This window comes from Pelobates fuscus, chromosome 6 (genome assembly GCF_036172605.1).
Source record: "Pelobates fuscus isolate aPelFus1 chromosome 6, aPelFus1.pri, whole genome shotgun sequence".
In the NCBI taxonomy this organism is placed as follows: Eukaryota; Metazoa; Chordata; class Amphibia; order Anura; family Pelobatidae; genus Pelobates; species Pelobates fuscus.
Window position 1 is genome coordinate 14,267,588 of NC_086322.1, and position 72,089 is coordinate 14,339,676.

Consider the following 72,089-nt stretch of genomic DNA (forward strand, 5'->3'; position numbering starts at 1 on the left):
TTTTAAGTTTTAAAACTGCAATGTGACAGCAGTATTTGACGCTTCTATTTGACTCTCAGATACGAAGTGCACCCCACTATTGTACTTTTTAGCACCAAAAAAATGTTACTTTTTAAAACTCTGATGGAACTGCAATATTTGACGCTTCTATTTGACTATCATATGAAGTGCACCCCACTAATGTATTAGTTCTTCCCTAACAGCTGCAGCATCCTCTCCCTACACTAATTTGAGCACATGTGCATGCAGCGCTACGCGACTCCAGCTTATATATAGAGACTGGGTCACATGCTGCACTGGCCAATCACAGCCATGCCATTAGTTGACATGGCTGTGATGGCTTCTAAGGGCACACAAATCAAATGCTTGTTGATTGGCTGCCCTGCAGCCTTTCAAAACGCGCCATTAAATCGCCGAACACCGAACTCCAAACCCGAACATACAGTGATACGTCCATGTTCGGGTCCGGGGTCCAAAAAAACATAATGTTCAGTATGAACCTGAACTTTACAGTCCAGGTTCGCTCAACTCTGCTTATGTTATTACCGGATGAAGTGTATGTTTGAATAAACATAAGTTTAGCTGCAAGACACTCTGATTTGATTTGTTAAAAAAACTGGTATGTGACAAACAAATATCTCAAGAAATGCCAATTTCTTACACCATTCATAAAAAAGTAAAACATTTTTATGAATCGGGAACTAGCGATTGGCTTAGAGTGTCAGCTGACTCTAGCCAATCAGTGGCACCCATGCCTGACGTCAATTTGCACTTCCTGACACTCCATTTCAGAAGCCGAATACCAATGAGCAACCTGAAGCTGGAGGAAGTCTTTGGGGTTAAACCATTTGAGAGAGGTTTAACACCTTAAAGGAAAGAGCGCACTGAGGGGCCTCCTGTCATCATAGCATTTTCATTTATATGAAATTGTTATGGTTACCAGAATGTTCCTTTAATTTTTACATACATATATTCCTGACACCATAGTTGTGAAACCGCTTTTCACCCTGGCTTTATGTGATAATGACTATGCCCGCCCTTCATGACACTGTCAAAAAGGGGCCAAGCATGGATGTCATTATAATTACGCGCCCCCCCCCGCCCCGGAAAAATTCCTGCGGATGCCCATGTCTCGTACTGCATGCACCATTCACGGAATATATCCCTAAGCCAAAATAATTTCTACCAAGAAAGATGGTAAATATGCTGGTTTTATTTAATTCATTTAAATTAATACATTTTTACTAAAAACAGGAATATACCTGGAAAAAAGCTGGTCCGGTTTAATTTAAAAAAATAATAATAATTAGCTGAGGAAATATAGGGTCCCACATTCTATTCTTGCAGGTGAAATAAATGAACAAGATATTTACTGTTAACTTGCCAAGTTTAGCATATCAAGAGATATCGACTTATCTGAATTCAGGGATAGTTAATCTTTAATCAGGAAAATGAATCATCTGCAATGTAAAATTTTGGTTCAATTATTTTTTGGGTCAGTGGATGGAAGGGATATTAAACTGATTTATACTGTGAGAAATATTGTACTTGTTAATTGCAATATTAAATGTGTTTTTCCTGTGAGAATTGTAGCCAGCAGTGAGTGAGTTAACTTAGTGGGATTCAAACTGACAGCAAGAATGCTGCGCTGCAGTGAGATGCTATGTTCTGTGTAACGGACCGTTTTGCTCAAAAGGGGATAAAACCCAGTTTAGGCGATAATCCCCTTTAGATAGACCAGCAGCTACTGTAAGCACCAATTTCCCGAACTCCCAAACTGCACGGATTCACCAACTCTCGAACAGCAGACACACGAACCCTGGAAGCAGCCGAACAGGAAAAGCAATACGAACAGCTTACACTCCTGGCAGTCGGCATACAGTCAAATTCCCCCCAAGAATGAGACAACACTTCAGCTTCAGGGTTAAGCAGGAACTCCTTTACTCAGGGCTACCTGCCCAGTATTTATGCAGGTCTCCCACCTGGTGGACACTCCCCTAGGGTACCAAATGGAAGACTGTAACAAAGGACAGACATAAACCAATTACAGACACACAGCAGTAAACATTCCCACAATGCATCCTGGTTTCCTCCCTTCTGCCCTGGAGATGATTGGAGAAGTAATCCAATTATCTCCCAGGCCAGAGACCAAACTCCATTACACATGTGGGTAGCTAAATACAGTATTATGCTTTAAAATATATAAAGTTACTTTTAATCCATTACACACAGACATGTAACATATCCCCAGATAGCTCAGGTCTGGGTGCACATTATTAGGTGAATGGCACCCAGACCACACGAATACAGTTTAATCGCCATGGAGCCAAAGTCTTTAATCACACGAATAGGCTCCATGGCATAGCTATCTGGGTTACCACAGTTCACATAGAAATACCGAATTCCGGTGTTCGGTTAACCTTGTACGATTAGGACCCAGGCGACGGACGGCTCAGCGGTGTTCGTGCAATTAAGTGTCCGTTTACAGTTCCATAGTTTGAGCGCTGAACACCGCTGGCCGTTCGGGAGTTAAAATGGCCGCTGCCACGTGTTCGGCAAACGAACAAAGGCCACCCAGCGTTCATCAATTAAGCTGCGGTTAACCACAGCTTCTGGGCGGTCAATTGCCGGCACACTCCAGCTCCCAGGTGGTCCCGCATTCGGTAGTTTGTTCGGTAGATAAAATCTACCGAACACCCCGGCAGAAAAGGCACGAATAAGCCTTTCTGCATGGAAAATAAGCTTTTTAAAGTCTGGTCCATAGTCCAAAGGAAGCAGGCGAGCAACCAGGCTTCTCCAGCTCATAGTGGCGAAGTTGGTTTCGCCACAATTCTCCCCTTTACCAATTAGACTAACAGGGTACCTGACCTCCTGCTGGTCAGTGCCCTTGTTAGTCCAGCAGCCCACCCACAAGACAGAAACAGCAGTACAGCCCACCCACAATAAACGGTTACTACACCTGGGTAAGGGAGAATCTTGTCCATGTCCAGGTGCCTTACCACGGCTGTGTGGGGGACTGGTAGGCTGCCTTGGTGGGTTGCTGAGGGTGCAGAGACCAGCGGTACTCTGTCCTGGTGCCAGCACTACCACGGGAGTAGTCTGGTTGGAGCCTGGTTGCTGGAGACTGACTGTCTCCCCTGTAGGTGCATAGCTCGGCTGCCGGAGGGGGAGACCGACTGTCTCCCCTTTGGATACACCGCTCTGTGGCTGGGGAGCAGGACCGACCGTCCCTACCCCTTGTGCTGTAAGTGCAGAGACTACGGTCCCATCTGCACAGTTGTGGGGCTTAACATCTCCCCTTGGTGGGTTAGGCTGCCGCTGGAGAGAGGGTGTAACAAGCTCCTCTCTATGGACGGTAAACTGCCGCTGGGGAGAGAGGTTAGCAGGCTCCTCTCCCTGCCACTCTCTCTGCTGGTGGAAAGGGAGACCAGCTGTCTCCCCTTTCATTCTCTTGTCCTGCTGCTGGGGTACGAGACTGACGGTCTCTGCTCCCTGCAGGACACACTGCCGTTGGGGAGGACGGACGACACCATCAGCTCCCTGGGGTACACACTGCCGCTGGGGAGGAAGGACGATACCTTCGGCTCCCTGGGACACACACTGCCGCTGGGGAGGACGGACGACACCATCAGCTCCCTGGGGTACACACTGCCGCTGGGGAGGAAGGACGGCACCTTCAGCTCCCTGGGGTACACACTGCCGCTGGGGAGGAAGGACGATACCTTCTGCTCCCTGGGACACACACTGCCGCTGGGGAGGAAGGACGGCACCTTCTGCTCCCTGGGTTACACACTGCCACTGGGGAGGACGGATGACACCTTCAGCTCCCTGGGGTACACACTGCCGCTGGGGAGGACGGACAACACCATCAGCTCCCTGGGGTACACACTGCCGCTGGGGAGGAAGGACGGTACCTTCTGCTCCCTGGGACACACACTGCCGCTGGGGAGGACGGACAACACCATCAGCTCCCTGGGGTACACACTGCCGCTGGGGAGGAAGGACGGCACCTTCAGCTCCCTGGGGTACACACTGCCGCTTGGGAGGACGGACGGCACCTTCTGCTCCCTGGGGTACACACTGCCGCTGGGGAGGAAGGACTGCACCTTCAGCTACCGGGGGTACACACTGCCGCTGGGGAGGAAGGACGGCACCTTCTGCTCCCTGGGTTACACACTGCCACTGGGGAGGAAGGACTGCAAACCCCCTGGCCCGCTCTGATTCCCACGGCAAGTACTCTCTTACTGCTTTCTTCACACGCTGCACTATATACTCTAAGGGGTTGGGTCCGCATAAAGCCAGCACCGCGGTAACCTCTCTGTCATACGCCTCTTGAGTGTAGCTGGGTGCCATGCTTGCTCTGCTGCAGTTGGTTCCTTGTAGATAGGGGCGCTGTACGGGTACTGGCATTGCCCTCACTTTGTAATCCAGGAATGGTGTTGTCTGTAGCTGTCCCCCTGGTTGTAGGAACGATCCCACCGCTGCCACCAATTGTAACGGACCGTTTTGCTCAAAAGGGGATAAAACCCAGTTTAGGCGATAATCCCCTTTAGATAGACCAGCAGCTACTGTAAGCACCAATTTCCCGAACTCCCAAACTGCACGGATTCACCAACTCTCGAACAGCAGACACACGAATCCTGGAAGCAGCCGAACAGGAAAAGCAATACGAACAGCTTACACTCCTGGCAGTCGGCATACAGTCAAATTCCCCCCAAGAATGAGACAACACTTCAGCTTCAGGGTTAAGCAGGAACTCCTTTACTCAGGGCTACCTGCCCAGTATTTATGCAGGTCTCCCACCTGGTGGATACTCCCCTAGGGGACCAAATGGAAGACTGTAACAAAGGACAGACATAAACCAATTACAGACACACAGCAGTAAACATTCCCACAATGCATCCTGGTTTCCTCCCTTCTGCCCTGGAGATAATTGGAGAAGTAATCCAATTATCTCCCAGGCCAGAGACCAAACTCCATTACAAATGTGGGAAGCTAAATACAGTATTATGCTTTAAAATATATAAAGTTACTTTTAATCCATTACACACAGACATGTAACATATCCCCAGATAGCTCAGGTCTGGGTGCACATTATTAGGTGAATGGCACCCAGACCACACGAATACAGTTTAATCGCCATGGAGCCAAAGTCTTTAATCACACGAATAGGCTCCATGGCATAGCTATCTGGGTTACCACAGTTCACATAGAAATACCGAATTCCGGTGTTCGGTTAACCTTGTACGATTAGGACCCAGGCGACGGACGGCTCAGCGGTGTTCGTGCAATTAAGTGTCCGTTTACAGTTCCATAGTTTGAGCGCTGAACACCGCTGGCCGTTCGGGAGTTAAAATGGCCGCTGCCACGTGTTCGGCAAACGAACAAAGGCCACCCAGCGCTCATCAATTAAGCTGCGGTTAACCGCAGCTTCTGGGCGGTCAATTGCCGGCACACTCCAGCTCCCAGGTGGTCCCGCATTCGGTAGTTTGTTTGGTAGATAAAATCTACCAAACACCCCGGCAGAAAAGGCACGAATAAGCCTTTCTGCAGGGTAAATAAGCTTTTTAAAGTCTGGTCCATAGTCCAAAGGAAGCAGGCGAGCAACCAGGCTTCTCCAGCTCATAGTGGCGAAGTTGGTTTCGCCACATTCTGTGTTAAGGAATGTCTAGCAAAGCTGAAGCTTTCAGTAGTAAGTCTTGTTGAAAATTGCATCTATATGGATATAACTGTTGCTATTGAGCTATCTGTAATTGTGTCAAAACTGTTGCCATATTGTATACGTACGCTATACTTAAATATTCACTGATTACGCTCATGCATGTTACATATTATTATTATTATTATTATTATTACTATTATTAATTATTGTCACCATAAATTATATTTTTATAATTAGTTTGTGATTAATGTGTGAAATACAAATTCTATAATAACATGTACTCTAAGGTCTATACGAGTTAAAATAGTGGGCAACTCTTTGTTTTAAATCAATCAAGGGGAATAGTGCCAATATATCAATGTTTTATATAATAAAAATTATTAAATTATTTTTTGATAATTTGTATAAATTATTATTTTTAATATTTATCACCCCATACATATCCTCACAAGCTACCAGTAAGTGATATTGCCATGATAAATAGCCATGAAAATAAAATGATGGCAAGTATGGTATAGCTTTTCCTTAGTCTTAATGGAGTATTTAAAGGAAAGCAGTCTTGGTATTATGAATGAGCCTCCACCCACAGACAGTAAGCAAATCATTTAGACATTTAAAATCTGAGCCCGGATTTATCCTCTCTGACTGTTTTCAGACAGACTGAAACCTAAACACAATTCATGCACATTCATATCCTGTTTTGCAAACTCCAGACATTGTAGATTACAGTAAACAAACTTTAGAAATTGCAGTCTGAATGGGTACATTTGGTATACATACTTTTGTAAACAAACCTGATGGAGATTTCATTAATTGAGCAATGATGACAGGGCTGAAAGCAATTATACTGTACAATATATTGCATCATATTGCAACTTTACGCAGGTTTTGTTATCTGCACAAAAAACAACAACATTTTGACAAAAATGTTGAGATACACTGTTGAGTGCACATTCATTGTATTTCTAAACTACTTGCTATATTTGTTTCTGTTCATTGATTAACTATGCCAATGAAATTGATCTCATTTAAATGTATATGTATTATCTTTGTCCAATAGATATCTTTTGGTATTCATCTCAGGTTTTATCAGTAATATATAACTTTTAGGAAGAAATATACAGACTAACAAGCCAGCACTAGAAGTTAATATGGCAAATATCTCTACAGACACCATGTATTTTCCTTTTGCACCTAGGTAGGCTGGGATCATTGCAATCCACACACTACAGAACACCAGCATGCTGAAGGTGATGTACTTGGCCTCATTAAAACTGTCCGGCAATGTCCTGGCAAAATAAGCAATATTAAAATTAACAGCTGCCAGAACCCCCATATAGCCCAGAACAGAGTAGAAGGCAATGACTGAGCCTTCGTTACATTGAATGATGATAGTTTCAGGGTAAGAGTGCATGTCCAGTTCTTGAAAAGGAGGGGAAATGCACAACCAAAGAACATTAATCAGGATCTGGATAGATGAGCAGATCAGAACTACGGTATTAGACACTTTGACCCCAACCCACATTCTCCATGAGCTTCCTGGTTTCGTAGCTTTAAAAGCGATGCAAACCATGATAGTTTTGCCCAGTACAGAAGATACAGCTACTGAGAAGATGATCCCAAAAATGGTTTGACGCAGCATGCAGGTTATATCCACAGGACGACCGAGAAACAGAAACACACAGAGGAAGCTCAGCATGAGAGAGACCAGGAGGACGAAGCTGAGATTCCGGTTATTCGCTCTGACAATGGGAGTCTCCCAGAATATAATGAATATTCTTAATATGAAGACAACTATGAGTGAAAATAATACAGAGATAGAAGAGAAAATTGAAGTAATGTTATCATTTTCATATGACAGAAAGTCATAATTTTTGGGAATGCACTTTGTTTTATTCTCATTTGGCCATTCATTGTCAGGACATGTTTGGCAGTTATCACTGTCTGTAATAGAACAAAACAAAAACATTAAACGTAATTAGCAATATTTGTTAATATAATTTTTATTTACTCTATAATTCTATCAAAGTAAGCAGTTTATCTAATCATGCTTTAGTGGGGATAAGATGGTATTTGCATTGCTTTGCTATCAAGAAAATTATATAAAACAACATGATAAATACTGAATAATGAAACACAAAACAAAAGATGTGAATGCCATAAAAACACTTGAATCATATAATAACCATTTTATAATATTACCAGAACTGGTACCTCTTTGAGGAGATATATAGTATTGCATATTAACTCTTTTACTACCAAACAATTTGCAATAAAAATAATCCAAGTATTTTGCGTGTCCTGGAGGCAATGTTCAAAAGGATTTTTTCATTACAATATGAAGAGGGATGTCTTTGTACTTGTAGGCCAGAGAAATGTCTGACACCATCCACCTGCCAATAGTAGTAGATAAAACATTTCCCCCTGAAGGAATAACAAACAGGCTAGATGATTTCCTAGAAAGACCAAGGCATCATTGAAAAATTATTCGGCACCTGACAAGATCCAATTTATTCAGGAATCCAATTTATTCAAGAGCAGGAAGGGCTAAGGTGGAAAGGAGATACCAGTTTTGGTCTGAAATCAGGAACAGTTTGTACAATCTTTGCTTTATTTTTAAAGGATATATTTTGGAAACTCTGCTTTGTAAGTTAACATGTTTCTCCACTTTTTGCTATTCTTCTAACTGTATCATTACGAGGTAACACAGATTATCTTTTACATAAGCTGGAAAAGTGTTGACTAGTAGTAGATTCTATAGGAATTGAGTCCTCCATATTAAGAGTATTCATTATAATGGAGATAAAGTAGTCTATGTTTTTACAATGTAGCCCTTCAGGTATTTGACCTTCTTTCTCCTCATATGACTGCTTTGTCTGATGAAATTTCTGGCCAAGCTCTGTGGTAGTTGTAGGTCTTTTATGAGTATGTCTCCTTGAGACATTTGGCTACTGTCTGTTTAATAAAAGCCAATCTATCATGAGATAAGGTTTAAGGACTTGCTCCTTACTAAATACACTCTCTACTCATCCTATTTACTGGCAAAGCAGGTTCTGTGCATGTCTCACATCAGATGAATTGAAGTGATATAGGCATAAGTTCTCCATCACTTTAGATGACTTTTTTTGTATATGTAATATACATGGTGGACAAAAATGTAAATATATTTGACTCACCTTTCTTCTCTAGAGTGCAATCTATTACTAGAAGTTGCACAAGATGCCATTGGGGGAAGACTGGGCAGCTGGGGCTGAATATAGGGAAGAAAACTTTAAACATCTAGAAAAACTATAGTACTGTAACGTGTGGTTCCAAGAAACAACCTGAACTACTTAGAGGATATATAGAAAACCCATAAATCTTTACACATCCCAGTCAGACATTTAAACCCAGCATTCCACCTTCAGAGGCTTTACATTTCACATAGCTGAGAGGTCCATTGCTAGCGAACGTTTACAGCAATATATTAACCGATTGCTAAGGGTATTCTGAATATGAAAGCACATTATTTAATGGAAAATTTGATTTTGAAATTTTTAGGGGGGGAGGAGGCAGAACCAAATGCTGCCCTGGCCAGTTACCACCTTTTCATAGAGATACGTTGAATCAATGAGAAAAGTTCAACCTTCTTGGGAAACAAAGGAGACAGAATTATGTATCTAAATGTTCTATCACAAGTCACAGAGATGCACTTGGACAATGCATTTGCTGGGATATTGGGAAAGAGATAAATACAAACATCAGCAAAATGGAGCTATCAACAGAGACCCATGAAGAACATTGGTGGAAACAACACCAGAAAAGGTCTGCCTCCAGCTATTCTTGAAACCTAATGAAAATACTGTAACCTCCTTACAGCACTGCAGACATCTAATTCAAACTGATCTATTTGGGAAAGAAAAAATACAATAGCAGATAAAGAACAGGAAACTTACCATTTGTAAGTTGAGTGGAGCATTTACATACAATTATATTGATGTATAAATAAATAAATATATATATACCTGTTACATTGGACATTTCTCCCTCTGAACATGGGACACAGTCATAGCAACACTTGTGATATCTTCCTCCAGGGGCCTTCCTATATCCATGAGGACAAACTTCATTGCACCGTGCACTTGGCATCTGGAATAAAGAAAATACATGTTGAAGTATAACATTTTTAACTACTTATGATTATCAGAGTTAGTAACTACTCAGATCTAGTGTATTTCCTTATTTTTCTTTAGAGATCAGTATATATCAGACTTGGAGATTCATTTCAGACTGAACTGCAAATCCCTTGTATGAATCCATTATTTCTGTTTCTTTTTCAAAACAAGAAAAAGGATGTAGCGCTTTAGATACCGTAGTTACAAAATTCATAAATCACCTTTTTAGTTTTAGCATGGGGGCGAACACACTTAAAGGACCACTCTAGGCACCCAGACCACTTCAGCTTAATGAAGTGGTCTGGGTGCCAGGTCCAGCTAGGGTTAACTAATTGTTTTATAAACATAGCAGTTTCAGAGAAACTGCTATGTTTATCAATTAGTTAAGCCTTCCCCCTAATCCTCTAGTGGCTGTCTCACTGACAGCCGCTAGAGGCGCTTGCGTGATTCTCACTGTGAAAATCACAGTGAGAGCATGCAAGCGTCCATAGGAAAGCATTATGAATGCTTTCCTATGTGACCGGCTGAATGCGCGCGCAGCTCTTGCCGCGCGTACGCATTCAGCCGACGGGGAGGAACGGAGGCGGAGAGGAGGAGGAGAGCTCCCCGCCCAGCGCTGGAAAAAGGTAAGTTTTTACCCCTTTCCCCTTTCCAGAGCCGGGCGGGAGTTGGTCCCTGAGGGTGGGGGCACCCTCAGGGCACTCTAGTGCCAGGAAAACGAGTATGCTTTCCTGGCACTAGAGTGGTCCTTTAATTAGGAGGCGGACTTTTCTAATATATTCAGTATATACAAGAACCTATAAAAAAATAATTTAACATAGTGTAGATCATACACAATCAGGTAATCAATTTCAATTATAGTGTGTATACACTCACAAACGGAGAGCTATAGACCCAGCTCTGGTTTGAATCGTCTCCGGGTCCGTTTAGGCGACCCACCCCTCTTGCCGGTATAGATCTTATTCCCTGGGGAAGATGAGAAATACAAACGATTGCGCAGTATTGCCCGTTGTATTTCTAGTGCAAAATAAACAATCCCAAGTGGGTACTGGGAGTCATACACTAATGACTCAATTCTTGGGTGTAGTGCAGATTAGGGACTGCACTCCCTTCTGTTCTGGACTCAAATTCACCCTTCAAACGTTATGATATATCTGAGTTTCGCTCCAAAGATAGGATTTAACCCCTTAATGACGAGTGACAGATGAGGTCCGTCACTCAGGGGATTGCCTTAACGACGAGTGACGGACCTCGTCCATCACCCGTTAAAATTAACCCCAGATCGCTGCAATCGTGGCGATCGCGGGGTTAATGGTGCTCCGGTCTGCCTCTGTATTAGAGGCAGACCGGGAGCACCGGATCGGGCTGTCCCAGCACATGTGCCCGCTCTGACAGCATGTCAGAGCGAGCACATGTGCGGTGTATACTAACCTTCCGCCTCCCTGCACTTCCGGGTTCACTGTGAAGTGCAGGGAGACAGATCATCAGTGATCCTGCTCCCTGTCAAAAAATAAATAAAGTTTAATTAAAATCCCACCCCCGTTTACCCATTTTAATAAAAAATTAAATCCTTCCCTGCCAATTGATCACTGACTACAGAGATCAATTGGCAGGGATTGCATTTTACTATGATCTGTTTTTTTTTTTTTAACCCCTGAGGGTTAATTCTTTTTTTTAACCCTCAGGGGTTAAATTTATTTTATTAATTAATTTAAATATTTTAAAATTATAAATTTAGCTAGCTGGGGAGGGTGGAAGTTAGTGGGGAATTGGGGCATTTAGTGTTAGGCTAACTAGGGGTTAACGTTATAAAAAATTTTAAAATAAGCTTTAAAAAGTTAAAAAATTAAGAAAAAAAGTTTTAATAACGTTTAAGTAAAAAATAAAAAAATAAAAAGTCTTTACCCAGTCCAAATAAAAATTAACCCCTTCCCTGCCAGTCGATCACTGCCTACAGTGATCAAAATACAGATCACAGTATTATACTGTGATCTAATTTTTTTTACCCCTGACGATTAACTTTAATTTATTTTTTAACCTTCAGGGGTTACATTTATTTAATTAACTAATTTAAATATTGTATAATTAAATATTTTGCTAGCTGGGGTGGGTGGGAGTTATGGGAACATGGGGAATTTACTGTTAGTGCTACTTACTGCTAGTTAAGTAGCTAGTAACTGTAAAAAAAAAGCTTAGAAAAATGTTAAATCTGTAAAAAAAGTTTTAAGAAAGTTTAGGAAACTTTTAAAAAATTAATAAGCAAAACAAAAGTTTAAAAAATAGTTTTAAAAAGTTAAAAAAGTTTTAAAAAGTTAAAAAAGTTTTAAAAAGTTAAAAAATACATTTAAAAACGCTCATTACCACTACACCTGGAACAAACTAGAGAAAAAATTATCCCACGCCAAGGTTCAAAATATGCCTTTTGAATTACCCCAGGCTGTATTCTTTAATAAATAGTATGTGTTTGTGGGGAAGTTTCAATAACCAACCATCAAAACTACTCCAAATTGGAACATGGACACAGCATAAAACTTCAAAGCTAGAAAAATACTGAATGGCTGCGTCTCATATGTGATTCTTCAACATCCACATATACCTGGCAAAGGTCCATACGGGGGTATTGCTGTACTCAGACCACATAGCTGAGCAACATATGAAGTATTATACAGTGGTAGCACACATAAGGTTTGCAAAATATACTGTGCAAACTCACTTTGTGTGTCAAGAAGGCAGAAAAAACACTTATTACTACTACACCTGGTACAAGCTAGTGGAAAAATGATCCCACGCTAAGATTCAAAATATGCCTTTTGAAATTCCCTGGGATGTCTTCTTTAAGAAATGGTATGGCTTTATTGGGCATTTGGATTATATAGCCTGGTAAAATACTCTAAAATGGGACATGGGCACAGCGTAAAAATTTTAAGTTTGAAAAAAATGGAATGGCTGTGTCCCAAATGTGCCCCTCCGATGTCCACATATACCTGGTAAAGGTACATACGGGGGTATTTTTGTACTCAGCAGACATAGCTGAGCAACATATGAATAGTGTTGTCGCGAACCCGGAATTTTCGGTTCGCGAACGGCGAACGCGAACTTCTGCAAATGTCCGCGAACCGGCGAACCGCGCGAACCGCCATTGACTTCAATGGGCAGGCGAATTTTAAAAACAACAGGGACTCTTTCTGGCCACAATAGTGATGGAAAAGTTGTTTCAAGGGGACTAACACCTGGACTGTGGCATGCCAGAGGGGGATCCATGGCAAAACTCCCATGGAAAATTGCACAGTTGATGCAGAGTCTGCTTTTAATCCATAAAGAGCAGAAATCACCTAACATTGACACCTGTCCTCAAAGCCCAGCCCTGATACACACTGACACAGAGCAGAATAGAGACTGTTCCCCCTACATAGGGTCACTTGGCAGATATGGATTGACACCTGTCCTCAAAACCCCTGATACACACTGACACAGAGCAGAATAGGGACTGTTCCCCCTACATAGGGTCACTTGGCAGATATGGATTGACACCTATCCTAATGATCCCTGATACACAGTGACACAGAGCAGAATAGGGACTGTTCCTCCTACATAGGGTCACTTGGCAGATATGGATTGACACCTATCCTAATGATCCCTGATACACAGTGACACAGAGCAGAATAGGGACTGTTCCTCCTACATAGGGTCACTTGGCAGATATGGATTGACACCTATCCTAATGATCCCTGATACACACTGACACAGAGCAGAATAGAGACTGTTCCCCCTACATAGGGTCACTTGGCAGATATGGATTGACACCTATCCTAATGATGCCTGATACACAGTGACACAGAGCAGAAAAGGGACTGTTCCTCCTACATAGGGTCACTTGGCAGATATGGATTGACACCTATCCTAATGATCCCTGATACACAGTGACACAGAGCAGAATAGGGACTGTTCCTCCTACATAGGGTCACTTGGCAGATATGGATTGACACCTATCCTTATGATCCCTGTTACACACTGACACAGAGCAGAATAGAGACTGTTCCCCCTACATAGGGTCACTTGGCAGATATGGATTGACACCTATCCTAATGATCCCTGATACACACTGACACAGAGCAGAATAGAGACTGTTCCCCCTACATAGGGTCACTTGGCAGATATGGATTGACAAATCCCTGACAAACAGCTACCACATGCAAGGAAGGCAGCAGGGGCGCAAATGACCCACTCCCGACGCGGGAAGGTAGTGACGACAAATAACAATACAGGACTCTTTAGAGGCCCTGTAATTGTAATCAGTCCACTTGAAATCCTTTAACTTTGATCAATTGGAGGGAAGTCTGGTGCAGAGCCACTGACCCATGCGCAGGGCCAGCCTTAGGCCTTTGGGCGCCCTGTGCAAGAAATCTTCACCCTGTCACACCCATGTGCAAGAAATCTTCACCCTGTCATAGGGTCACTTGGCAGATATGGATTGACAAATCCCTGACAAACAGCTACCACATGCAAGGAAGGCAGCAGGGGCGCAAATGACCCACTCCCGACGCGGGAAGGTAGTGACGACAAATAACAATACAGGACTCTTTAGAGGCCCTGTAATTGTAATCAGTCCACTTGAAATCCTTTAACTTTGATCAATTGGAGGGAAGTCTGGTGCAGAGCCACTGACCCATGCGCAGGGCCAGCCTTAGGCCTTTGGGCGCCCTGTGCAAGAAATCTTCACCCTGTCACACCCATGTGCAAGAAATCTTCACCCTGTCACACACACACACACAGGCAGACAGCCATACACACGCACACACACAACTGCGACTGACTAGGTTTGTCACCTCCTCAAAAGGACGCATGAGCCTACAGGCATTGCGCATGAGCGTCCAGTAACGTGGCAAAAAAATTCCCAGCTCCCCAGAGGCTGTCCTAGCACCCCGGTCATACAAATATTCATTATCATTAACAGCTTTTTCTTGTTGGAGCAGGCGGTCGAACATTAGGAATGTTGAATTCCAACGTGTAGGGCTGTCGCAAATCAAGCGCCTCACTGGCATGTTGTTTCGCCACTGGATATTGGCAAAGTGAGCTATGGGCGTGTAGGAACGCCTGAAATGGCCACACACCTTCCTGGCCTGCTTCAGGACGTCCTGTAAGCCTGTGTACTTATGCACAAAGCGTTGTATGATCAGATTACACACATGTGCCATGCACGGCACATGTGTCAACTTGCCCAACTTTAATGCCGCTATCAAATTTTTTCCATTGTCACACACCACTTTGCCGATATCCAGTTGCTGCGGAGTCAGCCACTTTTCCACCTGTGCGTTCAGGGCGGACAGGAGTGCTTGTCCGGTGTGACTCTCTGCTTTCAAGCAAGTCAAACCCAAGACGGCGTGACACTGCCGTATCCGGGATGTGGAATAGTACCTGGGGAGCTGGGGGGGGTGCCGTTGATGTGGAGCAAGAAGCAGCGGCACAAGAGGACTCAGCCGAGGAGGTTATGGAAGAGGATGGAGTAGGAGGAGTAGAGGAGGTGGCAGCAGGACTGCCTGCAATTCGTGGCGGTGTCACCAACTCCTCTGCAATGCCACGCATTCCTTGCTTGTCAGCCGTCAGCAGGTTTACCCAATGCGCAGTGTAGGTGATATACCTGCCCTGACCATGCTTTGCAGACCAGGTATCAGTGGTCAGATGGACCCTTGCCCCAACACTGTGTGCCAGACATGCCATGACTTCCTTTTGCACAATCGAGTACAAGTTGGGGATTGCCTTTTGTGAAAAGAAATTCCGTCCGGGTACCTTCCACTGCGGTGTCCCAATAGCTACAAATTTTTTGAACGCCTCAGACTCAACCAGATTGTATGGTAAAAGCTGGCGGGCTAATAGTTCGGACAAGCCAGCTGTCAGACGCTGGGCAAGGGCGTGACTTGGTGACATTGGCTTCTTACGCTCAAACATGTCCTTGACAGAAACACATGACTGTGGGCAGATGAGCGGGAACTGCTCAAGGCGGGAGACGGAGTGGCGGATGGTTGAGAGGGGGCAAGAAGGACAGCAGTGGTTGACGTGGCTGAAGATGCTGGACCAGAAGGAGGATGGCGGCTTAGAGTAGGTGTGCTGCTTGTACTCATGTGTTGATCCCATAGGCGTTTGTGATGTGAGATCATGTGCCTACGCAAAGCAGTTGTACCTAGGTGGGTGTTGGACCTCCCACGACTCAGTTTCCTTTGGCACATGTTGCAAATGGCATCGCTGTTGTCAGAGGCAGACACGCAAAAAAAATGCCACACTGCTGAGCTCTGCAATGACGGCATTCTGGTGGTGGACACAGCATGCGTTGATTGGCGTGCTGTCGGGCTGACCCCGGGTGCCGATGCATGCTGCCTGACTGTGCCACTAGCTCCTTGCGACGACCCCCCCTGCTTCCAACTGGTCTCCTCCTCCTCCTCTCTGTCTCCCCATCTGAACTTTCGCCCTGTTCTTCTTCTCTTCTAGCGGGCACCCACATGACATCCATGGACGCATCGTCATCATCAACCGCTTCGCTTGTATCTGACAACTCAGAATAGGAAGCAGCAGCGGGTACAACATCATCATCATCACACCGTACCTCCATGTGTTTAATGCTGCCTGCCTGAGACATATCCCTTTTATCTACATCCTCTAGCAATAATGGTTGCGCATCACTCATTTCTTCAAACGGGTGTGTGAATAACTCCTCTGACATACCAAGTAAAGCGGCTGTGGTGCTAGTTTTGGTGGTGGCGGCAGGCGGGTGAGTGCTATCTTGAGAGGTGCCTGAAGCTAAGCTGGAGGAGGATGGTGCGTCAAGGTTCCGAGCGGAGGCTGTACAAGATTGGGTGTCCTGTGTTAGCCAGTCAACTAAGTCCTCAGAACTTTTCAAGTTCAGGGTACGTGGCTTCTGAAAACTGGGCATCATTCTAGGGCAAAAGGGAATCACAGCACCACGACCACGACGGCCCCTGCGGGGTGGCCTGCCTCTGCCTGTCATTTTTTGGGGGATTTGTGGTACTATGCGTGCAAGCTACTGTGAGACTATATATGATTGGCAATGTGCACTGGAACAGTTCTGCAGAGCACACACTGTAGGCCTGAGACACCCGCTTGAAGATAAGTAACTGCTATTCATTCTATAACAGTGAAAAACAAATTTTGTTTTTAAAAGCACGCTATAGAGACACCAGATATGATTGGCAATGTGCACTGGAACAGTGCTGCAGAGCACACACTGTAGGCCTGAGACACCCGCTTGAAGACAAGTAACTGCTATTCAATCTATAACAGTGAAAAACAAATTTTGGTTGTAAAAGCACGCTATAGAGACACAAGATATGAGTGGCAACTGTCAAAGCACACTGGCACAGGTCTGCAGAGCACACGCTGAAGTAGGCCTGACACCAAGATACTTGCAGACAACTAACTGATCTTCTATTACAGTGAAAAAAAATTATTTATTTTAAATCTAAAGCTTAACCAATTGTTAAAACAGATATGAGTGGTGGCACTGGGCAAATAGGCACAGTATCCAATGTGAACCTCACACAGAAGCTGGCAGGCAGGCAACTGCTCTTCTATTACAGTGGAACCAAAATTTTGGTTGTAAAAGCACGCTATAGAGACACCAGATATGATTGGCAACTGTCAAAGCACGCTGCCACAGGTCTGCAGAGCACACGCTGAAGTAGGCCTGAAACACAGACGCTTGCAGACAACTAACTGATCTATTATAGTGAAAAAAAATATTTCTTTTAAATCTAAAGCTTAACCAATTGTTAAAACAGATATGAGTGGTGGCACTGGGCAAGTGGGCACAGTATCCAATGTGAACCTCACACAGAAGCTGGCAGGCAGGCAACTGCTCTTCTATTACAGTGAAAAAAAAATATTTATTTTAAATGTAAAGCTTAACCTATTGTTAAAACAGATATGAGTGGTGGCACTGGGCAAATAGGCACAGTATCCAATTTGAACCTCACACAGAAGCTGGCAGGCAGGCAACTGCTCTTCTATTACAGTGAAAAAAAAATATTTATTTTAAATGTAAAGCTTAACCTATTGTTAAAACAGACATGAGTGGTGGCACTGGGCAAATAGGCACAGTATCCAATGTGAACCTCACACAGAAGCTGGCAGGCAGGCAACTGCTCTTCTATTACAGTGAAAAAAATATATTTATTTTAAATGTAAAGCTTAACCTATTGTTAAAACAGATATGAGTGGTGGCACTGGGCAAATAGGCACAGTATCCAATGTGAACCTCACACAGAAGCTGGCAGGCAGGCAACTGCTCTTCTATTACAGTGAAAAAAAAATATTTATTTTAAATGTAAAGCTTAACCTATTGTTTAAACAGATATGAGTGGTGGTACTGGGCAAATAGGCACAGTATCCAATGTGAACCTCACACAGAAGCTGGCAGGCAGGCAACTGCTCTTCTATTACAGTGAAAAAAAATATTTATTTTAAATGTAAAGCTTAACCTATTGTTAAAACAGATATGAGTGGTGGCACTGGGCAAATAGGCACAGTATCCAATGTGAACCTCACACAGAAGCTGGCAGGCAGGCAACTGCTCTTCTATTACAGTGAAAAAAAAAAAATTATTTTAAATGTAAAGCTTAACCTATTGTTAAAACAGATATGAGTGGTGGCACTGGGCAAATAGGCAAAGTATCCAATGTGAACCTCACACAGAAGCTGGCAGGCAGGCAACTGCTCTTCTATTACAGTGAAAAAAAATATTTATTTTAAATGTAAAGCTTAACCTATTGTTAAAACAGATTTGAGTGGTGGCACTGGGCAAATAGGCACAGTATCCAATGTGAACCTCACACAGAAGCTGGCAGGCAGGCAACTGCTCTTCTATTACAGTGAAAAAAATATATTTATTTTAAATGTAAAGCTTAACCTATTGTTAAAACAGATATGAGTGGTGGCACTGGGCAAATAGGCACAGTATCCAATGTGAACCTCACACAGAAGCTGGCAGGCAGGCACCTGCAATTACATTACACAGGAAAAAAAAAAAAAAGCAGCCTGATGTTATAGCCCTAAAAAGGGCTTTTTGGGGTGCTGTCCTTACAGCAGAGATCAGATGAGTCCTTCAGGATTGTAGTGGACACTGAATACCCTAGCCTAGCTATCAATTTCCCTATGTAATCAGCAGCAGCTAAACTTTCCCTCCTCTCACTAAGCATGCAGCTTCAGAATGAATCGAAAATGGATGCTGGGAGGGAGGTTGGAGGGTGTGGAAGGGAGGGAGTGCTGCTGATTGGCTGGAATGTGTCTGCTGACCGAGAGGCACAGGGTCAAAGTTTGCCCAATGATGACGAATAGGGGGCGGATCGAACTGCGCATGTGTCCGCCCGCCGCGGTGAACGCGAACACGCTAATTTCGCCGGGAACTGTTCGCCGGCGGACAGTTCGGTACATCACTACATATGAAGTATTATACAGTGACAGTACACATAAGGTTTGCAAAATATACTGTGCAAACTCACTTAGTGTGTCAAAAAGGCAGAAAAAACACTTATTACCACTACACCTGGTACAAGCTAGCGGAAAAATTATCCCACACTAAGGTTCAAAATATGCCTTTTGAAATACTCTGGGATGTCTTCTTTAAGAAATGGTATGGCTTTATGGGGTATTTGGATTATATAGCCTAGTAAAATACTCTAAAATGGGACATGGGCACAGCGTAAAAATGTAGAGTTTGAAAAAAAATGGAATGGCTGTGTCCCAAATGTGCCCCTCCGACAGGCCCGGACTGGCCATCGGGCACACCGGCAAATGCCGGTGGGCCGTGGTGGCCGTGGGCCTAGGCCGGCAGGGAGATCATAGGATCTCCCCTGCCGGTCTTTGCAGGGCCGGCACTATCCGAGCGCCGGCCCTGCAGTAATCCATGGCGGGCCGGTGGGGAGATCTCCCTCACCGGCCCACATACAGTATCCTGCGGCCGGCGGGGGAGAGAGTGAGGGAGCCAGGAGAGGAACCGGCGGAGCTCCTACTTACAGCTCCGCCGGCTTCCTCTTGCGAGATTCGGAGCGTTGCCATGGCAACGCTCCGGGTCTCGCGGGAGATCACTTACCACTAAGACCATCAGGGATGGAAGCCAGCAGCAGGATTCCCCCCTCCCAGGCATAAGGTAAGCAGGGAGGGGGGGAATATAATCACCCACATCACTTCAGCCTCACTTGCTCTCACACACTCCCTGCACACTTGGCACTCACTCACTTACACACTGCACCCTTGACACTCACAGCACCCTCACTCACACACACACACACACACTGCACCCCTGACACTCACAGAACCCTCACACATACACACACTGCAACCCTGACACTGAGAGCACACACACACACACACACACTGCACCCCTGACACTCACAGCACCCTCACACATACACACACTGCACCCCTGACACTCACACATACACTGCAACCCTGACAGTGACAGCACCCACACACACTGCACCCCTGACACTCACAGCACCCTCACTCACTTACACACTGCACCCCTGACACTCACAGCACCCTCACTCACACACATACACACTGCACCCCTGCCACTCACAGAACCCTCACACATACACACACTGCAACCCTGACACTGACAGCACCCACACACACACTGCACCCCTGACACTCACACACACACTGCAACCTTGACACTGACAGCACCCACACACACACACACTGCACCCCTGACACTCACAGCACCCTCACTCACACACACTGCAACCCTGACAGCACCCACACACACACACACTGCACCCCTGACACTCACAGCACCCTCACTCACACACTGCACCCCTGACACTCACAGCACCCTCACTCACACACACTGCACCCCTGACACTCACAACACACACACTGCACCCCTGACACTCACAGCACCCTCACACATACACACACTGCAACCCTGACACTGACCACACCCACTCACACACACTGCACCCCTGACACTCACAACACACACACTGCACCCCTGACACTCACAGCACACACACACATATACTGCACCCCTGACTCTCACAGCACACACACACACACACACTGCACCCTCATTCACACACACTTTACCCCTGACACTCACAGCACCCTCACACACACACACACTGCACCCCTGACACTCACAGCTTCCTCACACGCACATAGCACCCTCACGCAAACACAGCACCCACTCACACACATAGCACCCTCATGCAAATACAGCACCCACTCACACACATATTTATGTACTCAGCAGACACAGCTGAGCAACATATGAAGTATTATACAGTGGTAGTACACATAAGGTTTGCAAAATATACTGTGCAAACTCACTTTGTGTGTCAAAAAGGCAGAAAAAACGCTTATTACCACTACACCTGGTACTAGCTAGCGGAAAAATGATCCCACGCTAAGGTTCAAAATATGCCTTTTGAAATACCCTGGGGTGTCTACTTTAAGAAATGGTATACCTTAGCGGGGTAGTTTGAATTTAAAACTTGCAAAGATGCTTGGAAATTGCACATAGGCCCAGCATCAAAATTCAAAGTTCGGTAAAAACTGATATGGCTTGGTCTCCTATATGGCACTGTAGCTTCACGAAATAGTGCCAAAGACATTCATTGGGGGTGTCCTTTTACTCAGAAGACTTAGCTGAGCATAATTTGGGGAGTTTGAACTTAGTGGCATTTATGAAATATACAAAATGCCCAGCAAAAATGCAATCCGTATGTAAAAAATGCACAATTTTTTTTTACCACATACTTTGGCATATATTGGTGAAATAATGGGGGCATGTTAAGGTACAATATGCACCTTATGAGATACCCTGGAGTGTCTACTTTTACAAATGGTAGGCCTTTGTGGGTTTTTTTTGAACAGACAAACTACTATAATACCCCAAATGGAAGCATAGGCTCATTAAATCCGTCTCTCAAAATTCAACTGTGAATACTGAAAAGGACAGGTCTCCTATATGGCACTGTAGCTTTACAAAATCGTGCCAAAGACATACAATGGGGGTGTCATTTTACTCAGCAGATGTAACTGAACACAAAATAAAACTTTGTACAGGAATAGCACACACCAACTTTACAAAATACACATGATAAGTTCGTTGTTATAAGTTTGTGTGCCAAAACCCCCAAAAAACACAATTTTACTCCAATATTTAGCAGAGGTTGGCGGTGAAATGGCTACGTAGAAAGTGTCAAAACAACCTTAGGTAAATAGCCTGTGGTATCTACTTTATATAAGTATATACTTTTGTGTGGCAATTTTGTTTTCTTTTATGGCTATTAAGCTTACAAGACAAACATACCAAATTCTAAAATCGCTCCACATTAAAAGTTTATTTTACTCCTTGTGCTTTGTGACCTGTAACTACCAAAAAAAACTTAAAATCCCAGACACATTATATATTCTGTAAATCAGAACAACTAAATGAATTTATTTTTAATTACTTTCCTTAACCTGCACTAATTGTGCACACATTATTATTGCAAAAACTGTAATTAAAAATTAAAATTTCTCATTTGCTTTGCATTTTTCTGTATTTTTTTATAATAAATAAGCATGTATATATATATATATATATATATATATATATATATATATATATATATATATATATATATATATATATATATATATATATATATATGTTACATCAAATTAAAGCCCTTTCTGTCCTTTAAAAAACTGTATATAATATGCGTCGGTGCAATAAATAAGTAAAATGCAAATTGCAGTTGAACGCAAACAGCAAAAAATGCCGTTGTCATTAAGTGAAAGACAAGCTTCTGAAGCTCTGTCCTTAAGGGGTTAAAACATAAAAATCCACTGTTTGATTAGGGGGATAAGGACCACTATGGGAGGGAGGGGGGATAAGGACCACTATGGGAGGGAGGGGGGATAAGGACCACTATGGGAGGGAGGAGGGATAAGGACCAGTATGGGAGGGAGGAGGGATAAGGACCAGTATGGGAGGGAGGGGGGATAAGGACCACTATGGGAGGGAGGGGGGGGGGATAAGGACCACTATGGGAGGGAGGGGGGGATAAGGACCACTATGGGAGGGAGGGGGGGGATAAGGACCACTATGGGAGGGAGGGGGGGTAAGGACCACTATGGGAGGGAGGGGGGATAAGGACCACTATGGGAGGGAGGGGGGGATAAGGACCACTATGGGAGGGAGGGGGGGATAAGGACCACTAGGGGGGGGGGGATAAGGACCACTATGGGAGGGATGGGGGAATAAGGACCACTAGGGGAGGGATGGGGGGGGATAAGGACCACTAGGGGAGGGAGGGGGGATAAGGACCACTAGGGGAGGGAGGGGGGATAAGGACCACTATGGGAGGGAGGGGGGGATAAGGACCACTATGGGAGGGAGGGGGGATAAGGACCACTAGGGGAGGGAGGGAGAGGGGGGATAAGGACCACTAGGAGGGAAATGGGGGTATAAGGACCACTAGGGGGGATAAGGACCACTGGGGGTTGGTAAGGACCAGGGGGGGGTAAGGACCACTAGGGGAGGGGAGGGTAAGGACCACTAGGGGAGGGGAGGGTAAGGACCACTAGGGGAGGGGGGAGGAAGGACCACTAGGGGAGGGGAGGGGGGGAGTAAGGACCACTAGGGGAGGGGAAGGTAAGGGCCACTTGGGGAGGCGTGAGTCAGGACCACTGGGGGAGGGGGGTGAATGAACACAGGGGGAACGGGGGTGGGGAGGTAAGGACCACTGAGGGAGGAGGAGGGGAGGTCCACTAGGGGTTTGGGAGAGGGAGGACCACTAAGGGGGGGAAGGACCATCAAAGGGGGGTAAGGAGGGAGGACTACTAAGGAGAGGGGGGGAGGGTAAGAACCACTAAGGGGGGGGGAGATTACCACTTAGGGGATGATGGGAGTAGGGGAAGGTCTACTAAGGGGTTTGGGAGAGGGAGGACCACTAAGGGGGAGGGGGGAGTGAGAAGACCACCAAGGGGGGACTGCAGAGGGACAGGGGGCCAAGGGAGAGCACAAAGTGACAGAAGGGGAGAACACGGAGGGACAGAAGGGAAGGGGAAATCAATAATTGACCGGAGGGGAGAGCACTATGATTTTTTTTTTTTAAATACAGAGCTGTTCTCCTCTCAGTCCCTATCTTACCCCACAAACCTTTCTCTTTTACACTACACACATACACAATGCACCCCCCACACACACAGAAACATACAATGCATTCCTACTCACACACAGACACACCCGAAACACACAATGTATCCCTTACGTTCTCTTACATAATTAATGCCCCCCTTACAGACACACACTGCATTCAATTACATACACAGAAACAAACCTTGCACCCCTTACACACACACACACACAGAAACATACAATGCATTCCTTACAAGCAAACACACACTACATCCCCTATAAACACTACATCCCCCATCTTGCTGTATTTATACAATATTTTTTATTGTTTATTTTAAATATCTTTGATTAAATAGCTATTTTTAGCATTTTGAATACTCCGGATCTGCTGACTATTTTCTTTGCTGACTCCTGGGATCAGTCGAGTTCTGGGCATTGAGAGCGGAGGTGTATTTCTTGAGACATCAGAGCATGCGATTATAGTCAGAGCCTACTATACGTGGCTCTGCAGATTGTGAGTTGGCAATTGATATACTGTTTCAAACAATTTTCTACCATGCAGTATTATGCTATGTGCTATTATCTTTGATATTTAGGTGGTGTACATATGAACTGAAGAACCAGTCTGTATAAGTATTTTTATTGCCTTGATTCACTATTTGGAGCGCCCCATCTGTTGTTGTTCTATATTTTAATCTTGTGTTTTTTTAAGTGGTTTTTAAACACTGGGGAAGTCGCACCTATTAAGAGAGTAACTGAAATACCTCACCTCACTTGCACTTTGTGTGTTAAAGTTTCTTCTATCCCCTATAAACACACTACATCCCTTACACAAATTGCACACATAAAACATCCCCAACTCATGGTTTGGCCATGTAGGTGGATTTATGGGTGGGCATTGTAGGCGTATGCCCCCTGGGGGCCCAGACCTTGAGCTGTGTAAGGGGCCCTAAAAAAATGGAGCTGCTTCCTGTTCGTTAATTGTTGTGAGCACTGTTAAAAACAGTCTCCAGAGAGCCTCTTCTACACCAGACCTGTGGAGACAGACTGAGCCCATCATCAGCCTCTTGTCCTCATCTGGTGGGAAGTAGGCAATCCAATATATTATTAGTGGCACTAATCTCTAATTTACCTCACATTAAATGGATACTATAGTCACCAGAAGCACTACAGCATAATGTAGTGGTTCTGGTGTCTATAGCCTTTGCCTGTAGGCTTTTTAATGTAAACACACTGTCTTTTCAGATAAAAGACACTTTGTGCAGACTGGCGTTGGCCCATATGGCAGAGCATATGGGCGGGGCATTGTGATGTCACATGGTGGGCAGGATATATGGGGGGGCGGCAAAATTTTTTTTGCCTAGGGCGGCAAAAATCCTTGCACCGGCCCTGTATGTAGGGTCCTGGACTATTCCTATGTTTGTCACCCTGTGTCCATTGTGAGTGCAGGGTGTGTGTGTAATGTCGTTGTGTGGGGTTAAATGTTAGTGTGCTCTCCTGTCTTTATAATGCTTGCAATATACTAGGTGGATTTGGCTGTGGAGCCTGTACAGCACCACCTGTTGGTTGCAAGGATCTAGCAACCACTGTATGCACTACCTGAATAGCAAGGATTGCTGATTTGCATATTCAGGTAGATTTGCATATTGCCGTTTCTGCAGGCAGTGAAATATTTAATTAACTTTAAATTATCTGATGTGTTGTAGAATCTTGTTTTTGTGATATGATTATTGTGACAAAACCCTTGTATCTCTCTACCTCGAGATAATTAAGTTTGCTCAGGGCATTTAACCCAATTATATCCAGGGTACAGAGGAGGGATTTTCTTGTTCATTTCAGTTTATATTTTATTGTAAATTGATTGGTTCCTGTATTTTGTGTCCCTGTCCTCCACAAGGTCCCTGTGGGAGTAACCCTTGCTGGAGGACCTGCATAAAAGGCTGTGCTGTGGCCATCAATAAAGCAGATTGTTTAACCCCTTCATGAAGTTTTGGCTAATGCTTGGGGGATTGGGAGCTATATTTCACAACACCTTTGAATTTACTTGGATTTCGGGAGACACTGCAGGGATATACTCAGCTGGAGTGTAAGATATCCATAACAATTATTATAAAGTCTTTATTTAAACTTCTTTCAGACAAAAGATGTAACTAGTATTACAGACTTTCATTGTATATGGATGGTCACCACATATGGTTCATGTTAAGATAGATTGATGAAGGCCTGTTGATAGTAACCTTTGACTTGGCTTTGCAAGCCAGACTCCTTGTGTATTACCAAGGCTCAAATTTCTAAAGGAATTTATTCATTTAACCATGTATATAGAACTTCTTTTGTGTAACTTCTATGTTACCACCTAAATATAATGTATGGCTTTAATCATAGATTTCAAATGATACTAAGCCACCACCCTTTTTCTATTATAGCCACTTATTTCAAAGTAAGGCAACCTTATGTAGACGTCCCTATATAACTGAATTTTAAACCTATGAAACTGATTGTAGCTAAGGATTTTTACCAATACATTTAACATCAAAAATACAATCATGGACATTGCTCTGTATTGGTCATGACATGTGCATTGACGTATGCTATTTTGGATTTTGTGTATGTTTGAATAAATTTAAGATTTTGGTTGCAAGACACTCTGATTCGATTATTAGAACACTGGTGTGTGATAAACAAACATCTCAAGAAAAGCTCATTTCCTACAGGCAGGAGATATATTTTGTGTTTGTCTTCTCCACTCATTTATGTTGTTTTGTTATTATAATTCCCTGAATGATTTCTAACATGTTTTGGTTATTTGTATTTTATTAAGTGAGTAAGCTTTATGTAACAAACGTATGGGCTAGTCCCAAGTAAAATAAAGTATTGCATGTTAGTTCCTGTATGGATTTTTAGGGATCTTAGAGAATGAGGAAACATCACTGCGGACCTGTTTGCTGGCTGAAGGATCCCTCTAGCCCTGGGATAAGTCAAGAGAGCTAGGCCTGAGAGCCGCAAGTGTCTTTATAAAGGCAATAGCAAGAACTATTAGCAGAACTCCAGAGGAATATAACTCACATGTACCAGAGCCCTATCAACCATGGCTCTGGGTTTGCAAGGCTCTATTTGAGAGGGAAATATCCCACACTGTGTAGATGAGATCTGTATGGTGTATTCTCTGAGATCGGTATGGTGTGTTCTCTGCAATCAAATGGTTCTGTGTAATATAGGACAGAGAGACAGAATCCCCTAACTGAATAGCAATTTAGTAATTAAAATACAGGGTTAAAAACTCTTACTTTGTGAGTTGTAGGTCTGACCAACAGAGCTACCCACATTAAAGCATGTGTGCATAAATCAAAACGGCTGGAGCCACTCAATAACAGTCACTACCGGATTTTGGCCGTCCAGATCACTTCCGGATCTGCCTTTCCAGTGATGTCTACGTTCCGCATTTGGCCCGCCATCCAGGGCTTCTTTCGACGGCATCCTGGATCTCTAGCCCCTTCTTTTAAGTTGCTAACCCCTCTCCTGCTGTTTTTTCATTAGTCTGGGGACGTGGTTTCATCGTAGGAAATTCAAGAAGTTTTTCCTCTATTGGGATGTGTATTGGGGATAGTGCACACAGATACCGTAAAGAATACCAAAGAGCTGCTAATGCATATTATGCGCAATTGCACTATAAAAAAAACCACATACACAACCACATTTCTATTAAAACATTAACATAAATATAAATTACAGAGAAAACACAACTAGAAAGTTAATGTACCGTATATACTCGAGTATAAGCCGAGTTTTTCAGCACATTTTTTGTGCTGAAAAACCCCAACTCGGCTTATACTCGAGTCAATTGTCTGTATTATGGCAATTTGCATTGCCATAATACAGACTGGGGGCTGTGGGGGCTGCAGAGATATGTTACTTACCTTTCCTGCAGCTCCTGTCAGCTCTCTCCTCCTCCGCTGGTCCGTTCAGCTCTTCTGTCAGCTCACAGTGTAAATCTCGCGAGAGCCGCGGCTCTCGCGAGATTTACACTGGGAGCTGACCTAGGTGCTGAACGGACCGGCGGAGGAGAGAGCTGACAGGAGCTGCAGGAAAGGTAAGTATATCTCTCTGCAGCCCCCACAGCCCCCTCCTACACAGTGCCCATCCACTGGACCACCAGGGAAGGAGAGCCCCCCTCCCTGGCCAGCTAGCAAGCAGGGAGGGGGGGACGAAAAAATGTATATATATATTAATAATAATAAGAAAAATAAAAATAAAATAAAAATAATAATAAAATAAAAAATAATAAAATAAAAAAAATAATAATAATAAAAAAATGTAATGAATTATTAAAATAATAATTAAAAAATAAAAATGCCCACCCCCCACCAAGGCTCTGCATCACACTCTGCATTACACACACACATACTGCATTCATGCATACACACACTGCATTCATGCACACACACTGCATTCATACACACACACTGCACTCATACACACACACTGCATTCATACACACACACTGCATTCATACACACACACTGCATTCATACACACACTGCACTCATACACACACACTGCACTCATACACACACAGCATTCTCATACACACACACTGCACTCATACACACAGCATTCTCATACACACACACTGCACTCATACACACTGCACTCATACACACACTGCACTCATACACAGCATTCTCATACACACACACTGCACTCATACACACAGCATTCTCATACACACACACTGCACTCATACACACAGCATTCTCATACACACACACTGCATTCATATACACACACTGCATTCTCATAAACACACTGCATTCATTATATACACACACTGTAAATAAATATTCAATTAATATAATTTTTTAAGGATCTAATTTTATTTAGAAATTTACCAGCAGCTGCTGCATTTCCCACCCTAGTCTTATACTCGAGTCAATAAGTTTTCCCAGTTTTTTGGGGTAAAATTAGGGGCCTCGGCTTATATTCGGGTCGGCTTATACTCGAGTATATACGGTAGTTATAACCATTCTTCCAACATTAAGATAATATAAAAAATGCATTTTGAGAGTATACATTTTCCATCTGAATCCTACCCAATTAAAAGGTTAGATGAAGATAAAACAAATTAAATAAATACACTTTCATGTGTCAACACTTGCTTAAGTTTTATATACAGTTGCAAGAAAAAGTATGTGAACCCTTTGGAATGATATGGATTTCTGCACCATTTGGTCATAAAATGTTATCTGATCATCATCTAAGTCACAACAATAGACAATCACAGTCTGCTTAAACTAATAATACACAAAGAATGAAATGTTGCCATGTTTTTATTGAACACACCATGTAAAAATTCACAGTGCAGGTGGAAAAAGTATGTGAACCCTTGGATTTAATAACTGGTTCAACCTCCTTTGGCAGCAATAACTTCAACCAAACATTTCCTGTAGTTGCAGATCAGACATGCACAACGGTCAGGAGTAATTCTTGACCATTCCGCTTTACAGAACTGTTTCAGTTCAGCAATATTCTTGGGATGTCTGGTGTGAATCGCTTTCTTGAGGTCATGCCACAGTATCTCAATCGGGTTGAGGTCAGGACTCTGACTGGGCCACTTCAGAAGGCATATTTTCTTCTGTTTAAGCCATTCTGTTGTTGATTTACTTCTATTTTTTGGGTCATTGTCCTGTTGCAACATCCATTTTCTGTTAAGTTTCAGCTGGTAGACAGATGGCCTTAAGTTCTCCTGCAAAATGTCTTGATAAACTTGGGAATTAATTTTTCCTTCGATGATAGCAATCCGTCCAGGCCCTGATGCAGCAAAGCAGCCCCAAACCACGATGCCCCCACCACAATACTTCACAGTTGGGATGAGGTTTTGATGTTGGTGTGCTGTGCCTCTTTTTCGTCACACATAGTGTTGTGTGTTTCTTCCAAACAACTGAACTTTGGTTTCATCTGTCCACAGAATATTTTGCCAGTACTGCTGTGGAACATCCAGGTGCTCTAGTGCAAACTGTAAACGTGCAGCAATGTTTTGTTTGGACAGCAGTGGCTTCCTCGGTGGTATCCTCCCATGAAATCCATTCTTGTTTAGTGTTTTACGTATTGTAGATTCGCTTACAGGGATGTTAGCATTTGCCAGTGACTTTTGTAAGTCTTTAGCTGACACTCTAGGATTCTTCTTCACCTCATTGAGCAGTCTGCGCTGTGCTCTTGCAGTCATCTTTACAGGACGGCTACTCCTAGGGAGAGTAGCAGCAGTGCTGAACTTTCTCCATTTATAGACAATTTGTCTTACCGTGGACTGATGAACAGCAAGGCTTTTGGAGATACTTTTATAACCCTTTCCAGCTTTATGCAAGTCAACAATTCTTAATCGTAGGTCTTCTGAGAGCTCTTTTGTGCGAGGCATCATTCACATCAGGCAATGCTTCTTGTGAAAAGCAAACCCAGAACTGGTGTGTGTTTTTTATAGGGCAGGGAAGCTGTAACCAACACCTCCAATCTCATTGATTGAACTCCAGTTGGCTGACATCTCACTCCAATTAGCTCTTGGAGATGTCATTAGTCTAGGGGTTCACATACTTTTTCCACCTGCACTGTGAATGTTTACATGGTGTGTTCAATAAAAACATGGCAACATTTCAATCTTTGTGTGTTATTAGTTTATGCAGACTGTGATTGTCTATTGTTGTGACTTAGATGATGATCAGATCACATTTTATGACCAATTTGTGCAGAAATCCATATCATTCCAAAGGGTTCACATACTTTTTCTTGCAACTGTATCTGAAGGTTAATTGAATGTAGATCTAAAAAGTAAAAGGGTCTCCGTCAGAATCAACCAGGTGAAATCTGCATAAAGTGCTGATATATATTGCATCTTGCATAATTGATGTTGGTAATGTGATAGTCACAGAAAGTTGATGTTATATGTGTCTATTTAAAATGACAGTAATGTTAAAGTGTGATATCTATCTATATCATCACCTTTTACTATCCTAAGGTGCATCAAGTATAAAAGTTGCATCTATTTAAAGTGACAGCAATATCTAATGTAATATCTGTCCATAGGGCTCCCTCCTATAATCCCAGGAAACATCAAATATAGGAGCGCTATAAATGTGGTATTGACAGACGGCTATACATACACACTCCTCTTGTTCTAGAAAGGGAGACAAACGATATGTTAAATATCATCACAATTAGTAAACACTCCAATTTAAGGGGTTAACAAATGGTGAGGATAATAGAAAATCAAGTGACAAATCTCAAAATCGCCATTTAAGCCTCTGGGAAATAGCGATTTTAGCTTAAACACCAACATCATTTATTGTTTAGCAAGTTTATTATCAAGATCTTCCCCTCTCCAATTCCTATTCACCCTTTTAATCCCAATAAACTGTAATTTAGTGGGATCTCCTTGATGTTTATGTACAAAGTGTGCAGATAAGGGATGCTCCTTTTTTGTTGTTCCGCATGTGTTTCTCAATGAGGACATATATCTGTCTTGTAGTCTTCCCTACGTATTGTTTCTTGCAAGGGTAGGTAAGGACATAAATGCAGTAGGTAGTATGACAGGTTATTAGTTGTTTCACCTTATATATTTTCTCAATATACCCTCCTATCAATTCCTTTTTGACACACTTGGTTGCTCATTTTTTCCTGCATGCTAAACAATACCTGCATTGAAAGAACCCTACATCGCTGTTTAGAAAGGTTTTTGTATTCCTATCTTGGTTATACTACTTCCAATAAGGTGGGTTTTAATACTGGGTGTCCCTCTGTAAATAATTCTAGGTTTATTAAAAATAATAAGATCTAGAAGGGGATCTTCCTGCAAAATAAACCAGTACTTGTTGATAATCCTCTTGAGTTCTTTATTCCTTTCAGGATCACAAGGTGATCCAGCACGCAGTACTGTGTCACACCTAGGACTAAGGAGAACGTATAACGGACCTTAGAATGGCCGGACTTAACGTCTCCAAGAATAGTCAAAATACTTGCCGAGGTCAGGGACACAGAATCAGACACAAAGATGAGGGAAAGCCAAAAGTCAAGGATACCAGATATCAGGGAAGTCAAAACAAAGCCAAAGTCAAATACCAGAAAATCAAGATCAGGAATGCACTCTCAGATAACCATAGACATGAAACCACGACAGGGCAATGAGCAAGAGGAGAATTGGGTTTAAATACCCCTCCTGTGATCTGATTGGCTGTAACAGGCCTTTGACCCCAAAAGCAATTACCAGGTTTCCATGTGCATGATTGCTTCTCAGCACAAACCCTCCTGTGGATTTGATTGGCCATGACCGGCCTTTGACCCCAAAAGTAATTACCAGGTTTCCATGTGCATGATTTCTGCTCGGCACAACTTTTCCTGTCAGGACTGTAATGTTGCTCAGTACAAAGTTTCCTGTCAGGACAGTAAATGCCATTAACCACATTTTTATGTGCGGATGAATATGTGACAGTTCCTTGCTGAGTAATTAAAAATAAGTAGGACTCATTTTCTCTGTTTGATTATTCTTCCTTTTAGCATTCTTTAGGTGATCTTCCCTCTTTAATGTTTTAACTTCCCTAAACACCTTAACCAATATAGCTTTTGGGTAATTTTTAGCTGTAAAGTCGCTAACTAGTTTCTTAGCTTGGGTCTCATATGCATCGATATTAGTACAATTGCTCCTAATCCTTATCATTTGTCCCTTAGGGATGTTATTCAACTAGGGACCATAATGGCAGCTATAAAAAAATAAATAAAACTATTCATGTCCACCGTCTTAAAGAAGGTTTCAGTGCAGATCTTACTATCTAAAATAAAAATTCTAAGGTCTAAAAACTTGACCTGGCTGTCACTATGGTCCATGGTAAGCCTTACACCCCAAAAGTTGAAGTTAAGGTATGTCAGAAAGAGTAAAAGCTCCTCTATGGAACCTTGCCAAATCCAAAACAAATCATCAATGTAACGGCAATAGGTGACCAGATTATGCACCCAGCTATGTTCCCAATAGATGTACGTCTCTTCCCAATGGGACATGAATACATTTGCATAGCCTTATAGGACGACCAAGCAAACTTAGTTAGCAACCCTCATAAGTTTAAGACTCTATAATATTCTTGTTCACTAAGCATGATTGATTACTATACCTGCTTCTAGTTTAATCCACTGGCAATTTGCATGTTTTTATGACCTCTATGCTAATGTAATGCCTTACTATGACTAAGCTTGTTTTCTTACAAAAAAAATGTGCAGCACATCTTGACCTTATTTGTTTAACATTGTCATTACAACTTTTGTCATAAGTCATAAAGACAATAAGAAAGCTTGTAACTTAACACTGCACGCATTAAATAAAGAATTTAAAAAACAAACAAAAAACTGCAATTCACAGTCCTACTTCAGATAAACCAGTCGCACGACACTTTAGAGAAAATAGACATAATGTCTCTCAACTACATTACCAAGTATTGGAAAGGGTACCCCCCACTGACGAGAGGAGTGTCACGGCTTACCTTGGTGGGAGTCCAGTGTGCAGAGATATGCTCACCATTGCAATTAAACACAGGCCAAGGTGGTCAGGGAAGAACTCACCTGGCCTGTGAGTCTGTGCACGGGGGCTGTTCAGGATAACCAGGTCGAAGTACAGACAAGGACTAGAGCAGGAGAATAGTCGTGGGTAAGCCAGTGGTCAGAGGATGCCAGAATTCAGGATAAACAAGAACAAAGCCCAGGTCAGAAGCCGAAAACTAACAGGACAACAGGAACTCGAAATAACAGGAACCAGAGTCAATGAACTGACACTGCCTTCTGGGAGAGGCAGTGTTATATACCTGGCTAACGGCCATCAGCTTCAGGTGTGCGAGAATATTGGAGCAGCCACAGATAACGGCCAGCCCCCAGTGCTGGATACAAGGCAAGATTGGACTATGGGCAATACTAGAACTGTAAGGTGGCTCTGAGGAGAAACAACAGGCCCAGGACTGCAAAGTACCCAGGTTCAAATCCCTTGTTGGGCACTTCTGGGGCGACCTCGTCTTGCAGTCTGGATGTCGCGGCGAGAACCGTGACAAGGAGGGAGTAGAGAAAAAATACTGTTGCAAAAAAAAGTTTGCTGGATGCACCTCCTGGATACAGTGTCACCTCATGGTCTCAATGGGAAGCTTGTGTGGCACTGGTTCCTCTAGGTACATCTTCTATGTGCCTGCTAAATCTATATATGCCTTAGTGCTTGCAGATTTTAGCATAAACTTAATTGTATCTTTATAAACATGCTTTACAGCACCTGGGTGTGCACACCTCTACTGGGTGCAAATGACTCTTGTTTGTTTTTTGGTAAAATAAATGCTTGATGATCAAGATATAAATTGGTAGAAACTAAGAAATGCTTAACAGCCTTGGTGTCTTTCTGGTGTGGGATGATGGAGTAGAGTGACGAGAGATCTGCAGTAACCAGAATGTTCCCCTTCCTCCACTCCAACAGGCACAAAATCTAGGTATGCCCTAGTCTTTTTTACCATAGGCTGCAAGAATTGGTTAATATATTCCCACAAGGTAGCTGACACCGAGCCTATACCCGAAATTATGAGTCTCCCTGGTAGTGTAGTTTCATGTTTGTGTATCTTGGGTAGAAAGTAATACACCAGTATTCTCGGATGTGTAACTGATAAATATTCATATTCAGTTTTAGATATAACTTTTGACATCATACCTCTAACCAGATATTCTAAGAATATTTTTTTTTATATCTCTAGTTGGGTCTCCTGTTATTTTTTTACACATTGTCCCATCATTAAGTTGTCTTAACAATTCTTCTATATTGTATTCTTTATCCATAATGACAATACCACCCTCCTTGTCAGCTGGTTTAATAACAACTTAGGTATTATCTCTCAATTCTATTACGGCCTCTTGTTCTCCTCTATTTAAATCCATCCTATTTTTATTGATTCTTTTTATTCAATCAACTTCTCTCATCACTAGTTCTTCTAATGAATTCAAGGAGTTGGTCTTACAATTTTTATTGAAGAAAGTAGACTTCTTCTTTAATTTAGTGTATCTGTTCCCCTCCATGTATTGTGTATTCTCTTGATACTCCCTTTGTTATATCCATCTTATCTCTGAAATATCTCTTTATACATAATTTTCTGACAAATTTCTTGGTGGAAAAGTGGTCTAAATTAGCTATAGGACAGAACTTAATGCCCCGAGCTAAAACCCTATTCTGCATTGGAGTAAGGGTAATTTTTGAAAGATTATATATTCCTGTAATATCTATATCCTTCATCTTTTTCCTTCTTTGAATCTTTTGTCCCCCTCTTGTTCCTCGCTTTCTATTCTTCTTTTTAAAGGGGAACTTGGGACATTTAGTTTGATTCTCTCTTTTCTTTTTCGGTCTTATTCTAAAAAATCTTTTGATTGTTCCCCTTGGTTTAATGCTTTATATCTGTTTTTAGATAGATATGTCAGATATAGTGTGGATCTAAATAAGGAAAAAGAGGAAGGATATAGATGTGTTTGTATATTGTAAATACTTGCCATATATTGTACTGTTACATTCTAAAGTATCCTTGTCACGGCAAGGGTGCATAATTTAGTATTACATTATGAAATAATATCCTTTAATGCCATTTGTGTAGTAAATGGCACAAACGGATGCTATTGCTGAGGTCAACAGGGGTTACATCTTTTGAAGCTGGGACCCCCACAGAGGTCGGATGACAGAAGGGGAAGTGTGGATGGCATAGCAAGGTTGAAAGGGTTTTACTAATATGGATGTGAAGTAATCAAGACTCTGCAAGGTGTGAGGTTCTACACTTGGGAAAAGTCTGAATGTCTCTTCATCCATTTGGCCTGTACCATTAAGTGCTGAGTAAAACTCTTTGAAATGTAAATGCCATTTTAGCTTTGCTCTAGTATCATACCCAAAGGAAGGACAAAAACATTCATATTTACCCCACAGAATAATAATAAAGCCTAATTTTTATTATATTTGGAATGGGACAAGCCCAATCTTTTAATTAAGCCTAAACATGAGTTGCACAACTTAAACCGTGTGGCAGGAATTGTGATGTCTGTCCTATTGGATCGCAGGTGGGGCGTGCAACATGTCTATGGAATGGGAAAACAATAACAAATTCATAGAGGCAATTATTATTTCTGTGGCAGGTACAGTAGAGGAGATAAAACCAAAAAGTTTATATTTGGCTTGCTGTTTCTGGAACAAAGGAGGTGGTCACTTGGAATCACTATAGGTACGCCCCTGGGTGGGGTGTGATAATTCCACAGGGTATATCTCCTGAAGGGTGGAGTGTACTTGCTTGGGGCCAAGATCTAATTTTGAGTGAGTCACCATCATCCTTCCTTGCCAGAGACCCCCTGGACAGAAGTTACATAGAAACATAGAAACATAGAATGTGACGGCAGATAAGAACCATTCGGCCCATCTAGTCTGCCCAGTTTTCTAAATACTTTCATTAGTCCCTGGCCTTATCTTATAGTTAGGATAGCCTTATGCCTATCCCACGCATGCTTAAATGCTTATCCTTTACTGTGTTAACCTCTACCACTTCAGCTGGAGGGCTATTCCATGCATCCACTACCCTCTCAGTAAAGTAATACTTCCTGATATTATTTTTAAACCTTTGTCCCTCTAATTTAAGACTATGTCCTCTTGTTGTGGTAGTTTTTCTTCTTATAAATATAGTCTCCTCCTTTACTGTGTTGATTCCTGTGACGAAACCAATCTCGCCACATTGTATTGGAGGAGCCTGGTTGCCCGCCTGCTGCCTCTGGACTATGGACCGGCAGCTAAAGGGTTAATTTTACTGTGCAGAAGGATTTATTTCTCCCTTTCTGCACAGCAGTTCGGTAGATTCCATCTACCGAACAAACAGCCGTTCACCAACATCCCCAGAGCCGTGGGAAGCCGGCCGGCGTTGTTAATTGGCCACCCAGAAGCTGGAGTGTGCTGCCAATTTACCTCCCTGAAGCTGCGGTTAACCGCAGCTTAATTGCTTGTTAGCTGTGTGGCCGCTGTTACACTTTGCGGCCGCTAGGTGGCGGTGTTCTGGAGCTCCCCGGGCAGCCAGCGCTTTTCTGCACGGCTTTCATGCACCAAAATCGGACACTTTTACGTGCAGGCACCGCTGAACCTCCAGCCCCTGGTTCTCATTCGTATGGATTTGGTGAATGCAGGGAAATTCGGTAGTTTGTTTTATGTGAACTGTAGTAACCCAGATAGCCTGCCATGGAGCCTGTTCGTATAATTAAAGACTTTGGCTCCATGGCAATTAAAATGTATTTGTGTGGTCTGGGTGCCATTCTCCTAATAATGTGCACCCAGACCTGAGCTATCTGGGGATATGTTACGTGTCTGTGTTTTGTGTATAAAATGTGTCTGTATGTATTTTAAAGTGATAGTCTGTTTCTGTGTCACCATGTGCATAATGGAGTCTGGCCTTTGTCCTAGGAGATAATTGAATTACTTCATTAATTATCTCCAGGGCAGAGAGGAGGAAACCAAGATGCATGGTGGGAAAGTATTGTGGCTGTGTGTACGAAAATGATACATGTCTGTCTGCTGTTTCAGTCTTCCATCTGGCCCCCTAGGGGAGTGTCCACCAGGTGGGAGACCTGCATAAATACAGGGGCAGGTAGCCCTGAATAAACAGACCACTGCTTGACCCTCAACACGGAGCCTTGTCTCGTTCTTGGGGGGATTCACTGTATGCTGATAGGGACTGACTGCCAGGAGTGTAAGCCGCTTGGGAGCTTTTCCTGTTCGTCTGCTAGCAGCAATTCGTGAGGTTCCAGTTCGGGAGTTTGGAGTGCTACCTTATTCCCTTGTATGCAGTTCGGGAGTTTGATGTATTCACCTATACCTCTCTTTCCCCAGAGAGTGAAGCAGGAACAGAAACAAGTATTCAAGGGAGTATCAAGAGCAGATTTTCAATAGTGATTATTCAAGGGAGTATCAAGAGCAGATTTTCAGGCCAGAGGCACACCCCTGGACCTGATGGAAAACAGGGACAAAAGGAACATAAACCAATAAAAACATAGTTTTACATTCAGTCACCCCCCTTTGATGTACACAATTCCTCCCCTCTCTCTGTGATATAATTAACAAAGACAATGGACTAACTCAATTAACTCTAAGCAGAAAAAATATATATTTTTACAAGCCCCAAAAAGTACCCCAAAATACAACATCTCCTCAGATCCCCTGATAGCCCCGATCTGGGTGAACAGCATATCCAAAAATCACCTAGATCGGTTCAGGGGTTCAGGAATTTCCTGGAAGTCTTATTTTTGCCCCACCATGCACATGGTCCCATGCCCAAAACAGTTCCATACACTCGACGACAAAACACTGCTGGACAATTTAAGATGGCCGCCGCCACATGTTTGAATCTGTTCCAGTTAAAAGTCCAAGGGGCAGAAACAGCACTTTTGAACATGGGTTATCAAAGGGCCCATAGTCCCAGGGTAAGAGTCTGGCAAGCAGGCCTCTCCAAAAAACAGTGGCGAGGTCACTTTTGCCACAGTTGACAACCTGGGTACCTCTTTCAGTAACCAGGGGTCTGACCTATTGTGACAAACTCCCCTTTTCAAGTGAGTTTGCCACGAGTTCTTGGAGGGGACTACTTGCCAGCCTTTTACCCTGTGACTATGGCCCCTGCAACAGAATTGGTTAATATACTTTAAACAGGTTCTGTTTGTGCAATTGGGACTATGTTGTTCATTTACCGAACAACCGCATGAACAGAGACCACCCTGGAGCTTGTTAAAAACTAATAACAACGTGGGACGTTTCTCACTGCAGTGTTCTAATTGTTCGTCTGGGTGGCCGCGATTCCTATCACCAACCACGAGGTGGTGGCCATCTTGTTCGCATGAATGCAGCCAGCGGTGTTTGGGCATGAATCTCATGGAACTGAAATCAGATACAGAAACTCCCGAACACCGCTGAACTTCCATCATCGCCTGCATTATTTCTGTTCAGCTTAGAAGGGCACTGTTCAGTGAGGTCATTCGTCTGGATGAAGGGAACAAGCTCCAGGGTTAGACCATTGACTATGTTAGGTAGTTTGTTTGTTTGTTTGTTTGCAAACTACCAAAATAGACCGGTCGCACAACCTAATTCACTGGAATTGTTATGGGGATATGTTATGTTATGTTTTGGGGTGTTTTCTGTACTTTGGGGAAAATGTGTGTTTTTCTGCCTGTGGATAATTAGGTTATTGTATTATCTACCTTAATTGTATCACAGACAGAGGGGAGGGGTTGTGTAATGTATGTGGGAGTGTCGTTCATTGTTACACTGTTTTTATTGGCTTGCATGTTTTGTATCCTGTGCCCCACAAGGTCCACCTTGGCATCAACCTTGTTGGGAAATTGTATAAAAGGCCAGTGTGTCCTATTAAACTCAGATTCCTGCTTACACTCCAAAACTGTGTGTTGTCAAGTTTTTGGAGATAAAGAAGATTTGGTCCTGTGTCTGCTGTTCCAGCTTGCAGGAGAGTCAACAAGGAAAATCCTTGTAAGGACCCCTAATTCCCCATCTGGTTCCATAGTTCCCAGGACTGAGTGTCGTCCAGTGCCTGAAGGTGTCAGATCTAATTTCCCCTTCGTCTCCAGGACGGAGGTGGCAGTTCCAGGGCCCCAGTCAAGCTACGGCGACTGAGGGCAATAAGTGCTGTGGTTTGTCCCCTGGTCCAGCTAGGAAGCGGTCCTTTGGCGGAGGTACCCAGTCGGGGTACCAGGTAATCTGTTACACCTATCTTTCTTCCTGAGGGGATGACAGTGATCCACTGCATACATGAGGTCAAGTTGAGTCTAAGCCTCTTTTCTCTGAAGACCCAGTCAAACCGCACTTCTATCTGGGAATGCCATGTTTATGTATACCACCATATCCGAAGTCTGTTTTAAACCTTCTCCCATGGGTGAGGACTAAAGGCATATGGGGTACAGATGGAAGCCTATAGTTTAAATAGTTTAGTCTGTCAATTGTTCAAATCCCAATTTGCTGCAGAAACACAGACCTGCAGCTGTTCAGGTAAGTGCATTAGTAATTCCGATTAAAGACTAATATAGGCTCCTGGGTCTCTGTTCTTTCAGTCCCTCCCAGTTGCTTATATTAGGCTTACTTCTAACAAATAGGTCACATTTAGAAGGTTTGTCTGGTGATCATTTAGGTAAGTTAATACATGCAAGTATGCATTGTACAAAAGAGTGCTGATAATGCATGGAGGTATTGTGCAAAAGAGTGCGGATAATGCAAGGATGCATTGTGCAAAGAAAATGCTGATAATGCAAGGAGGCATTGTGCAAAAGAGTGCTGATCATGCATGGAGGCATTGTGCAAAAGAGTGCTGATAATGCAAGGATGCATTGTGCAAAGAAAATGCTGATAATGCTAAGAGGCATTGTGCAAAAGAGTGCTAATAATCGATTACCCTGGATGTATAAAGTCTGCCTGAATTCCACAGTCCTACAGACCGAGAAATATCCAAGGTAAGAGAAAAGCTTCCCTGAGTGTCTGATTGAAGTACACACATGTTTTAAAACCTAACTCTAAGTCCACGCAGACACTTTCTGTCAAGGAATGTGGCATTGATTGCTGTATCAGTGCTACCATTAGCTCCACCATGCAGGATCGCTGTCTAGGTGTTCTCTTTAACTCTCCTTCACCCCTCATGTCCAGTTGATCGTGAAATCCTGCCGCTTCCATCTCAAAAACATTGCGCGCATTTGCCTCTACTTAGCGCCAGATGCAGCTAAGGTGCTGGTCCATGTCACTGTAATCTCTCACCTTGACTACTGCAATCAACTTCTCAGTGGTCTTACTAGTTCCAAATTTGCCACATTGCCGTCTATAATGAATGCGGCGCCTCCCATGCCTCATCCCTTTGTCAGTCCCTGCATTGGCTTTCCGTAAGATATAGGGCTCAATATAAAATTCTGATTCAAATCTCTGCATAATGCAACTCCCACCTATTTATCCTCCCTAATACACAAGTATGTCGAAGATCTGCGTCTATCCTTTGTTCGTACTCCCACCTCTGAATCTCATATCCAAGACTTCTCTAGGGCTGCACCGTTACTGTGGAACTCTCTTCCCTTTTCCGTTAGATGCTCACCTAGTTTCCACTCCTTAAAAAATCATTAAAAGCTCACTTTTTCACATAGCATATCAATTTAACTGTTAATGGCTCCAAACCCCACTAAGTCTTCATTAAATACTATTCTACCAATCCACTTCCCTAATACTTCCCTTACCTTTTGTGTCACTTTACCCCACTCCCTCTAGCATGTACGCTCATTCAGCAGGGCCCTCAACCCCACTTTTTCCTGTGCGTCAAACTTGTCTGGTTACAATTACATGTTTATTAGTTCACCCATTTGACGCTATATAAATATAATAATAATATTATGCTCTATGGAGGGGGTGTGTCCGGACGGCCATGCGAGCAGACATGTGAGGCAACAGCTCTAATCCCGGGTGAGCCTAATCCATCTAATATCGCAGCCATCGTGCAATATGGGGAACAAAAAAAGAGACTCAACACTCAAAGACTCAAAGAACAACTCTGGCTCTCGATATCAGCCATTAAACAAATTCTTCACAGAGAAATCTGAGGGCGATCCAGAGGCCTCCAGATCCAGCATGGCGTGCCGCGCGGACTTGCCGACGGCATCACAAGCCAGCTTATGTCTCTCAGAGGTGTCTGCAACTCCGGACACAGAAATAAAAGAAATACTGCTAAACTTACCGTCCATGGATGATATTGCAAAGATGCTTGCCGATCTCGATACCGATATACAAACGAAGATAACCAAACTGGGAGCAGGCCTGGGCTCACAGAGTACAGGAAATAGGGTCCACAATGGAATACCATGACTCCCAAATACCGGACCTGCTGCAGCATACCGGCAAGAATATGTCCAACATCGCTATGCTACACAGATACATGGAAGACATAGACAACAGGGGCAGAAGGAATAATATCAGGGTTAGAGGGATACCAGAACCCATATCCGGCCCAGAAGATGTATACCTCATACTGAGGGAATTATTCAACTCAATACTGGAGTGCCCACGGGGCACAGGCATTAAAATGGACAGGGCACACAGGGCATTGAGACCCAGAGGCAAAGCGGAGGACTCTCCACGTAATATTATATGTTGCATACACAATTTCAAGTTCAACGAAGCCATAATGAAAAGAGCTAGAAACACTCCAGCCCTACGATTTCAAGAACGCCCAGTCCAGATATACCAAGATCTATCCTGGATTACAATACAAGACAGAAAGGCCCTTACACCTGTCACGAGCCAGCTACGGGACAAGCAGATAAGATACAAATAGGGATACCCATTCTCTCTCACTGCCACTGCAAATGGAACCACAGCCATAATCTTCACTGCCAAAGATGTCCCAGTATTCACACGAGCACTAGGATTAGAAGAGGTCTCGGTCCAGGACTGGTACACAGACACAGGTGTGTAGATACAAATATCCATTTTGATATCTATCCTAGCTGTTCATATAAGGGTTAATTTGAACGAAGAATACATTTGGCATTTTATCTTCTATTCTCGGAAATAGGATTTATATAAAATCCTAGTTACGGGAAAAATACTGATTTCGAAATGTTCTTGTTAATTGTCCAAGATATCGGTATTTGTAAATATCTGGTTTTAATCAAATATGTAATGCGTTATATGACGAAAGATTATAACTAGAAACAGCTGTTTATAACTTGTGAAAAACATAATATGTAATAAATGCTCAGGACCCCCACCGACATGAAAATGGGGTATATATGCAACTGACGTTTAATTAAACTTTGAATTAGTTATTGAACAAGTCTCTGCTATTCATTTCCAATTTCCAGAGCTCTGAATGAGTTGGCAAATATCCATCATCCACAAAGGGTCCGGGCTGATTTAATCTCCAACAATTTGGTGTCAGAAATTTGGGTGCAATTGGTCGGAACGGAGATGACAGGTAAGAGGTTCATTGGAGACCTTCTTTACCTGCATCTCCTATCCCCCACACATTGCTTTGTTATTTAAATGGGGTTGTTTACAATTTAAATTTTTAGAGGGATTTTCACTGCATAATGTCTTTGGTAGACATGTTTTTTTTAAGTCTCATGTAGACTTTTTTAACTCCTTAGGTAGGAGGTAAGCCTTTGGCAGGCAGTATTGTGCACAATTGTCTATGGTAAAAAGACTATTCCTCTTTGGTAGAGGTTCACTTTTGGTAGGTGGTAAAATGACTATTTCTCTTTGGTAGAGGTTCACCTTTGGCAGGTGGTAAAAGTGTGTATGGGAGATGTCCCAAGATCCCTCTTTGGAAGAGGTTGCCTTTGGTCAGTTGTAAAACAGATTTTCAGTCTTTGGCAGACTGCGTTGTAGTTTTTGTACATGTAACTTTTGCAAACAGTTTATGTACATGTTTATGTACATGTCACTTTTGCAAAGAAAGATTAAAAAAAAATAAAAAAGTGACGAAATTGTTTTAACCCTGTATGATGGATGTTTGGCATTACTCAAGCTTGCTACTTTATGTGCTGTTTTATGTGACTGTGCAACTCTGATTTTAAGCATACAGTCTGTGATAAGGGGGTTAAGATAAATAAAATGGGAACGAGGCTGTTTTTACCAACTCCAAATCATTACTCCCTCCTGATTACACCTCATACTCATTATACCCAGCCTGTCCCCTAAAGATAATAATGATTTGGGTGCTATCCGTGCTGTGATAGTTAGACCTCCCAAGCAGGGACAAGGGGTTCCCACTGCTCCAAAAAAGCTCCCTTTTACCCCCTCCCCAGGAAGAAAGGATTGGGCAGCTCCTCTGACATTGTATGTATTCTGTAGCATTGTGAAAATCTGTAAATTGTTGTATGGGGATGCTGAGATTTTATTGATTGTGACCCAAACTGTGCAGAAGTGGGTTTGCAATTTCGTTCATGGAATGTAGGATCAGAAAACCATGGACAAAGGTTTTTACCTGTGTTGTTATGACTTTTGGGAACTCAAATTGACCAGTCAAAATGTTGCCATGCCTTTAACATGGAGTAGTTGAAATATTTTGAGTCTTTGAGAGTTCTGACAAATGCAGGTGATACCATGTCTGTGTAATCTGGTCCAAATGTTCTATAAGCGTATAAGAGAGAAATTCTATTGACATGGTACATGTGTTGCAACTGGTTAATGCAAGTGTTATACAAATGTTTAAGTCAAACGCGTTATATGGCCGTACGGGATCCCTTCTTTAAAAAGAAAAAAAAAAAAAAACCTTTGGTACCAGAACTCTTAAATAAATTTGATACTAATTTGATACTAACTGTTAAAAGTTTATTCTGTGTAAATGGTGATTGTGATAAATGTGTGTTTTGTTTACTCATTTTGAAGTATGCAGTTTAATTGACATGTATGTTAATGGGTATTTTGCTGTGTTATTTTAAATTATATTTGAATAAGTTTGTCTCAGTATTGATACAGATGGAAATGGCAGCGTAATAATCTATTAAATAACTGATTTATGAATACTAGTCCAAGAGCAATAGGAGTTGTAATCCTTAAAGCAAAAGCAAAAAAAAAACACAGTATTTGTAAGTTTTTGCTGTTTTCCAAAATTCTGTTGTAAAAATTGACTTCTTGCCAATATTCAACTTTAATTTCCATTTGCCAGGTTCTCTGATCTAATCTTAAAGCAGTACTGCTTGCATAGTTTGCAGAAATGCATAATGCACAAACATGGGAACCTACATTATGTCTGTGTTTCTTTTGAGTGTGGCGTTTATTAATTTATTTTGGATTGAGTTAATTGCCTGTCAATGAATATGCTTTTTGTATTGGCATGTCTGCTGGATATCTGCTACATTCATTGTGTTCTGTGTTATAAGAGGACATGTGTGATATTACAATGAGTAAGAAGACTATTTAAAGACTATTTGCATGTCATTAACTCAAGCCTTTAGTGTCTTTTTACAACAGATTAAATGCTGATCAGCTCACGAAAAAGGGGCCCCTGGGAAAAATCTGCTTTTCAATATCGTGGATCCACGTTTCCATTTTAAATGGCTCTCTCTTTCTTCGTATTATTAGGGGAGTATTTAGAGTTATCTCTACTTTTAAAGTACATTGCATTATCTAAATCAAAGAAAAAGAAAAATGTTATCTTTAACATAAACAATTGTTATGTTATATGGTTATTTAACAAGAAAAAAAATTAATGGATGTATAGGATAAGTTTTTTCCAAGATTAAGATTCATCTAGTATGCCTCATTGATTATAGCAAAATGATGAAATGGTATTTTTAATAGAGATTAGTGATGTCCCGAACGGTTCGCTGGCGAATAGTTCCTGGCGAACATAGCGTGTTCGCATTCGCCACAGATGGCGAACATATGCGATGTTCGGTCCACCTCCTATTTTTTTTTTGTGGCCAAATTTACTAATACTAAGTAAAAATTACTTAGTATTAGTAAATTGTGCCCCTACTTGCTATACCGCGAGTAGGGGCATGTCTATTAAACAGTGAGCAGCCTGTGGCCTTAAAAATGAAAAATAATTAGGGGCCCTAAAATTCAAAATAAGGGGGGGACCTACTGTCCCCCCGGCCCCCACCCTTGTGCGGCGGGTGGGGGCCCTAAAAATAACAATAAGGGGGGACCAACTGTCCCCCCCTGGCCCCCACCCCTGAGCGGTGGGTGGGGGCCCTAAAAATAACAATAAGGGGGGGCCTATTGTCCCCCCCGGCCCCCACCCCTGAGCGGTGGGTGGGGGCCCTAAATACAAAGGGGGAACCCTAGTCACCCCTCCCCCCCAAAAGAAAATTATCTCCCTACCTACCCCCCCTCACCCTACAAATAATGAGAGGGGGACCTTTAACTAAAAACCTGTAAAAAAAAACAACTTACCATTCGATGTTTTCTTTCTTCTAAAATCTTCTTTCTTCAGCCCCAAAAAAGGGCAAATAAAAAGCCATAATAACCGACGCAATGAAAAAAAAAAAAACGAGCGCAAAAAAAAAAAATCCATGTTCACCCATGGAGGGCTCCGCGCAGACTGAGCTCTGCAGGGCGGGGGAAGGCTTATAAAGCCTTTCCACGCCCTGCAATTAGGCTAAGAACACTCAGATTGGCTGGTTTAAGCCAATCAGAGTGCTCTTTGTCATTTTACACAGCGTGGGAAAATTGAACTTTCCCACGCTGTGTAAAATGACACAAAGCACTGTGATTGGATAGATTTCAAGCCATCCAATCACAGTGCTCTGTGTCATTTTACACAGCGTGGGAAAGTTCTTTGGAATTTTCCCACGCTGTGTAAAATGACAAAGAGCACTCTGATTGGCTTAAACCAGCCAAACAGAGTGTTCTTGGCCTAATTGCAGGGCGTGGCAAGGCTTTATAAGCCTTCCCCCGCCCTGCAGAGCTCAGTCTGCGCGGAGCCCTCCATGGGTGAACATGGATTAATTTTTTTTGCTTTTTTTTTTTTAATTGCGTCGGTTGTTATGTTTTTTTATTTGGCCTTTTTGGGGGCTGAAGAAAGAAGATTTTAGAAGAAAGAAAACATCGAATGGTAAGTTATTATTTTTCTTTTTACAGGTTTTTAGTCAAAGGTCCCCCCCTCATTATTTTTAGGGTGAGGGGTTAGGTAGGGAGATCATTTTTTAGGGTGGGGACTGCTCAGGGGTGGGGGACGGGGGGACAATAGGTCCCCCGCTTATTGTAATTTTTAGGACCCCCACCCACTGCTCAGGGGTGGGAGCCGGGGGGGGGGACAGTAGTGTGACGAGACCAATCTCGCCACATTGCATTGGAGGAGCCTGGTTGCCCGCCTGCTGCCTTTGGACTATGGACCAGACTGTAAAATACTTATTTGCCCTGCAGAAAGGCTTATTCGTGCCTTTTCTGCCGGGGATTCGGTAGATTTTATCTACCGAACAAACTACCGACTGCACGACCACCTGGGAGCTGGAGTGTGCCGCCAATTGACCACCCCGAAGCTGCGGTTAACTGCAGCTTAATTGACGAAGGCAGGGTGGTCTTTGTTCGTCGACCGAACATGTGGTGGTGGCCATTTTACAAGTATCGTACGGCCAGCGGTGTTCGGCACCTAATCTATGGAACTATAAACGGACACTTATTTGCACGAACACCGCTGAGCCGTCCGTCTCCTGGTTCCCATTCGTGGGGATGTATCCGAACAGCCGTACCTTCGGTATTTTTATGTGAACTGTGGTAACCCAGATAGCTATGCAATGGAGCCTATTCGTGTGATTAAAGACTTTGGCTCCATGGCGATTAAACTGTATTCGTGTGGTCTGGGTGTCATTCACCTAATAATGTGCACCCAGACCTGAGCTATCTGGGGATATGTAATATGTCAGTGTGTAATGTAATAAAAGTGACTTTATATATTTTAAAGCATAATACTGTATTTAGGTCCCCACATGTGTAATGGAGTTTTGCCTTTGTCCTTGGGAGATAATTGGATTACTTCTCCAATTATCTCCAGGGCAGAAGGGAGGAAGCCAGGATGCATTGTGGGGATGTTTTACTTTCGGTTTGTCCTGAAATGCTAAGTGTCTGTCTTTTGTTACAGTCTTCCATTTGGTCCCCTAGGGGAGTGTCCACCAGGTGGGAGACCTGCATAAATACAGGGGCAGGTAGCCCTCGATAAACAGACCACTGCTTGACCCTCAACACTGAGCCTTGTCTCGTTCTTGGGGGGATTCACTGTATGCTGTTGGAGATTGATTGCTAGGAGTGTAAGCTGATATATGCTTTTCCTGTTCGTCTGCTAGCAGCTATTCGTGAGGTTCCAGTTGGAGTGCTACCTTATTCCCTTGTATGCCATTCGGGAGTTTGGTGCATTCATTTATATCCAAATTCCTGAGTTTTGGTGCTTTTACAGTAGCTGTGCCTGTCTGTGAAAAGGGGATTATCGCCTAAACAGATTTTTACCCTTTTCTGCTGAAATGGTCCGTTAAAATTGGTGGCAAGCGGCGGGATCGTTCCTACAGCCAGAAGGACAGCTACAGGAGACACCATTGCTCTGGATTTTACAATTTGAGGGCAACGCATGTCTCAGTACAGCGACCCTGACAGCACCAGCATGGAACCAGCATTGGAGTACGATGAGGGTGACATTCATGACCGAGATGCAGTATGTAAAGGCATCTGGTACCAGGCACTGGGCATTGTGGAGTACCAGCAGTTTGCAGAAGCGACTAGCCCTGCGGATGCCCTTCCTGGGAGAGCAGCCCCGGGAGGAATGGGTAAAAGAATTGGAGCTCCGGGTATGGCAGGAGATGTGGCTGGAGGATGCCTACCAGGCGCTTTGGTGGTATGTTGCACAGTACCTGCCCTGGACATGACAAGCCAGAGGGAGAGGAGTTTGATGATCCTGGCTTGTTATGGGGGTCTTTTTCAGAGCTCGAATTTGGGAGCCCCACACAAGCCCTGTTCAGCGATCTCCTGGAGTGGAGGGAGAGCAGGTATGACTGGGACGACACTCACGAAATTGAGCAAGACCTGGTCCACCTGGTGACCCAGGAGATGGAGCTAGAACAGGGCTGCCAGCAGCTGTTCCAATACAGTGAGAAGGCTCAGCAGGAAAGCGGAGACCCAGATCCAGACCCCTTCAGCTGGGCAGATATTGAGAAGATGTACTGGAAAGAACCCCAGGTGGCCGGTGGAGATGGGACCGAGATCTCTTCACCGGTCCTGCAGGGAATTGGGAGCCCAGTCTCCATTCCCCAGCGGCATTGTAAAGTGCAGGGAGAGGAGAGCAGTGTCCTCCCTCCCCAGCGGCTGGCTGAGTTACAGTGGGCAGAGGTAGTTGTTCCTGCCCCCCAGCAGCAGAGTGATATGCCAGGAAGGCAGTGTGAAGTGCAGGGAGAGGAGAGCAGCGTCCTGCCTGCCCAGCGGCAGGCTGGGTTACAGGGGGCAGAGGTAGTTGTTCCTGCCCCCCCAGCAGCAGAGTGATATGCCAGGAAGGCAGTGTGAAGTGCAGGGAGAGGAGAGCAGCGTCCTGCCTCCCCAGCGGCAGGCTGGGTTACAGGAGGCAGAGGTAGTTGTTCCTGCCCCCCAGCAGCAGAGTGATATGCCAGGAAGGCAGTGGGAAGTCCAGGGAGAGGAGAGCAGTGTCATCCATCCCCAGCGGCAGTGTGATTTTTTGGGAATTGGGAGCCCAGTCTCCATTCCCCAGCGGCAGTCTGATGTGCCGGGAATTGGGAGCCGAGTCTCCATTCCCCAGCGGGAGATACAGCAGGGAATTGGGATCCCAGTCTCCATTCTCCAGCGGCAGTGTTATTTGTTGGGAATTGGGAGCCAAGTCTCCAGTCCCCAGCGGCAGAGTATCCAGCAGGGAATAGAGAGCCCAGCCTCCTTTCCCCAGCAGCAGAACTCTGTATTGGGAGGAGAGACAATCGGTCTCTGTCCACAAAGACTGGAAGGATGTATGGGAGAGGAGATTGTTACCACCTCGCCCAAGCGGCGGATAATTAATGGGCAGAGTGTTCAATCGGGAGAGGAGCTTGTTACCCCCTCTCCCCAGCGGCAGCTTAATGTACCAGGGGGAGACTGTAAGCCCCCCACTGGTGCAGATGGGACCGTGGTCTCTGCACTTACCACACAGGGGGTAGGGATGGTCGGTCCTACCCCCCCACGACAGAACTGTGTATCCAAGGAGGAGAAATCGGTCTACCCATTCCGCAGCAGAGCTATGCACCTAAGGGGGAGACAGTCCGTCTCCAGCAACCAGGCTCCAACCAGACTACTCCAGTGGTAGTGCTGGCACCAGGACAGAGTACCGCTGGTCTCTGCCCACTCAGCAACCCACCAAGGCAGCCTGCCAGTCCCCTACACAGCCATGGTGAGGCACCTGGACATGGACAAGTTTCTCCTCTACCCAGGTGTAGTAACCATTTATTGTGGGTGGGCTTTACTGATTTTTCAGCTTTGTGGGTGGGCTGCTGGACTAACAAGGGCACTGACCGGCAGTCTTTTTGGAAAGGGGGAGAGATGTGACGAGACCAATCTCGCCACATTGCATTGGAGGAGCCTGGTTGCCCGCCTGCTGCCTTTGGACTATGGACCAGACTGTAAAATACTTATTTGCCCTGCAGAAAGGCTTATTCGTGCCTTTTCTGCCGGGGGTTCGGTAGATTTTATCTACCGAACAAACTACCGACTGCATGACCACCTGGGAGCTGGAGTGTGCCACCAATTGACCACCCTGAAGCTGCGGTTAACCGCAGCTTAATTGACGAAGGCAGGGTGGTCTTTGTTCGTCGACCAAACACGTGGCGGCGGCCATTTTACAAGTACCGTACGGCCAGCGGTGTTCGGCACCTAATCTATGGAACTATAAACGGACACTTATTTGCACGAACACTGCTGAGCCGTCCGTCTCATGGTTCCCATTCGTGGGGATGTATCCGAACAGCCGTACCTTCGGTATTTTTATGTGAACTGTGGTAACCCAGATAGCTTTGCCATGGAGCCTATTCGTGTGATTAAAGACTTTGGCTCCATGGCGATTAAACTGTATTCGTTTGGTCTGGGTGCCATTCACCTAATAATGTGCACCCAGACCTGAGCTATCTGGGGATATGTAATATGTCAGTGTGTAATGTAATAAAAGTGACTTTATATATGTTAAAGCATAATACTGTATTTAGGTCCCCACATGTGTAATGGAGTTTTGCCTTTGTCCTTGGGAGATAATTGGATTACTTCTCCAATTATCTCCAGGGCAGAAGGGAGGAAGCCAGGATGCATTGTGGGGGTGTTTTACTTCGGTTTGTCCTGAAATGCTAAGTGTCTGTCTTTTGTTACAGTCTTCCATTTGGTCCCCTAGGGGAGTGTCCACCAGGTGGGAGACCTGCATAAATACAGGGGCAGGTAGCCCTCAATAAACAGACCACTGCTTGACCCTCAACACGGAGCCTTGTCTCGTTCTTGGGGGGATTCACTGTATGCTGTTGGAGATTGATTGCTAGGAGTTTAAGCTGATGTATGCTTTTCATGTTCGTCTGCTAGCAGCTATTCGTGAGGTTCCAGTTGGAGTGCTACCTTATTCCCTTGTATGCCGTTCGGGAGTTTGGTGCATTCATTTATATCCAAATTCGTGAGTTTTGGTGCTTTTACAGTAGCTGTGCCTGTCTGTGAAAAGGGGATTATCGCCTAAACGGATTTTTACCCTTTTCTGCTGAAACGGTCCGTTACAAGTAGGTCCTCCCCCTTATTGTTAATTTTAGGGCCCCCACCTGCCGCTCAGGGGTGGGGGCCGGGGTGGGGGGTAGGTTCCCCCCCTATTGTTAATTTTAGGGCCCCCACCCCTGAGCGGCGGTTCGTGAACCGAAAATGTTATGTTCGCGACATCACTAATAGATATCAGACAATTGATAATTATAAGTGAGGCAATTCTAAACTACTGTATTGTATTTGTATTGGTAAATTGAAAGCGTTTTGCAGACCCAATTGAGAATAAATAATATAATAATTATAAAAGGAACCATACTATGGGAAGAGGTCAACCTATTAAATCGCTAAGGGGATAAACTCATTTTTATAAGCATATAAAATTTAGTTTTTGTGGTTAGACTTTTGATACTCAATTTGAACTCAATTGAAGTATTGCAACCATATCCTTGCAGGTATAGGTAACAGCTGCAATAATATATTAGTGTTTTCAATGTATTCTGACAATGGAAAAGTACCTAACCGCATATCTGCATTAATGCTATGACCCAGACTGTCAGTATTGCAAACCCTACATGAAGACTCTACTTTCACTGTTTATGTATACACCCCTAGACAACCATGCTATACATATACAATCATTCTTCAAAAGCTTATTAATATTATATCTGTGTGGTACACAAAGAGGTGTACACAAAGAGTGGGTGTGAGTTAGGTAATCTCGACCTGATACCGGAGAAACTGACGGAAGCCAAGCACAGAGAGATGGACACAGGTTTCTTCAGGAAGGAAGAGATTCTTTATTCGATTCACCGACCGGGACTCAGAGGGACTAATGTCACCAAAAAAACAGCAAAGTCTGAGTCCTGATCATACAGTGTAGGTCCCTTATATAGGCATGTAGCTCCTCCCATAATCAGTTCAACCTACACATACTCTTATCTAATCAACCGAATAGAGACTAAAATCCTGTTTGACCACATGGCTTGCCCAGCACAATGGAGGAGGGGAAATACTTGTATATCCTGTATTCCTACTTATGCTCCTTACACTACTGATTGTATCTTAGCTACGTGTAACTGACTTAACTGGTACATCAACATATGCAAATGCACATACCATGTGGCAATCTCGTCCTAGTAAATTTATTTTTACTGAGATTCCACCACATTCCCCCCTTTGATGCTTCTGGTATTTCACAATTCCAGATGCATCACTTAACCATAGTTTGCTTACACCTCAGGTTGCTATGAACCAGACCAGACTTTGCGACTCCCTAACGATATGAATCCCTCAACATTCCTCTTCCTGTACTAGTTCTCCCTGATTTAGAGCCTCATACCTATATATGGCCATTATCTGTGCAGCAGCCTTTATCTCTGCTATATTCTCTATAATGCTCTGCACAGACCTAACTACCAAAGGAATCAGACATGGTAGGAGAAGGCACAGCATCAAAATTAGCATGACTCCACCTACCAATGCCTTAAGTCCTCCAAACTGCTCATACCAATTACCAAACCAACTACTTGGATTATACCCTTTCCATACCTGGGTAGGCACATGCGCTAGTTTAACCATATGGCTAGTAAGCTCAGCTATTGCTTGCCCTTCATCATCTATTTGAAGACAACAATTGCTTAGGTTAAACTTCCCACATACACCTCCCTCTACTGCCAATAGGTAATCCAAGGCTAATCTATTTTGGTAAACGGCTGTCCTCATCCTAGTATTATGTTTCGCTAGGAGATTGAGCGCTTGTGATGTCTCATTGGTAATTATCTCAACCACTGCCTGTAACCTTATAATGCGGTTGAGCATATATATTGGGGTTCTATATCCGAAAGTACCATCTTCTGCCCAAGTGGCTGGCCCATAATAATCTATGATACGCTGGGGAGGCCATTCATTATCTTCCCAGGTACCTATCTCTAGGGGTCCCCTTTTCTTCCTATGATTCACATCATATACTTTAACTCCCAAAGTCTCTCCTGTTTCAATAGGCAACAAGAAGAAGGATGGTTTGAGCATACCTAACACACATGCCCCTTCCCAGTCCTGTGGTAACTCCAAATAGGCCTTCTTACCACAGATCATAGGCGTGCGCAGCCTATTGCATTAGGGTGTGCACCCTAAAGCACAAACACACGCCGCATGTATATGTATATATATATATATATATATATATATATATATATACACACACACATATATACATACACTGCTGTGTGTGTGTGTGTGTGTGTGTGTGTGCTGTTAGTGTGCTGTGTGAGGGTGGTGTGTGTAAGGGTGCTGCTGTGTGTGTGTATGTGTGAGGGTGCTGATAGTGTGCTATGTGGGTGAGGGTGTTTGTGTGTGTGTGTGAGGGTGCTGTTTGTGTGTGTGTGTGTGTTAGGGTCCTGTTAGTGTGCTGTGTGAGGGTGCTGTGTGTGTGAGGGTGCTGTTTGTGTGATGTGTGTGTGATGGTGCTGTGTGTGTGAGGGTGCTGTTTGTGTGATGTGTGTGGGTGTCATGTATTTCTGAGGGTGCTGTTTGTGTGTGTGTGTTTGCGAGGGTGTTGTTAGTGTGCTGTGTGTGAGGGTGTTGTGTGTTTGTAAAGGTGCTGTGTGTGTTTGTGAGGGTGTGGTTAGTGTACTGTGTGTGTGAGGGTGCTGTATGTGTACTGTATGTGTGTGGGTGCTGTTTGGGTGCTGTGTGTGTGAGGGTGCTGTGTGTGTGCTGTTTGTGTGAGAGTGCTGTATGTCTGTAGGTGCTGTTTTTGTGTGGGTGCTGTATGTGTGTGTGTGTGCTGTATGTTTGGACAGATTGTGGAGGTGGGGGCAGATTAGTAAATATCCCCCCTCCCTTCTTACCTTATGTAGGGAGGGGGGATCCTTGCTGCCATGTGCCATCCCTGGTGGTCCAGTGGAGAGTGAACTCTAGCCTGCGGGGCTAGAGTTAACTCCCGTGAGATCTGAGCGTTGCCGCGGCAACGCTCAGATCTCGCCAGAGGAACCTGGCGGAGCTGCTGTCTAGAGCTCCCCGGGTCCTCTCCTGCCTCCCTTCATGCTGCTGTGGGCCGGTGAGGTAGATCTTTGATCTCCCCACCGGCCCATGGAGGCTTAGAGCAGAGCCGACACTCAAAGATTCCCACCCCCCCAAAAAAATAATATACACTACAGTGTGTGTATGTATATGTGTGTGTGTGTATATATATATATATATATATATATATATATACACTGACACGCATACTCAAACACACACACATACACTCACAGACACACACACTCATACATTCATAGACACACACATTCACAGACACACTCATACATTCACAGACACATATTCACATACACTGACACACATACACATTCACAGACACACATACACACATACACACACACATTCACAGACACACACATATTCACATACACACACACACATATTCACATACACATACACATTCACATACACACACACAGACACACACACATACACAGTCAAAGACACACACACACACACACAGACACACACACAAACACAGTCACAGACACACACACAGTCACAGACACATACACATTCACACACACACAAATTATTATTTTTTTAATTAAAAAAATGTCCACCCAGCCTCCCTACCTGGAGTGCTGGCGTGGACTTGTCCCTGGGGTCCAGTGGGTCGGGCGGCTCTCTCAATATCAGCCGCGGCGAGGGAGCTGTGAGCTCTCTGCTCCCTCTCACCGCGCGGGCTGTCTGCTGTAGCTGGGAGCCGGAATATGACGTCATATTCCGGCTCCCAGCATCAGCGAGCAGAAAGCTCCATTAACCCCTTGCCCCTTGCCGCGGCTGATATTGAGAGAGCCGACCGGGGGGGGGTCCATAACCTCTTGCCCCCCCCCTCCCATCCATGACAGGGGGGACATGGGGAGGAAGGGGGGCGCTGAGTGCCTGCAGGAACGGCGTTCCTGCACAAAAAAAGTGCAGGAACTCCGTTCCTGCAGGACTCAATCCATAGGCGTGCCGCGGGGATTAGGGTGTGCCCAGGCACACCCGGCACACCCCGTGCGCACGCCTATGCCACAGATCCAGTACAAATTTGCTGGGGCTTTCCAACTAGATGTAATAGATAAATCAAACCACACGTCCTTTAAATTGGCATAACTTGCAAACGGTTAGGTGGTTCTGAGACATTTGAAGCCGATCACAGGTTGTATTCTTTGTAGTATCATCATAAGCTTTTTGCCCTAGACAAGTTAGTTCTCCTACAGATGTGTTAAACATTATTCCTTTTCTTGCTATGCAAACATAACCTATAATGGAGGTGTGACGAGAGCAATCTCGCCACATTGCATTGGAGAAGCCTGGCTGCCCGCCTGCTGCCTTTGGACTATGGCCCTGGGAGATTGGGCCCTTTAAAAACAGTATTCGGCCATACCAGAGTGCATGTCACTCATTCTGGCCCTTTAAATACAGTGGGGTCATTTGGTACTTGCCCTGTGTGAGCTGTGGTAACCCAGATAGCTATGCCATGGAGCCTATTCGTGTGATTAAAGACTTTGGCTCTATGGCGATTAAACTGTATTCGGTTGGTCTGAGTTCCATTCACCTAATAATGTGCACTCAGACCTGAGCTATCTGGGGATATGTGAAATGTCTGTGTGTTATGTGTAAAATGTGACTTTATGTATTTTAAAGTGTTTTATGTCGTTTTGCAACCATGTGGTTAATGGAGTCTGCCTCTAGTCCTGGATAATTTGATTACTTCTCCAATTATCTCCAGGGCATAAGGGAGGAAACCAGGATGCATTGTGGGGATGTTTTTTCTGCCAGCCAGGGGGAACAAAAGATACTTTTACTAACTTTTGAACCCCTGGTCTGATTCATGCCATTTTTTAATATGTTGTTCCCCTGAATGGATTGATTGAGGATATGTATTTTTATGTGAATGTGATGTATGGTTTTAAAGTTATGAAAGTTGTGTAAAAGTATATTTTGAACTGTATGCATAATGGGATTATGTGTCACACTAAGGGGAGGGGATGTGTGGGATGTAACATCTATGTCATTGGTTATTTTATGCCTCCCCCTGGGTGTGGCCTGTATGTGTACTCATGTAATAAAAACCAGGCTGGGTGCCCCAGCACCTCAGACCACTGCTTGACCCTCAACACAGAGCCTTGTCTTGTTCTCGGGGGGATTCACTGTATGCTGTTGGAGATTGATTGCTAGGAGTGTAAGCTGATGTCTGCTTTTCCTTTTCATCTGCTAGCAGCTATTCGTGAGGTTCCAGCTTGGAGTGCTATCTTATTCCCTGGTATGCAGTTCGGGAGTTTGATGCATTCACCTATATCCAATTCGTGAGTTTTGATGTTCTGCAGTAGCTGTGCCTTTCTAAGAAAAGGGGATTATCGCCTAAACGGATTTTAACCCCTCATATGCTGAAACGGTCCGTTACAGGAGGTCTTTAATCGCCACTCAGATTTACCTCTAACACTCATTTGATAATCGACTTGAGAAGATGTTATCTGTTCAATTGTCTCAGAACCAGAATACATTACCTCCTTTGCTTCCCAGGGCCATTGGTCTCCCATATTAGTACCTCCACACACATAGCAGTTGGTCACATTAAGACTACCAGCAATACTCTCGGCTAGATCAATAAACAGGTTCTTAGCATTATGGGGAATCTTATTTTCTACACTCATCTCTTCATAAAAAGAATGGCAAACCTGATGAGTTTGGGATGCTACGGTATCGGTCTCTATCCCTATAAATAATATTGTCCCAGGATCTAAACCCGTCCCATATATCTGAAACCCAAATAAGTTTACGAACCTATCTATAAACTGTTCAGGATTATTAATAAGTATATGGACTGGGTTACACTCCATAGACTTACAATACAGTTTGGTAGGCAACTTAGTAACAATCATATCTTTATCTACTGTCTGTCCCCAAGTTGCCCACCCCACACGAGACCAATATGGGCAATAATTATAATCCCTATCTGGGCATTTTGGACTTACGTACTTATTTTTACTACTGGGACAAATATACTTATCGTTAGACCCATACGTTCTCTCCCACTTAAGATCCCCACATACATTCAACGGCTTTCTACCACTTGATATCGCTTTACATGCATCAAATAGCAGAACACCCGAATAATGTACGGTTTCTAATACAGTTTTATTTATTAGGGTCCGCTGTGGATCTCCATTCATGAGGGTCAACCAAATTGTACGGGGTTGATACTCCGGATTGAAGCACTTAGGTTCTCCTACTCCTAAATGACAAACACTATATTCTATACCTAGGTATCTACACCTAGACACATATCCCTTACACTCATATTGTGAATGCCAAATTAGGGTCTGGGAAATATGATTACCTGTTATAGTAGTCTTAATGCAAACCTCACAGCTAGGAGTGTCAGTACCTCTACCTTCCTGAATAATAAAAAACATAAAAATACACATTATCAAGAGCACTTCTTTCGACGTCTTCATCCTCAGTCTTTGTCCGTGCGATGGCACCTCAGCTTCCAGGATGTAAGGGCTGCAAGGAATGGAGTTCTGCAGGTCCTCTCTTCCCTTCACAGAGGTCCCTTCGAGACACCCTGGCTATGTCACGTGGGTGAGTGGTCTGGCTTTATTATGGCCGACAAAACACTCACTTACTGATCTCTTTAAACACACTTGTAATCCCAATATCTCCTCGTTACTCCGACTGAGTCATGCGCTTTAACCGGATCTTGCAGGGATTCTCTGGATCTGGTGTAGCTTGCCAAGAATCTACTGCTGCTGGTTTAACCCTGGAGTGATGAATCCACGGAGTCACTTCAGCCACCTTTATTGCTGTAGGGGTAGACAAAAGAACAACATAAGGACCCCTCCACTTAGGCCCTAACGGTATACTGTTCCACTCTTTAATCCACACTTGATCTCCTGGATGATAGCTATGAACAGGGGGATAAATATTCACAGGTAATCTATCTTGTACCCATTTCTGTACCTCCTCCATAGTTTTACCCAACTCTACAACCTGCTGCCGGGTAATTCCTTCTCCCAACTGACTCAAATCCCCCCTTAAGTTACCAAGTACGGGAGGTGGACGCCCATACATGATTTCAAAAGGTGAGAGACCCATCCTTCTGGTAGGTGTACTACGAATATGTAACAGAGCTATAGGCAAAAGAACATTCCACTTAAGTTGAGTTTCTTGACACATCTTTGCCAATTGGTTCTTAATAGTTCTGTTCATCCTTTCCACTTTCCCAGAACTCTGAGGTCTATAAACCGTATGAAGCTTCCACTTAATACCAAGCATATGAGTCAGTTGTTGTAGGCACTGGTGAACAAAGGCTGGACCATTATCCGATCCTATAGAACATGGTAGTCCATATCGGGGTATTATTTCTCGCAACAGGAATCGCACAACTTCTCCTGCTTTCTCTGTACGAGTAGGACATGCTTCTACCCAACCTGAGTAGGTACACACAACTACTAGTAGGTAGCGATGTCCGCTGGATTTAGGCATTACCGTATAGTCTATTTAAAGATCGGACATAGGGAGTCCCCCCATATACTGGACTCCCGGTGGTTTCACTGGTCCTTGCTTTGCGCTATTCTTAGCACATATTACACATCTTCATACAATGGCTTGAGTCAAGTTGAACAATCTTGGTATGTAGAAATGTTTTCTGAGAGATTCTTCCATACTATCTCTTCCAGAATGTGTCCCGTGGTGATAGTTCTGGACAATTTCTACAGCTAGTGATGCTGGAATGACTATTCTTCCATCTTCTAACTGATACCATTTGTTCTCCAGGTATTTCCCAGCTTCTGTCTTTAACCACTCTTCTTCTTGAGCTGTATAAACTGGAGTCCATTGAGACAGTGGAGTCGGTATAAGTGCAGCTATATGTTCCACATATTCCTGTCTTCCTGATTCAGCGGCACGCTTAGCTGCATTATCTGCCATCCGATTTCCTTTGGTTACGTCACCATCTCCTTTCAGATGCGCCCGACAATGTATAATACCAACTTCTTTCGGTTCCCACACGGCTTCCAGTAGTTGCAATATTTCAGCTGCGTACTTAATTTCTTTACCCTCTGAATTCAATAGTCCTCTTTCTTTATACAAAGCTCCATGGGCATGAGTGGTTAAAAACGCATACTTGGAGTCCGTGTAGATGTTCACTCTTAAACCTTCTGCCAATTGTAACGCTCGTGTTAGTGCAATTAATTCTGCCTTCTGTGCCGATGTTCCTTTTGACAATGGCCGAGCTTCTATCACCTTGTCTATGGTAGTCACTGCATATCCTGCATAGCGAATCCCTTCTTTCACATAACTACTGCCGTCCGTATAATACTGGACATCAGGGTTCTGGATAGGAAAATCACGAAGGTCCGGTCTACTTGAGAACACTTCATCCATCACCTCCAGGCAATCATGTTGACTCTCAGTAGGTTGTGGCAAAAGGGTAGCTGGATTCAAGGTATTAACAGTCTCTAAATGCACTCTTGGGTTTTCACACAACATAGCTTGATACTTAGTCATGCGGCTATTACTAAACCAATGATTGCCTTTATAGTCTAGCAACGTTTGTACTGCATGCGGGACTCGCACATAGAGTTCCTGACCCCGAGTGAGCTTATCAGCTTCGGCTACCAGCAGGGCGGCGGCAGCTACAGCTCTTAGACAAGGTGGAAGACCATTGGCCACTGCATCCAGTTGTTTGGACATATATGCAACAGGTCTTTGCCATGATCCCAAGTACTGTGTCAATACTCCCACAGCCATTCTTCTTTGCTCGTGTACATATAAGTAGAATGGACGTGTATGATCAGGTAGACCTAATGCTGGGGCACTCTTCAAAGCCTTCTTCACATCTTCAAATGCCTTTTGCTGTTCAGGGGTCCACAGGAAGGGATCGTGTTCTGTACCTTTTATAGCTGCATAAAGAGGTTTCGCCAATATCGCATAACTGGGAATCCATATCCTACAGAAGCCTGCTGCCCCCAAGAATTCCCGCACTTGTCTTCTATTCTTGGGTATCGGTATTTGGCATACAGCTTCTTTTCTCTCTGGCCCCATTATCCTTTGACCTTCAGAGATATGGAATCCCAGATACTTGACAGTTGGCTGACACAACTGAGCTTTCTTCCTGGACACCTTGTATCCTGCCTTCCAGAGAATGTGTAGTAGATCATGTGTTGCTTGCTGACATATTTCTCTTGTAACTGCCGCTATCAACAAATCATCTACATATTGCAATAGTACACACTCTCCTGGGATGGACTTGAAATCCAGTAAGTCTTGACTTAAAGCTGATCCAAATAGGGTGGGTGAATTTTTAAACCCTTGGGGCAGTCTTGTCCAAGTCATCTGGCGTTTCGAGCCCGTTACAGCATTTTCCCATTGGAATGCGAAGATACATTGGCTTTCCGCAGCAATTCGAAGGCAAAAGAAGGCATCTTTGAGATCTAAGACAGTGAAATAGGTAGCCCCGCCAGGAATTAAAGCAAGCAGGTTATATGGATTGGGCACAACTGGGTGTATACTTACGACCGCATCATTGACTGCTCTCAAGTCCTGCACAGGGCGATACTCATCTGTACCGGGCTTTTGAACAGGCAACAATGGGGTGTTCCAGGGGGAAGTACAGAATTTTAGGATACCATACCGTATGAACTTATCCAAATACGATTGTATATTCTTCTTGGCCTTTTGTGGGATATGATATTGCCTTAAGCTCACTGGATAGACCCCAAGTTTCAGTTCGATTCGAATTGGTGGGATATTGCGAGCAAGTCCTGGTGGGTTGATATTGCGAGCAAGTCCTGGTGGGTTTTGGCTAGTCAACGCTGTATAAAGTCGCCACTCTTCTTCCTTTGGTACAGATATTGTCATTATACCTGAAGGTCCATTGAACTTTAAAGATGTTGTTCCATTTGGTAGAAACGTTATCTGCGCTTGTAGTTTTGACAACAAATCACGTCCTAACAGTTGGACTGGACATTCAGGCATATAAAGGAATTTATGTTTTACTACGTGGCCTCCCAATGTACAGAGTCGACTTTTAAGAACCGGTTTAGCAGCACTCCTTCCAGTTGCTCCTATTACGGTGATAGTTCTTAGTTAGTATCGATCATGAACGCACTCCTTTTTCCCCCTATTGATACATCAACCATAGGCTCCGCTCGGCCAAGGGGGATGGAGCCCGGTCGGTATCAATAGTCCTCCATGACCGTGTCAGTCAATCCTACAAAGTCCCTATCTTCTCTATCGCGGGATCTCTGCGCTGCTGGATAATACCTGTCTTCTCTAACACTTCCTCTATTACTACCATTATTCCCTCCAGGACCTCCTCTACCTCTCGCTCTGCCTCTATAATTACCATATCCTACCCTAGGTCTGTCTCTCTCATACTGTTCCCTTCGTGGACACTCACTTCTCCAATGCCCTTCTTCCCTACAGTATGCGCACTGATTTCTACTCAGGGGTTTCCCATTCCACTTACTATCGCCTCTATCTGTTCCCCTATATACTTCCTTTTCCCTTCTATCTACGCCTGCAATTGCTACCGCTAGCATATCTGCCTTTCTACGCATCTTGCGCTCTTCCTCTTTCTTTGTCTCTGTTTCCCTGTTCATGTACACTTTATTCGCTACCTCCATTAGTTGGGTTATGGACATCCCTACAAACCCTTCTAACTTTTGTAGCTTGCGCTTTATATCTCCGTAGGCTTGGCTGACAAAGGCAGAGTTAACCATCCGTGAATTCTCAGGGTCCTCCGGATTAAAGGGGGTATACAAGCGGTATGCCTCCAATAATCGGTCATAAAAGACACTGGGCGATTCATCACATTTCTGCAATACCTCAGCCGTCTTAGACATGTTAATTGCCTTCTTTCCTCCAGCTTTCATGCCAGCAATAATAGCGTCCCTGTATGCTTTTAAATGGGCCATATCTGCGTCATTGATATTCCATTCCGGATCAGTGTTTGGATAATGTGCTGCGGCCCATGCTGCCGGATTGGCCTGATTTTGTGTACGGGCCACTTCTTCCAGCGTTTTAATTGCCGCTTGGTTTATCCTTGTCCTTTCCTCGTTATTAAACAATGTCATTAGCAGTTGCTGGCAATCAGCCCAAGTGGGATTATGTGTCTGGACTATCTAGAGATCGGTAGTCGTGAAAGGGACGTAGGCAAAGACTGGGTCAGCGTATTGTATCTGGCCGTCATCGTTAAGGTGTGTCGAACCAGGAGTCAATCGAAGTGGCATTAGATAATGTTGGGGTTGTAGGGTACCGGTCAATTGTCGGGTTAGTATGGGGCTTCGTTTAGGAACGTCAGTTAGGGGTTCCGGTCGAGGGGTAGTAAGACAAGGGGATGGGGACGCTTTACTGAGGGGGAGGTCGGTGAGTAAAATATTCCGGGCCGGGCTAGGAGGAGCCTGACCCGGAACTAGAAATGGCGCCAAATCTGGGTAGGTGGAGTTGACAGAGGTAGGTACTGAGAGGGGAGGGTTTAAAACAAGAGGGCTGGGCTCTGAGCTAGAGGAGGAAGTAGGTGGGGACAACGGGGCAAGGGGAGGAGCATTTCCAGCAGCACCTCCTCTTCCTCTTCCGGTGGAGGAGTAAGGGGGCGGCATAGGGATCTCAGACTCAGGAGGCATGTCCAAAATGGGCGTAATTACGGCCTTAGTGGACAAGCGAGTCCTGGCCACCATGAGGCGACATTGTTCCTCGTGGCATACTCGGATCCATTTTGGCGAGTCTTTTACGGCCTGCCTCCAACAATCAATATATGGAAACTGCCCGTAAAGTTCAGGCCTACCTGATACAGCCACGTGTACACGCTGTACCAGATTAGGATCCAAACTGCCACGTGGCAACCAAAGTAGGCCATTCCCTACTACACAATGTAATCAAGCGTGCTGGAGACATCTTTACCCCAAAATCACATACTGTATATCCCTTTTTAAAATTCTTTATCATACATCCTAAGGGATCCAAAATCGTCGAATCTGACGCGCCCATACTTAACAATGGAGCGTTGTTTCCAACAGAAACTATACAAACACTCTACCAACGGTCACACCCGTTCCCTCGGCAACAGCACCACGTGGTACAGTTACTAAGTGAAACGTACACAACAAAACACTCAGGGAATTCCCGTACACACACAGCTGTTACACCAGTCACTAAGTAACTAATACTGTGCCCTTTGGCGAAACTATACGGTCACCCACGCTATAATTCCCTATATTTGAATTACCCGTCTATAACATACCCCAGTAACATCGTCTTTACAAACAGTAGTTACAGTACGGTTAGCATAGGTTAAAGTACAATTTAAAGTCACAGAACAATTAGTAGTGGTTATGGTGTTAGAACATGCAACATAGACAACAATTATTAGTACTTCTTTACAGTATCAGTAATTATACATGGTTATGGTACCGTGCGCTATAATACAGTTACACACTATTCACACTCGCGTTTAATTGAGCGTTGCGCCTTCGCTCCTTCCCTCCACTGGAGGGGGCAGATTCCAAATAACCCCTTATGGGCCTACCGCACAATCGGTATCCAATACCCCTAGTGGGTCCGCTGTCTAAAACAGCGGTCGTCTTACCTCCTCGTTCCTGAACCTGGGTTCACACTCATCGACGGGGGCACCCCAGCACTTACTACGTAGAGGCCGATGATCTCCTGGACAACAGACCAGTGGCGCCGAGATGAAGGGAGGTCCACGCAGAAGTTCAGGGGTGCAGCCGTAGAGAACGTGGGCAAAGATAGACCGTCTCACGCCTCTGCTTCTCAGCTACCGTTGAACGATGAGCTTCCCGGCCCAATGCACCAAATGATACCGGAGAAACTGACGGAAGCCAAGCACAGAGAGATGGACACAGGTTTCTTCAGGAAGGAAGAGATTCTTTATTCGATTCACCGACCAGGACTCAGAGGGACTAATGTCACCAAAAAACAGCAAAGTCTGAGTCCTGATCATACAGTGTAGGTCCCTTATATAGGCATGTAGCTCCTCCCATAATCAGTTCAACCTACACATACTCTTATCTAATCAACCGAATAGAGACTAAAATCCTGTTTGACCACATGGCTTGCCCAGCACAATGGAGGAGGGGAAATACTTGTATATCCTGTATTCCTACTTATGCTCCTTACACTACTGATTGTATCTTAGCTACGTGTAACTGACTTAACTGGTACATCAACATATGCAAATGCACATACCATGTGGCAATCTTGTCCTAGTAAATTTATTTTTACTGAGATTCCACCACAGACCTGCATAGGGAATATGCTTCCTCCTTGTTCACTTTTGGTTAAACTGTTGGTCTGTGACTGGCCCTCTTTGACCCCAACTGATTTTCTTGGGAAGATTCATGAGAAAGATGCAGCAGGTAGTAAGAACGTCGGTTTGCCGAGACAATCCATCTGCATTCCCATTCTGCTTACCGGGTCGGTAGCTGATGGTGAAGTTATACGGTTGTAATGCTAAACTCCACCGCAGCAGTCTACCATTGTCTCCTGAGACCCGGTTAAGCCAGACAAGGGGATTGTGGTCCGTCACAAGGGAAAATTCCTGTCCATACAAATAAGGGCTTAACTTTTTCAATGCCCAGACCAGGGCCAAGCATTCCTTCTCCACTGCCGCATAACTCACTTCCTGGGGTAACAGCTTTCTACTGAGATATGCGACAGGGTGCTCTCCTCCATCTTCCCCGACCTGGCTCAGCACAGCCCCCAGTGGAAGCATCTGTATGGACGAGAAAACGTTTGTTAGGGACTGGGGCAGCCAGGACAGGGGCATTTACAAGAGCCTGTTTAAGTGCTTGAAATGCAGCTTCACAAGCTGGAGACCACAGGACCTGCTTAGGGAGGTTTTTCTTTGTCAGGTCAGTCAGGGGTTTAGCAATAGTGCTGTAGTCGGGGACAAAGCCTCTATAGTACCCTGCTGTCCCTAGAAAGGCTAACACCTGAGTCTTAGTGATAGGTGTGGGCCAGTTGGCTACTGCCTCTATCTTGGCTGGCTCCGGTCTCTGGCTCCCACACCCCACTCTGTGACCCAGGTATTGCACTTCAGCCATGCCTAGATGGCACTTTTCTGGCTTCAATGTCAGGCCAGCGACCCGAATTTTGTCCAGTACTACCCCTACATGCACCAGGTGTTCCTCCCAAGACCCACTGTAGATCACAATGTCATCCAGGTATGCACAAGCAAATACCTGGAATCCATCAAGAAGTCTATCCACCATACGCTGGAAGGTAGCCGGGGCATTCTTCATCACAAATGGCATGACCTTAAATTGGTACAAGCCAAATGGGGTGACGAAGGCTGACTTGGGGATAGCATCCTCGGCCAGGGGAATCTGCCAGTAGCCTTTACACAGGTCTATGGTGGTCAGATCGCATCCCCTGGCAATGCGATCTAATAATTTGTCTACCCGGGGCATCGGGTAGGCGTCAGTGGTGGTCCGCTCGTTGAGCCACCTGTAGTCCACACAGAACTGGGTGGTCCCATCTTTCTTAGGCACCAGGACTACAGGCGAAGCCCAAGGGCTATCGGAGTGCTCGATGACCCAAAGCTGGGTCATCTCCTGTATCTCCTTCCACATTCCTTCTTGGACTGCTTCAGGGATACGGTAAGGGGGCTGTCGCAGAGGGTTCTGTCCAGGGGTCTCTACCTCATGTACAGCTAGGGTAGTGTAGCCGGGCTCTTGGGAGAACGTCGCCTGCTTCTCCCACAGAAGCTGTCTTGCCTGTCCCTTCTCTGTGGGACTCAACCTGTCCCCTAGCTGCACAAGGCTAGTAAGGTGGGGAGTCTGGGAGTCCCTCTCTAACAAATCAAGTAAGGGTAAACTCTCTGTATCATCTGCAGCAGGGGCACATACTGCAGCAATATCTTCCGGTCTCTCCTGATACTCCTTTAGCATGTTCACATGAAAGGATCACCGGATCCTTTCATCTGAACAGCTGGCTATGAGATAGGTAGTATCACACACCTGAGCTAACACTTTATACGGGCCCTGCCAAGATGCTTGCATCTTGTTTGCCTTCACAGGTTTGAGCACTAACACTTTCTGCCCCATCTGGAAGACCCGCTGTCGGGCACCCCAATCGTACCATCTCCTCTGTCTCCCCTTGGCCACCTGGAGATTCTCTATTACCATCAGAGACAGTTTCTCCATGCGGTCCCGGAGTTCCAGGACATACGGTACGATGGGGTCCCTTCCTGCTCTGTCTCCCCCTCCCAGTGGCCTCTAATGAGATCTAGGGGTCCGCGGACCCTTCTCCCATACAGCAACTCAAAGGGGGAGAACCCAGTAGATTCCTGGGGCACCTCTCTGTAGGAAAACAACAAATGAGGCAGGAATCGCTCCCAGTCTCTGCAAGTGTCAGAAAAGTTCCTTAACATCTGTTTGAGGTTACCATTAAATCGCTCGCAGAGACCGTTAGTCTGTGGATGATAAGGTGAGCTAAGCAGCGGTTTAATGCCGCACACCTTCCACAGTTGCTGGGTGAGCACAGCGGTAAATTGGGTTCCCTGGTCAGAGAGAATCTCCTTAGGGAACCCGACCCTGGTAAAAATCCTAACCAGGGCATGAGCAACTGTCTCTGCCTCTATGTTAGACAGCGCTACTGCCTCTGGATAGCGAGTGGCATAGTCCACCACGGTGAGAATATATTTCTTACCGGATGGACTAGCACAGGCCAGTGGACCCACAATATCAACGGCTATGTGGGCAAAGGGCTCCCTAATGATAGGCATAGACATAAGCCTAGCTCTTGGGTGGTCCCCCCACTTTCCTACCCGTTGACAAGTGTCACACGTACTACAATATATCCGCACAGCCTGATTAAAATTTGGCCAAAGAAAGTTCTGCATGATCCTATAGGCTGTGCGGCGGGACCCTAGATGTCCAGCTAACGGAACATCATGCCCTATCCACAGAATCTCCTGCCGGTATTTTGCGGGTACCACCAGCTGTCGATTCGGCGGAGGGGCAACACTTTTCTGGGAAGGCTTAGGGATCCTATATAACCTGTCCCCCACCCACTCATACCGCTCCCCATCTACTCCTTCCTCTCCAGTATCTGCCCTGTCTCTATACTTCTGGAGAGTCAGATCTGCCTGGGTTTCCCTCCCAAACTCCTCTGGGGATTCCCAGCTAACAAAAGTCGGTTCTAGGGTACCAGTCGGGGAATCGGGTCTTACCTGGGTCTCAGCAGCAGGTGGGCTGGTTCCAGCAGCACGGGTCTGAGCCCGGGTAGTCACTGGGTTGACTGCAGGTCCCATCAGAGCATAAGCGTAAACCAAAGGGGCCAGGTCATTCCCGAGCAAAACATCAGCAGGTAGGTCTTTCATGACCCCCACATTCACATGTCCAGAGCCCACTTCCCAATCCAAATGAACCCGGGCAACAGGTAGACGGAACACGGCACCTCCTGCTACCCTCACTGCCACAGTATTTCCCGTGTGTTGGTGTTCCGAAACAAGGTTCTTTTGGAGCAGGTCATAGTGGCTCCGGTGTCTCTCAAACCCGTGACCACTTTGCCATTCAGCTTAACGGTCTGTCTGTGCTGTTGACGGTTGTCCTGCTGGGCTGCTTGTACTGCATCCGCCTCATGTAGTATACCCCAAAATTCCTCCTGCTCAAGACAGTGAGCGAAAGGCTGGGGTTCTGCTGATTTCCACCGGCTGGTCTTCTCCATGACTGAGCTTGGTTAGAATTGTTCAATGGGCACTCTGGTCTCTTGTGCCCCAATTGTTTGCACCCATAGCACCGGATAGGCTGTGAGTAATCCCGGGCATTGAATCGGGCTGGCTGAACATAATTGTTCGCTGGTGGCATCGTGGGGGTGCGTTGCGCTGGAGGGTGATACACAGTAGTGGTTGGAGGTGCTGCCGGTTTATACTCCACTCGGGTAGGAACCTTGGTTGCTGCCTGGTCCAACTTCCATGTGTCGGTGTATTCATCAGCCAGACGAGCAGCTTCGGGTAAGGTAGCGGGTTTGCGGTCCCTAACCCACTCTCTGACTCCGGCAGGTAAACGATCAAAACAGTGCTCCAACAAAAACACTTGCAGCACCTCTTCCCCAGTTACCGCTTGGCACCCTGCCATCCAGTGGGCTGCTGTGCGGTGTACTCTGCATGCCCACTCCACATAGGAATCGCCAGCTTGTTTGTTGGTGTCCCGGAATCGCCGCCGGTACGCCTCGGGGGTGACAGCGTATCTGGCCAAAAGGGCATCTTTTACTGTCCTGTAACTTGTGATTTCCTCCTCTGGGATGGCCCGAAACGCCTAACTGGCCCGGCCGGATAACTTCCCAGAGAGGATGGTGACCCATTCCTCTGCGGGTACCTGGTGTAAGGCACATTGCCTTTCAGCCAGGAACCCGTCAATCTCTCCCTCTGTTTCCACAAAATTTCTAAATGCAGCAAACGGTACCTTTCTCCTTCCAATATTATTATGAGGTACCTCTGCTGCTGCAGCTCCTCTCCCTGGAGCGCCTGTTGTGCTGCTACTGCTGCTTGCACTTGAACCACAATATCTGCTGCAGGGTTGGGGCCAAAGTGTTCCAGCCTTATCTGGACTGCCCGGTTAAATTGTACCTCCTCGGGTGTTAAATCCAGTATGCCAGGCACATTAGCTCTATCCATTCCCTTTGCTGCATCCATTTCTAATAAAATGGTAATAATCTCTCTTTTCTTGAGATTACTCGCTGACCGTCCTCTGCGTTCCAATAAATCTTTAAGGGTAGCACGCCTCATACTGCATTTCCAACCTGGGATGTGTAGCTGGCCTTCTGGGCGGTGGGATTCATCCCGTCGTTTGCCACCAATTGTTACGACACTCACCGCCAGGTAGATAAAGCCGCCGTTTAGTGAATAATCCCCTTCTCCAGAAATGCAGATTTAAACCAACCGATCATCCAAACTCCTGAACGGAGTATACGAACGCGGCAACTCCCGATCAGCAAACCAGTTGAACTCCTTACACAGCTAGAAATAACGAAAGCGCTGTCCCAATAATAATTCCCCCACAAACGAGACCAAGCTCCGTCTTGAGGGTCAAACAGGAATGTGTTTAATGGGGGCTACCTGCCCAGTATTTATGCAGGTCTCCACAAGGTGGACACTCCCCTAGGGGACCTTGTGGAAGACTGTAAAACATATTGGACAGTAGCCAATTGCAGTGGCTTCAACATAAGCCCTTCCCATCTTACCCATAAATCCTTCTTCTCTATCCCAGAGATAATTGGGAAGAAACCCAATTATCTCCCAGGATAGAGACAATCGCCATTTTAAAATACAACAAGAAAAATACAGTAAAATACATAAATGCAGAAATACCGAATGAATATGGTTCGTGTAACGTATCCCCAGATAGCCTGGATCTGAGTGCATATTTCTACCGAATAGCGCTCAGATCCGATGTACCTAGTTTAATCGCCATGGAGTCTTTCACCAGTCCTTCGGTATACGAATGACTCCATGGGACGGCTACCTGGGTAAAGTCCATGCGAATGTTAGAAACTCCCGAACTGACCGGTGTTCGTACACCTCGACGAAATAGAAGGTGGGCGGCAACTTCCAGCGGTGTTCGGTAGATAAAGTGTCCGTTTTTAGTTCCATAGGATTTGCACCGAACACCGCTGATCCTCCTCGTGTTCCAAAATGGCCGCCGCCTCGTGGTCGGCATACGAACGACGACCACCCGTACGAATAGAAAGGTGTCTGCGGTTAACCACAACGTTCTAGTTGGGGCCAAGAGGTTAACCAGCAGCACACTCCTCTCCTGGGTGGCCGTCTGTTTGGTAGTTTCAATCGGTATTCCAGAATCACACGAACAGGGGCATACGGACAGGAAATCTAGCGAAAATAAAGGCAAACAGACGAACCAGCAATACAAGTCTATACAGATTGATCTGTCACACCTACCTACCTTTTTTCAATTAAATCTGTTTGGTCAAAATCCATGCTGGCAGAAGAAACTAAGATGCTTACTTAATGAGGACATAAACTAACTTGGAAAGTCCTGAAGGTGCAGTGCTGTCTAATGCCGCTATTTCTGTATTACCCTTTCAACAATCGGGGTGTTGCACAGAGCATTGTGGTGAACATCCAGCAAACAGAAGAATTAAGGACTATGTGAAATCTAACATTGTCTTGTTGTCAGCCATATTGCTACCCTTAGCTATGTTATGGTGTCTCAGATTATGGAACAAAGTTTATGGTGTCTAACATTCTTTATTCTCCTTGAAAGACGTATTCTATTTTTCTGGACTATGCTGGACTATTGAACTATTTTGTTATTTTTATTTTTGTAGAGTTAGTCGGAGAGAGAGGAAGTGTTAGCTTACTCAGGCATGGATGTACTATGTGTGTCATTGATGTATGTTGAGTGTACCAAGGATGGATTCCCATTTATTAAGTATGGATATGACTGGACCATTGAAATAGGGATGTGATTAGGAGGCATAGGACGCGAGGTCATGATTGGGATTATTGTTAGAATTACAAACTGATTATAAGTTATTTCATGATTTAATATGTAAATGGGCCTTTTGAAACTAATCAGGAAGTGTTTCCCAATCCTGATACCCGAGCTATTTACTTACAAGTGCAGGTTTTATAAGTCACTAATGCGGTCAACGTGAGGGGATGACATGTCTACACAGTCATGGCCCTCACTCAGAGTATCCCCAGATGTGCTTTTTTCCTCAAATATGAGTTTTTGCCACTGGGTTTTTTGACCTCGCCCCAGATCACCGGCTGGACTGGTAATCCAAGACCCTGGTCCAAAGAGGGGGATAGATATTATTCCCGTTTTGACTATATGAGCTTACATTATGAATTATAATAATAATAATATTCCCGTTGTTGGGAATAGTACACTTTGCCTGTATTGACCCAAGGCTCAAGTTTCAGATAACACGATGGTCAGTCTGTTTAAAAATGGTTAACATGTCAGCTGTTTGAAATATTTAACTTGTACACTTAAAAGATGTATTCAACAGATAATTGAAAGAGCTGAAATCAACAGCTCGAACTCCTCTTAAAGGGAAAACCTACGGCACAGTGCAAATGGGGAAATCGAGGTGAAGAATTAACAAAAGTCCCGCAGACGTGATTAGTACGTCTGAATATACCTCCTTTTGTTTCTCTGCCGCAGGCTTCCCATGGATATTTACCGTAAGATAGATCATGATATGATCTAAGAGGGGAATTGTAGATACAAATATCCATTTTGATATCTATCCTAGCTGTTCATATAAGGGTTAATTTGAACGAAGAATACATTTGGCATTTTATCTTCTATTCTCGGAAATAGGATTTATATAAAATCCTAGTTACGGGAAAAATACTGATTTCGAAATGTTCTTGTTAATTGTCCAAGATATCGGTATTTGTAAATATCTGGTTTTAATCAAATATGTAATGCGTTATATGACGAAAGATTATAACTAGAAACAGCTGTTTATAACTTGTGAAAAACATATTATGTAATAAATGCTCAGGACCCCCACCGACATGAAAATGGGGTATATATGCAACTGACGTTTAATTAAACTTTGAATTGGTTATTGAACAAGTCTCTGCTATTCATTTCCAATTTCCAGAGCTCTGAATGAGTTGGCAAATATCCATCATCCACAAAGATTTAATCCCCAACAAGGTGCGATTAATAATATACCACAACCACAGAGGCGCAGAGCAGTCTCTGGCTCCAAGTAAAGGAAGAATCCATCTAGGAACTTAGCAGGTTTTCAAGAGGATCCAAGACCCCATCATCCTGACTGGACATAACTGACAAGCTTCAGACCACCACAGGTCCAAGACAGCAGCAAATGTTGTAGTTGACTCCAAAGGAGTTGATGTGA

At 44.3% G+C, this 72,089-nt stretch overlaps 1 protein-coding gene across 1 annotated transcript; it reads right to left on the reverse strand.

The window, feature by feature from the left end:
• Positions 1–6,553: 6,553 nt before the first annotated feature.
• LOC134565992 (vomeronasal type-2 receptor 26-like) lies at positions 6,554–34,149 on the reverse strand. Its single transcript, XM_063425704.1, has 5 exons — positions 34,100–34,149; positions 9,674–9,790; positions 8,839–8,912; positions 6,793–7,606; positions 6,554–6,557 (listed from the first exon to the last, which is right to left on the reverse strand). The coding sequence occupies exons 1-5, from the start codon at positions 34,147–34,149 to the stop codon at positions 6,554–6,556; spliced, it is 1,059 nt and encodes a 352-aa protein (XP_063281774.1).
• Positions 34,150–72,089: the final 37,940 nt, after the last annotated feature.

Coding starts and splice junctions, on each gene's coding strand:
- LOC134565992 (XM_063425704.1), bottom strand. CDS start 34,149: ATGTACCTAGAGGAACCAGTGCCACACAAGCTTCCCATTGAGACCATG. Junction 9,791..34,099: donor CTTCCCATTGAGACCATGAG/GTGACACTGTAT, acceptor TCTTTATTCCAG/ATGCCAAGTGCACGGTGCAA. Junction 8,913..9,673: donor CAGAGGGAGAAATGTCCAAT/GTAACAGGTATA, acceptor CCCTATATTCAG/CCCCAGCTGCCCAGTCTTCC.